Source organism: Camponotus floridanus, unplaced genomic scaffold (assembly GCF_003227725.1).
Source record: "Camponotus floridanus strain SB8 unplaced genomic scaffold, Cflo_v7.5 scaffold235, whole genome shotgun sequence".
Classification (NCBI taxonomy): Eukaryota; Metazoa; Arthropoda; class Insecta; order Hymenoptera; family Formicidae; genus Camponotus; species Camponotus floridanus.
Genome location: NW_020229365.1, coordinates 43723 through 115811, shown reverse-complemented (window position 1 = coordinate 115811; position 72089 = coordinate 43723). Strand labels below are relative to the sequence as shown.

Below are 72089 nucleotides of genomic sequence, written 5' to 3'. Positions count from 1 at the left end.
TTCCAAATAGCTGTGTACATATTACTAGAGCGACTTTCACATAAGATAAAAATCATACCAATACCCTGTAAAAAGTATATGTAATATATCCAACTAAAAATATACATACGACAATAAATCTAATTTGTATAATAATATATAAATATATGTATAATAATATATAAATAATAATAAAATATATATTTACTATTAAAATAATATATTACAACTTATTTAAACATGTGTAATATAAAAAATAAAATGTAAAATGTGAATTCAGTATATTATTCGAATTTTATTATGTTAAAGCAATTAATATAAAAGATAAAACTATTTATATTGTTATTTTGAATAATTGTTATTTTTAATGTACATATAAATAATTTCTTTTTCTATTATTTTTGTCTCTACATTAAAAAATTTAAATCAATGTTTATAATTGTCTTTTGTAAAAACACTTGATTTAAAATACAAGCAAGTTCCAATTATTATTTTTAAAAATATATTTTTGTTTCTGTTACTTATTAAAAAATATACACATGATATTTAAACAAGCTAATTATACATATTACAGTGTACTATATTATTATAGTGTAATTTTAATATTTACAACATTCATGTATCGGGTATGAATCGAATACATTTGGTTCATTAGTGGTGTACGTGGAACAATCTAAAATCAATAACATAATATAATAATATTATTTATTTGAATATATAAAAACTAATATACTTTGTAATAATGATATACAAAGTTTTTATATATTTATAAATAATACATTTACTTGTTATATAAACTTACATTAAATGTGCCATCTACATAAAGTTCTGTTGACTTTTGCAGTTCTTGTAACAGCTCATTACTTGTAAATATCAATGCTTTCTTTCCATCGCTACAAGTTACATTTTCTTTATAAAATCCTTCAAGAGGTATATATGTGGATAAATTTGCAGCTAAAGTTTCCATATTATTTGGTAAACTTGGCCGAAGTTTGATTCTTTCACGGTACAATGTAGATTTTAATGTAGCATATGATAATCGTATGGCTGTTTCAGGATATCTATACAAAGCAATTATTATATATGTAATAGTAAACATTGGACGTCTCCAAAAAATGATAATCTGCGAAAATTTTGCTGAGGAAAAGTTGTCTTAAAATGACCTCAGGATCACGCCTCTAACTGTTGATGTGCGAGCTCTGGAACACCCTGTATATATATGTATATGTTCATATATACACGGTGTCCCGAAATTCGCGAATTAAAATACCATAGCAAGAAAGTTGAAAATAAATTAGAAATTAAAAATGTTTGTAAAAATGTTTTTACAAATTTTTTATTCCACACAGTAATTTTTGCGATATAAAAATTGTAAAATTTACCAATTATACATTACGGTTAAACGGACACCTAAAGTGAGTGATTACTAACACTATTGATGCGCGACTCACAGACAAGCGTCCGTTTAATCATAATCTGTGATTATTAAATTTTAAATCTTTATATCTTAAAAAATACAGTTTAAAATGAAAAATACTTTTCTAATTTATTTTTTCGAAAACTATCTTGCTATAATATCTTGATTCGCGAATTGATTCGGAATGTATATATATATATACAGGGTATATGATATAAGGTGTCTCACCGAAAATATATAAGTAGATGTCATTAAATTAATTTAAAAAGTCATATATATATTATTTTGCAAATAACCACAAAATATTTCTATATACTAATTTTAAAAAAATTAGCCAATGGGTGCACGATTCATTTTGGATCTTTCTGATCCTGACATTTCCAATTTCTATTAGCATAATCTTCGATATAAATATAGTTTGTATATCTGACGGCGAACACGTAGATCATGCATCCATTGACTGATCTTTTTTAATTAATATCTCGAAATTTTACGCGATTGTTTGCAAAATGGTATAGGACTTTAAACTTTAGCGAGATCTAGTTAGACAGGGTGTCCCTGAACACTCTATTGCGCACTTGTAAAGAGATAGAGCGCAGTAAATTAAATAAAGAATTCCTATACCGTTTAACGATTTTCGCAATAATAATAGAAATATTAATTATTAAAAGCGGACGAATGAGAGAAGCGCTCGACAGCTCGAGCAATAGCATCGTGTCAGACATTGCCTGCCGGCGCGCGGCGAGGGGAGGGAATGTCTGACACGGTGGGCCGTACTATTGCTCGAGCGGTCGAGCGCTTCTCTCATTTGTCCGCTTTTAATAATTAATATTTCTATTATTATTGCGAAAATCGTTAAACGGTATAGGAATTCTTTATTTAATTTACTGCGCTCTACCTCCTTACAAGTGCGCAATAGTGTTCAGGGACACCCTGTATATTCTTGTAGAATATCTCATGTCAGACACTTTGTATAGATATGTATGTATAGAGACATGTATATATAAATTTAACGTACAAAGAATATACAGAGTGTTTCAGATTTCACGCACCAACAGTCAGAGGTGTATTCTTGAGATCATTTTAAACAATTTTTTATTAGCAAAAATGTCGAAGCATTAATAACTTATGAGTGTTATAGGCGATTTAAAAAAAGGATTTTTCAAAAACTTTACTTTGTGGAGCTAAAAGATTAATAAATTTACATTCTTCAGTTAATTTCAGGTAAAATTTAGTTTAATAAAATTTTAAGCTTTAGTTACAAAGATATATAATGATAAAATTTTAAAGTTTCCAAAACATGATGACTTCTCACGACATCTTCGCTGAAAAAAATTTATCTTAAAATGACCTGAGGAACACATATCTAACTGTTGGTGTGCGAGCTCTAGAACACCTTGTATACATATATATAACACTTGTTATTCATTATTTTAATTGTAATGAATAATAATATTTAAACTTACTTTCTGCAAACATTATCGAATAATTCTTTTAAAGGTAAATGTGTCTCTCGACAAAGTTTCAACATCTCTTGTTTCATGGTACACTGATTTATTTTCTCTTGTGTCTCAACATGATTATGATAATGCATTATATGTATTTTATCATGATTATCAATACATACAGTGCCAGGACATTTTGAAGAGCGACGAGTACTACATCGCAGAATATTCTTATTGCGAGAATTTTTGTTATAAGTATAACCTTTGTACACATAAACTGTGGTGCCAGGTTGTTTTCCATGTATTTCTTCCATCTTAAATATAATAATTAAAATAAATAGTTATATTTTAAGTACAGCTGAAGAACAAAATAAATAAGACAATTAAGACATACAAAAAATTCTTGTTTGTTTTTTAATAATAATTACAATTTAAGAATTTGTCTGAAATTTAAAGACCCATGAAATATTAAAGCAAAATATATATACTATAATAATAATTACACGTCACTATCATTTAATTCATTCAAAAAACATAACGATTAAGTGAGTGTTCATTAAGATATGATAACTCCAAAAATTTCTTAAAATGAAAATATGAAAATATTTTGACAAATCATACCAGAAATAAAACAAACAATTACGACAAAAGCATTACTACAACAATAATAAGAAAACAATAAAGAATAATGAACAAAAATAAAAAAAACTGCTGCTACAAAGAATAGACTCAATATAATATTATGACATACATAAATTGTAGACTTTTAACATTAAAATTAAATATTAGAATAAAACGGTAATAAATAAATGATGATACAATTAATATTTGACATACTTAAATTCATGTAAAAAAGATTTATGAAAACGAAAAGAAATATATGCAGTTTGTTTCACTGAAAAATGTATCATATAAGAAAATATGTAAAAATTGAAACTTTTAATCTTTATTTGTTCCAAAAATTTCTCACTTTTTAAAAACATTTATGTCCTTATTTTCCTTTAAAAGCATTTTGTAGTACATTAGTCTACAAGATATTTGTAAGTTAACTATTGCGTACCCAAACAGCAGACAATAATTATAAAATTATTCATACATGCTTTTAATTTTTTTAGAATAATAAGTGAATATTTTATACGAACTTCATACACATTAAAAAAAATCATCATAAAAACTATTCCACATATATTATTAAAACATAGTCTCAATATTTTATATAAAACTTACGGTAAATAAAGAAAAATATATGTAATAAAGATTTTATAAATAATTCATAAATATTTACTGACATATTTAAATGAATCTTTATCATTTGTATAAAATTATTATAAAATCAATTGTGAAACATATTGATGAGTATTGATGACACAATAATAAGCAAGTACAAGAATATATTTTAGTGACATATTCTAATCACATATGTTTATAGAAGAGTTATGCAGATGATTAAAATTTTTATATAGAAAATCTATGTAATCGATCAACACAGTATTTCTTTCAAACAATGTTAAATTTTTACTTTAATAATTCAACTTACTATTGTAATTATACATCTCAATAATCAATGTAAGAGTAAATGTAGTATTTCTCCTAGCGTCGATTACTTACATTTGTTACAGTAACGTAGACACCAGTGGAGAAATTGTATCACTTTAGTGAAAAAACAATGTCAATTTTTGAAAAGTATTTTGTTCCTCAATAAGATTCACTTCAGAAATGTTACACAAGCAAGGTTGATTACAACAAAAGAGGTTTGACGACAACTGCTAAAAAACGACATAGAGGCTACGCAAAGTAGCACATATATATAATTACTTTCTTTCTTCCATCTTTCATTCTTCCAGGCATAACATCCATCTGTAATTGAAAAATACTTATATAGTTAAACAACAATAAGATTTTATATAACAAATAACACAAGAACAGTTTCTTCTAAAAAAAAATGCTGAATATATGTATCTAAAAATTCGACGTAAATATAATTTAGTGTATAAGTATAATTTTATTTAATTTTATGTTTAAAACACGTTCACTAATGTATAATAATAAATACCGCATGTTCCTTTTATCATTATTAAATCATAAGGATATATCGACAGAATAAAGAATAAGTATTAAGAAACAGAATAAAGAATAAGTATTAAGAAATAAGTTGTTGTTTCATCTTATCATTTCTTGAAGTCTTTCAAAACATATATATTATTCTTTCCAAACAGAGAAGGCAAAGTTACGTCATAAGAAATACGACATAATCACTGTAAGTACGACAAAAATTGTAAATGGTTGCGATGATGAACAGATTAGGTTAAAATATATATCTAAGAATAATAACTGAGAAAAAAAGCGTCAAAATAATTTTCGTTAACTCTGGTCGTAGCATTAATAAACAACATCTGTTTTATTGTAAATGTATTAACAATAATGTTACATACGTACGCTAATTTTATGAACAAAAAAACTAAACGCGTAATTAGGACAAAATTATGCGCGAGCTGCTTACTGGTAGGTATCAATTTTGACCCTGGCGCTTATGCGCCTTTTGGCCATAAACTAGTCATCAAAACCCGAGGCTTAAATTTTCTCCTTTGTGGTCAATTACTTGATCCGGTCTCAAAAAATAAACTTCACAAAGAAGACAGCGTAAAAAACACGTCCGATCGTGTCCGTCCGAAGACAAACTGGAACAGCTACTTTACTTTTCTCGCAAACGAAACACGTGCCGTAGGCATGGGCGTGTGCAACATGCACGAGCCATAACATGTTCGACTCGCTTCCACCCAATCCGAGATCACTACGTCATGATGACGTAAATAGAATAAGACCGCCAATGCGCGCGCTAATTTAATGCGATGGATAGCTAATGATGTCTTCGTTTTATATTCCAAATCTCTAAATATCGAAATGCTCTTTAATCTCATTCTATTTTAGATTAATTTCCGTAAATAACAAAGATAGTATAAGATAAAAGAGATCTTCGACATATCAGATTTAGTTTACCGAACGCAGGCATTATGTAAATTGATACAAAATACATAGAAAAGCGCGGGAAACATATTGACACATGAGCCACATGGAATACGTGACATAAATCGCTTGTTTAAAAATTCATTGCTAGTATTGAAAATCTTTTGTCGGTATTTGTAATTCGTTTTAAATATAAAACCATTTTGAGCACAACTATAAGATGTTATAAATCAAACGCAATCTCTACTATCTTTGAACGTTACTTTAGACGATTTTAAATATAAGATAATTATTTTAAAATAAAAAAAATTAAAAGATGAACGGAAAGAAAGCTTAATTTAAAAAAAATTTACGTTACACTATACATACATAAATTACAGCTTTTACTGTTGATAAATTTCAAACAAGGATAACAATATTCTGGCAAAACGTATAAATCGAAATTTGGCTTATTAAAAAAATGTGTACTATTTATAAATAAAACCAAAAGAAAAACGTGCCGTTCTACTCAATAATTAATTATATAGAAAAATTTGTTAAAACTTTTACTCTTTCTTTTCGAAATTTTCTCATTTTTTGCAATATGTTATATGCTTTTATTTTCCTTTCAAGATATTTTATGCGTTAGACGACAAGATATTCTTAAGCTAGATATAGTGTAACAAACGATTTTAGAAACAAGAAGAGAAAGTTGCGAAACATAGTAAATCTTGCATCGACCTAATTTTTTTACACAGAAACCGTATCAGTGTACAATATATGACGTATTATTATGCATTAAGTACATACAAGAATATGCATACAAAAATATGTTATTTTCATACGTTATTTTACAGTCTAGTCGTTTATGTTTGCAGAAACGTTTGATGATTAAAATTTTCTTATACTGAATCGTATAATCGTACAAATGGTCAAAAATTTTTTAAAATTATGTTTTCTTATTTTTATTAAAATAAAAAGATGGAATTTGTATCCTTACTTTAATATTTCAATGTAATATTGAATAATTATTACACTTTAGCACATACACATTAACCATCAATATAACAGCGTTGTAATTTTCATTTTGTTAATTACTTACATATTGGTTAGAATAACTTCCAGTCACCAGTCGAGAGAACGTATCAGTTCACGATGATAAAGCGATGTCTATTCTTGAAATCTTTTAAATTATATTGCCTTTCAATTAAACCTACAGAAATACGACAAAAGCACGGTGTGATTACAAAAAAAGCGTTATTACGACTCTGAAGAACGACATACATTACTGCAATAAAAATAGCATCTTCTGACGCAAAAAACGCGGGAAGCGAATCGTAAATTGCGAATGGATAGAGGAAGCGAAGAAGCCGATTGTAAGAGACTTCGGAATTCTTTGATGATAGGTCATCTCACTCGCACTCGCGGTTTCGCTATCGCTCTCGCACTTGACAGGTCGTAAAGATAAGCGGACTGGGCTTCCTCGCGAATGTAAACATCTTATAAAATAAAAACTGAAACTCTTATTTTTTATTTTATCCATTTAAAAATAATTCTAATTATTGATATTTTTGCGATTAAAATGATATCAAATACGACGTAAATCGGATAATTTCTAATTAGTCTGATAATAAAAATTTTGATTATATATTAAATTAAATTTATCCGATTTATACCGTGCTTGATGTTATTTTAATCGCAAAATTTTCATTATTCCATTACAATTATTCGCATACCCTAATAAATATATCTTAAAATAATTAACTTATTTGTCACTATTTATTTGTCACAATTTGTCATCGGCCGCTTGCCAGCGGCAGACTTGATAACGAGATGAGCATGACAGTACATGAGTACGTAAGAGCAAGTAAAATAATAACAGAAGCGAGCAAGAGAGAAATAGTATGCCAGGCTACAAGAAAGACTCGATTTTCGAGTTTTCGTTACTCGTGCTATTCCTATCTCGCTCGCTGTTATTGCCATTTCGCTCTTATTACCTTCTCGTTTGCTCACATAACTCCCGTATACGCTACACACACACACCCACACACACACACACACACACACACACACACACACACACACACACACACACACACACACACACACACACACACACACACACACACACACACACACACACACACGCCCACGCCCACGCCCACGCCCACGCCCACGCCCACACACCCACACCCACACACCCACACACACACACACACACACACACACACAATTTTGCTCACTTGAAATATCTACGCTATTTTACAGATATGAAAAAATTGTAATTACGAAAATTGTATGATTAAAAGGACCATGATATGCTAGCAATATTGTTTTCGTAAGTGGAAGCGTTTCAGAGATTCCAACATTGTCTTCACATTTTTAAATGGAAATATCTTAATTTTTTTAATAAATCGAATCCTCGCAATATTCCGTGTAAAAAGTTATAAAGATAGGATGGCTAAAAATTTAATAAACGAGATATTTGATTCTTTAAGTTGACATAATATTATATAAATTATAAAATATTTGATAAAATGTTCTTTTTCGATTATTTTACCTTAATAATCTTATGTATAGAATTATAAGAGTAATTAGTAAGATTAGTTAATGTAAAGAAAACATATGATTGTTCTTAAGAAAAAATATGTCGCTGCTCATTGCAAATTCATATATTTAAAAAAAAAAAAAAATATATATATATATATATATATATATATATATAGAGAGAGAGAGAGAGAGAGAGAGAGAGAGAGGACCGCAAATTCATCATTCTTCATTTAAAATTCTTCATATTAAAATTTATTTGATATACGTAAGCACCTTGCTATACAGCACTGGTGCTACCGACATTTTGTGCACATAGCCCAGAACAGAAGCAGAAATCGTGCACATTATATGTTACCCTCTGAGAAAATTCGTGTACATTGGCTTCGTAGTTCATGTCCACGTTTTTTAGGTCCACAGAGGGCGTATCGCTTTCAGGGATCACTTAAAGCCGGGCCATGACACCTCTCATTCTTCTCTCTGATTAAGCTTTGCATTAACGAGAAAGATTTGATTTATATAGACTGTACAACCTACGGCACACGGTGTGATTTTTCTGGATTTGATAAAATTTAGAAACATACCAGAATGCAGCATTTCTAAAATATCTTACTTAAATCTTATCAAATCGTACCATGTGCCGCTTAATTTTTAACTTATGCCGAATCAATTTTTCAAGGCTTAAAGCTTAAATCACTCATTGTAGATTGGCCCTTAAGTAAAGTACATTGCCTCTTCTATGTGTATTACATGATGAGTGACAAGTTATTCGCTTCCCGCGTTTTTTGCGTCAGAAGATGCTATTTTTATTGCAGTAATGTATGTCGTTCTTCAGAGTCGTAATAACGCTTTTTTTGTAATCACACCGTGCTTTTGTCGTATTTCTGTAGGTTTAATTGAAAGGCAATATAATTTAAAAGATTTCAAGAATAGACATCGCTTTATCATCGTGAACTGATACGTTCTCTCGACTGGTGACTGGAAGTTATTCTAACCAATATGTAAGTAATTAACAAAATGAAAATTACAACGCTGTTATATTGATGGTTAATGTGTATGTGCTAAAGTGTAATAATTATTCAATATTACATTGAAATATTAAAGTAAGGATACAAATTCCATCTTTTTATTTTAATAAAAATAAGAAAACATAATTTTAAAAAATTTTTGACCATTTGTACGATTATACGATTCAGTATAAGAAAATTTTAATCATCAAACGTTTCTGCAAACATAAACGACTAGACTGTAAAATAACGTATGAAAATAACATATTTTTGTATGCATATTCTTGTATGTACTTAATGCATAATAATACGTCATATATTGTACACTGATACGGTTTCTGTGTAAAAAAATTAGGTCGATGCAAGATTTACTATGTTTCGCAACTTTCTCTTCTTGTTTCTAAAATCGTTTGTTACACTATATCTAGCTTAAGAATATCTTGTCGTCTAACGCATAAAATATCTTGAAAGGAAAATAAAGGCATATAACATATTGCAAAAAATGAGAAAATTTCGAAAAGAAAGAGTAAAAGTTTTAACAAATTTTTCTATATAATTAATTATTGAGTAGAACGGCACGTTTTTCTTTTGGTTTTATTTATAAATAGTACACATTTTTTTAATAAGCCAAATTTCGATTTATACGTTTTGCCAGAATATTGTTATCCTTGTTTGAAATTTATCAACAGTAAAAGCTGTAATTTATGTATGTATAGTGTAACGTAAATTTTTTTTAAATTAAGCTTTCTTTCCGTTCATCTTTTAATTTTTTTTATTTTAAAATAATTATCTTATATTTAAAATCGTCTAAAGTAACGTTCAAAGATAGTAGAGATTGCGTTTGATTTATAACATCTTATAGTTGTGCTCAAAATGGTTTTATATTTAAAACGAATTACAAATACCGACAAAAGATTTTCAATACTAGCAATGAATTTTTAAACAAGCGATTTATGTCACGTATTCCATGTGGCTCATGTGTCAATATGTTTCCCGCGCTTTTCTATGTATTTTGTATCAATTTACATAATGCCTGCGTTCGGTAAACTAAATCTGATATGTCGAAGATCTCTTTTATCTTATACTATCTTTGTTATTTACGGAAATTAATCTAAAATAGAATGAGATTAAAGAGCATTTCGATATTTAGAGATTTGGAATATAAAACGAAGACATCATTAGCTATCCATCGCATTAAATTAGCGCGCGCATTGGCGGTCTTATTCTATTTACGTCATCATGACGTAGTGATCTCGGATTGGGTGGAAGCGAGTCGAACATGTTATGGCTCGTGCATGTTGCACACGCCCATGCCTACGGCACGTGTTTCGTTTGCGAGAAAAGTAAAGTAGCTGTTCCAGTTTGTCTTCGGACGGACACGATCGGACGTGTTTTTTACGCTGTCTTCTTTGTGAAGTTTATTTTTTGAGACCGGATCAAGTAATTGACCACAAAGGAGAAAATTTAAGCCTCGGGTTTTGATGACTAGTTTATGGCCAAAAGGCGCATAAGCGCCAGGGTCAAAATTGATACCTACCAGTAAGCAGCTCGCGCATAATTTTGTCCTAATTACGCGTTTAGTTTTTTTGTTCATAAAATTAGCGTACGTATGTAACATTATTGTTAATACATTTACAATAAAACAGATGTTGTTTATTAATGCTACGACCAGAGTTAACGAAAATTATTTTGACGCTTTTTTTCTCAGTTATTATTCTTAGATATATATTTTAACCTAATCTGTTCATCATCGCAACCATTTACAATTTTTGTCGTACTTACAGTGATTATGTCGTATTTCTTATGACGTAACTTTGCCTTCTCTGTTTGGAAAGAATAATATATATGTTTTGAAAGACTTCAAGAAATGATAAGATGAAACAACAACTTATTTCTTAATACTTATTCTTTATTCTGTTTCTTAATACTTATTCTTTATTCTGTCGATATATCCTTATGATTTAATAATGATAAAAGGAACATGCGGTATTTATTATTATACATTAGTGAACGTGTTTTAAACATAAAATTAAATAAAATTATACTTATACACTAAATTATATTTACGTCGAATTTTTAGATACATATATTCAGCATTTTTTTTTAGAAGAAACTGTTCTTGTGTTATTTGTTATATAAAATCTTATTGTTGTTTAACTATATAAGTATTTTTCAATTACAGATGGATGTTATGCCTGGAAGAATGAAAGATGGAAGAAAGAAAGTAATTATATATATGTGCTACTTTGCGTAGCCTCTATGTCGTTTTTTAGCAGTTGTCGTCAAACCTCTTTTGTTGTAATCAACCTTGCTTGTGTAACATTTCTGAAGTGAATCTTATTGAGGAACAAAATACTTTTCAAAAATTGACATTGTTTTTTCACTAAAGTGATACAATTTCTCCACTGGTGTCTACGTTACTGTAACAAATGTAAGTAATCGACGCTAGGAGAAATACTACATTTACTCTTACATTGATTATTGAGATGTATAATTACAATAGTAAGTTGAATTATTAAAGTAAAAATTTAACATTGTTTGAAAGAAATACTGTGTTGATCCATTACATAGATTTTCTATATAAAAATTTTAATCATCTGCATAACTCTTCTATAAACATATGTGATTAGAATATGTCACTAAAATATATTCTTGTACTTGCTTATTATTGTGTCATCAATACTCATCAATATGTTTCACAATTGATTTTATAATAATTTTATACAAATGATAAAGATTCATTTAAATATGTCAGTAAATATTTATGAATTATTTATAAAATCTTTATTACATATATTTTTCTTTATTTACCGTAAGTTTTATATAAAATATTGAGACTATGTTTTAATAATATATGTGGAATAGTTTTTATGATGATTTTTTTTTAATGTGTATGAAGTTCGTATAAAATATTCAGCTTATTATTCTAAAAAAATTAAAAGCATGTATAAATAATTTTATAATTATTGTCTGCTGTTTGGGTACGCAATAGTTAACTTACAAATATCTTGTAGACTAATGTACTACAAAATGCTTTTAAAGGAAAATAAGGACATAAATGTTTTTAAAAAGTGAGAAATTTTTGGAACAAATAAAGATTAAAAGTTTCAATTTTTACATATTTTCTTATATGATACATTTTTCAGTGAAACAAACTGCATATATTTCTTTTCATTTTCATAAATCTTTTTTACATGAATTTAAGTATGTCAAATATTAATTGTATCGTCATTTATTTATTACCGTTTTGTTCTAATATTTAATTTTATTTTAGCAGCTCGCGCATAATTTTGTCCTAATTACGCGTTTAGTTTTTTTGTTCATAAAATTAGCGTACGTATGTAACATTATTGTTAATACATTTACAGTAAAACAGATGTTGTTTATTAATGCTACGACCAGAGTTAACGAAAATTATTTTGACGCTTTTTTTTCTCAGTTATTATTCTTAGATATATATTCTAACCTAATCTGTTCATCATCGCAACCATCTACAATTTTTGTCGTACTTACAGTGATTATGTCGTATTTCTTATGTCATAATTTTGCCTTCGATGTTTGGAAAGAATTATCATATATGTTTTGTAAGATTTCAACAAATGATAAGATGAAACAACAACGTTTCTTAATACTTATTTTTAATTCTGCCGATATATTCTTATGATTTAATAACGATAAAAAAAACATGTGGTATTTACTATTATACATTAGTGTTTTAAACATTATATATATAAATTTAGTAAAATTATACTTATACACTAGATTATATTTACGTCGGATCTTTAGATGCTTATGTTCAGCATTTTAATTTAGAATAAACTGTTTGTGTAATTTGCTATATAATATCTCATTGTTGTTTAACTATACAAATGTTTTTTAATAACAGATGGATGTTATGCCTGGAACAAAGAAAAATTCAAATATTTATATATATAATGATTATGTATATTATAATGATTATCGCTATGAGAATATCTTTCGATGCAGTAAACATCAGACAATGAAATGTTGTGGTGCAGTTATGCTGCTGGATAATAATATACATTTGTTACAAGAACATAATCATGCATCATCTAAATTTGTTAAAGAACAAATGGAGATGAAAGAAGAAATGCTAAGATTTTCTCGTGACACTCATGTTGGATTTAAAGAAATGTTTGATTTAGTGTGCAGAAGGTAAAATTACTTATATTTTATATATTAAGTCACATATATTCATGAATTTATAAATATTTTATGTAATTTAGGGTGCACTTCCACTATTATTCTTTATGTCATTAAAATGTTAAGAGATAAATGTTTTGGGTTTAGATTTATTAATTAAATTGTATAATTTATATAAACATGTTTTTGTTTGATTTATTTGGTAAAAAATTAAAATTATATTTAGTGATTCCAAACTAATATAATGTGTTATAGAAGTTTATACATATTTAATAATATTTAAGAATGTGACAATAAATATAATTAAAATAATTTTCTCTTAAAAATAATTGTTGCACTATTCATAAGACAGTTAAAATATAATCTATTAAATTGTAAAAAAGTTATAATTTTTTTATTATTATTCTTATTATTTTTTTCGTCTTTTGCACGTTGTGACTATTTCTCTATATATTCTTTCTTGTTTTTTCCAGCCATTGTTCTCTTCCTCTTCTTTTTAGTTTTTCTTTCGTTTTTGCATTGCTACTCATCGTTTCCTTTTGTTGACACTCACAATCAGTTACCTATTATGTCTCTTATCTTTCTCTATTTAATTTTGCATTTTACTTATCATCTTTTTAAAACTTTTAAACGCATGTGACCTACATTTCACCTATTATTATATTTTTTTCTGCTCATGTAACATTACATTTCTCTTATCTATGATACTTATTACATATTACATTTACATCTTTCTACATCTTAGAATCTCTAATCGAAATACAACATTCACATTTCTATTTAATTCTACTTATATGTTCGTACTCGCATTTACATTTTCGTTACATTCTATATATCCTAATTCTTTCTTTTAATTATAAAAACAAAATTTCTTTCCTTACCTATCCTGTTAAATTTATCCTTTTCTCTTATGTTATTTTCTCCTATTCCATTATTTGTTACCTATACTACTCATTTTACATTCTTCTCTTTGTTATCCTGTTTAAAATTCTTTTTTTAATCATAACTTATTTTCTCAGCCGCAACCATTTTTTTCCTTAAACAATTCATTTTCTTTTTATTTTCTTTCATTCTTCTACACTGAATTTAATCTTTTTCGCTTTTGTGCCTCTTGACTTATTTTCTATATTCTACTATTCTATTCTATTATATTTTTTTCTTTATTGTCAAATCTTGTTATTATTCTCTTTTATTTTATTTAATCTCTTAGTCTACCATAATTACTTTTCTTCTATTGTACACATCTCTTATTCTCTGTATTTCTGCCACGTGCAGCCATAATCTCATTTTTTCCTATATCCTACTTTACTTTCTAACCGCTTCCTAACTTTATCCTTCTTTTCTCCAATTACTCGGTTTTTGTATATCCTACTTTTCTCAAAAATATCCTATTCTTCTTCGCTTTCTTAATTTTCTGCCTTTTATATTTAAAATTTTTTACTTTCTCTTTGCTTATAACACTCACACGTGCACGTCCTTTAATGATTTTAATCCGGATAACGCACGCCTATGCGACGTACTAACGTGAATTAAACGCTTTTTTTCAAGATAGCATGCGATGATGCGATGTAGTGAACTAAGCAGAAATGAATGCTTTTAATCCGTATAACGCACGTCTATACAATTTTCAAACTAAAATTAAACGTTTTTTTTTAAGATAGCATGCGATGATGCGAACTACTGAACTAAGTAGAAATGAGTGCTTTTAATCGGAATAACGCACGCCTATGCGACGTACTAACATGAATTAAACGCTTTTTTTCAAGATAGTATGCGATGATGCGAACTACAGAACTAAACAGAAATGAATGCATTTAATCCGAATAATGCACCCCTATGCGACGTATTTACGTGAATTAAATGCTTTTTTCAAGATAGCATGCGATGATGCGAAGTACTGTACTAAAGTAGAAATGAGTGCTTTTAATCCGAATAACGCACACCTATGCGACGTACTAACGTGAATTAAACGCTTTTTTTCCAGATAGTGTTACGTCCCGCAATAAAATTTTTCAAAATCCTTATATTATACTATATCGCATATTAAAATCTCAAAAACTATATCTATATCATAACCTTATCTACTATTATTGTATAATAATGTTTATATATATATATATATGTCCCGCGCTGACAGCATATGTGCAGTACGCTCCTCGAAAGTCGCTACAATATACCTGAAAATTGTAAAGAAATATCAGTAAAATGTTATAATATTATCATTTCATTATTACTCTCTATAAAATTTCGTTATACTAGTGGAACTAACCGTAAAACCCGAAATAGCAAATATATTTATATATATATATATAGACAAAATCTAACAAAATGAACCTAACCGTTATCACTGGAAATTTATTGAATAAACTTTAATTAACTATATTGAAAATCATAAAGCCATAATAATGTAAAGAATTTCAAATCTAAAGTATATATATATATTTACAACTATCTCTCATTATTCGAATAATCAATTGTAATGAAACAGATTCGATAACGATTCATTTTGTTAACAAAAAAAAAAAAAAAAAACAATACATGATATAAAAGGAAAAAAAAGGGAAAATATATACTTACGTAGAATAGATTTAAGCTCTAGTTAAAGTATCGTAAAATGAAAGATCAATTATCCTTCCGATACATATATATAATCCACACCCTTCAAATATTAATATAGGAAATTTTCCCCCTTATACGTGTATACTCGTACATAGATCCCCAATTTCAAGAATCTGTAAAGGAAAACCAATCGATATAAGCCAAATCTAGCAATCTTATATTTTCCATTAGAGACAAGAAACACTCTTATAAGTAAGAATCAAAACCTTCAACGATTAACATTAACAGAATTGTTTCACAAGGCCTTTTTAAATAATTATTAACAATATAACCTTGAGGACCAAACCATATAAAAGGAGACGCAAAGACTTGATTTACAAGCAAGAATGCTTAATACGAATAATTAATAAAATAAACTCTGCGCGAAAACTAAATAAAATCGTCCTTACAATAGTGACATATATACATATTCATATAAAGCCACTTAGTAAAAATACGTACTCATTACATTACGAATAAATAACCGAGAATAAACGTATGTTACGTCCCGCAACAAGAATATTATAAGAATAAATTTTTTCTTTACTTTTCTATTTCTTTCCTTATTTCAATAATCAAATACTATTCAACTCATATTTTATTCAATATATACACATTTAACCATGATTATTTCTTTTATTACTATATATATATTCAACAAATAAAATCGTATACTAGTGGAACTAACCGCATAGCCAGACACATAATAGAAGTAGATTATATACAGATACAAACTAAAGGAACAACAAAATGAACCTGACCATTATTGTCAAAATTTATAAATATCAAGGAAATATACAGGGTCTACCAAAAGTGTGGAAACCCCTAAATATCTCGGAAAATATACGTTTTACAGAAAAGTGTTTCCAACAAAAGTTGTAGGGTTTAAGAAGATCTATATACTGATTCTATCAGTTTGACCTTGGATGGCGTCGTCAAGGTCAGGTCAAGGTCACATTGACTTTTTTAAATGACACCCCCTACATTTGATTGCATATTCTTATAGCTTAATTCAAGAGCTTTCCAAAACACTATAATAATGTTCATTTTTATTAAGTACTTTGCGAGTTATGAGGGTTGAAATAATTTCTTAATTTTACATAAACCATAAAATATCTAGTAAACCATTCATTTTTCGATTATCTTACCTTCATACTTTTATGTACAAAATAATGAAAGGAATCAATTGGTGTAAAGAAAACATACAGTTGTTTTTAAGAAAAAATATGGAATTGTTAATTGCAAATTACATATTTTTTCTTAGAAACAACTATGTGTTTTCTTTACACCAATTGATTCCTCTCATTAATTTGTACATAAAAGTATGAAGGTAAGATAATCGAAAAATGAATGGTTTACTAGATATTTTATGGTTTATGTAAAATTAAGAAATTATTTCAACCCTCATAACTCGCAAAGTACTTAATAAAAATGAACATTATTATAGTGTTTTGGAAAGCTCTTGAATTAAGCTATAAGAATATGCAATCAAATGTAGGGGGTGTCATTTAAAAAAGTCAATGTGACCTTGACCTGACCTTGACGACGCCATCCAAGGTCAAACTGATAGAATCAGTATATAGATCTTCTTAAACCCTACAACTTTTGTTGGAAACACTTTTCTGTAAAACGTATATTTTCCGAGATATTTAGGGGTTTCCACACTTTTGGTAGACCCTGTATATAATGGAATTAAAAATCGATGCATACTAATATATTGATTTATTTATTTAGAAATAATTATAAAATAACTCCCGGTGACAGTAAATCATTTTGTTGAGCCAAATAAATAAGAGGAAAATACTTATGCTTACTCATATATTATTCATCGCTTTCTATAGAAGTATACTATAGTATAGACTGACGTATATACAGTCTCCTTCCAACGTACATGCAAAGCTCCATCTGAAAAGAATGAATTATTCAATCTATATATACTGACAAGGTAATTATAATTTTAATAACTCTGTAGAAGCATCGTTTAAGCCAGTTAAAGAATGATTATTATATTGACAATCTCAAACATAAAATTAGCGTAAGATATAAAATACTGAACTAAAGCGAATATGCATGAACTTATACATGAGACTTTTAGAAAATATAAATCTTAATAATTCAATCTTACAAGATGAATATAAAGCACGAACGTAAAAATTAATAAATGATTCTCATAAAAGTACCTATGCAAGTTTCAATATAGAATATGCATGATCGAATTAGCAACTGTCTCGAAAGGAAATACTTACGAAAGAATACAGCAGAGTAAAGGCATTACATAATAGTAACGCTAAGGCTTAAAACTCGTGGTCGTCTAATTGTCTGAAAACAAATTTAATAAAGAATAATAAATGATCTTGAATAAAGCTAATAACTAATATTAATAAATTCATAACGAAATTATATGCTAAACGACTTGTATGATACTTCAAAATTATTAAGGTCAATAAAAACGAGTATAAGAATAAATGAATAAATTTTATACTTAACTCTTTGTCTCATGCAAAAATTATAAGAGCCTTATAATGCTCGACCAAGGTCAGCCTCGCATGATTTGTTATCTCCCCCTCATCCGGTGTGCATAGCGTCATGCGTAGCTGCATCATCCAGCTCAGTGTACGGCCTAGAGAATAAGAGTTATAAATGAAGAGAATGAATATAAGAATATAACTTTAGAAGAGACAGTATTAAACCAGCCAACGAATGGTAATAAATTAATAAGAGACATGCAACTAATTAATAAAATTAAAAGAGAGAACATGTGCATATAAAAACAATTATTCTCAGGTATTAAAATTATTTTAATCCATTTAACAAAGCCTGTGTAGAAAAGACAATTAACGTACATATAACTGCTTATGGTACATTAAAAATTTATAACGAGAATAAAATAGCATGCAAGAATTATAATGCGCTTAAGACAGAGCGGACGCGCGATTTATCTCCCCTAATGTTTTTCGCGCCAGCCGACTTATCTCCCCTTCGGAATATAAGTCTTATACGAAGGAGACTTCGAAGTGTTTCAAGCGTAAAATAAAATTAATCCAACATATATATATAATCTTTTGTAACACATATACATATGCAAATTTGAAAATTACAATAATACAATTTGAACATAGAACAAAAAATGAAGATACAATAAAATAGAATAATTTCGCATACTCAATAAAGGTTACCCACAGTAAAAGAAATGATTTAAACATTATAAAAAATAATGCATATATATATGTGAATATTCAACGTCATAGCATTATATGCGAATAAATTATTCAAGCTTATAAGAGCGTCGCAAATAAGTTGAAGCGCAACTTATCTCCCCTTCTGTTTGTTATCTCCTCTATTGTCTCGAGGCCAAGTATTAAGACCAAGAAGACTTAAGAATAATAGCCCAAGAGTATAATAGCGTGCATATGATTTATTCTTAATCTCAATATTACTAAGTCTTTAATGCTTATTAATATTGCTAACTAATAATATAAAACATTTTAAAGTTCTTAAACGTATGAACGTACATACACATATATACATATATACATACATATATGCAAAATAAATTTTGAAGTCAAAAGACTCAAGACTATTGAAAGAAGTATTGCATGCAATTATTAAATGAATAAAAGAACAAAGCATATTAAGAAAGTTTTACCAAGTGACTTCATTATCTCCCCTTCGTTTAGTGCAACTGCACTCAGACGCAACTTATCTCCCCTTCATCCGGTCGCCGTATTCTTCGTCCGCTGCAACAGATTAAAATAATATTATAATTTCGAGCGCTCAATATTAATTATTATTTCATTATAAAATATTGTCTTCACGAAAATTATTATTGTTAACAACTGTCAATTTACTAAAGTTTATACCACCACATTTATATATACGAATATTATTTTCTAACATTAACAATGTAATTATAATAATTTAACATGCCAGAATTTATCATTAATAATATTAATTAAATTTTATATTGTTATTTAGCTAATGACAAAACTTCACTTCTAAATAAAACGTCGTACAAGAACCATTCATGTCTCATTCAATAGAGGAAAATTTACTGAATCAAAAGACATATATGAATGCATTATAAGAATTCTGGTTGCTAATAAATTATTATAAAACTTACCTTTATAAAGGAACAATGTATTCGATGCACAATGTATAATAGACGGCTTCGTCGTTCCCCACTCTGTACTGCGCGCCTACTACGTCACAACGCGCTTGAGGAAGAGAGACAGCAATAACGGTCGAGCCGCCTACGCCGCCTTTTCCTACCATCGCCGACGCCTGGAAAGGAGTAGGGATCCGAGAGTACCTTAGGAGCGAGAGCCTCAGTCTCCGCGCAGTTGATCGTAAAATCTGAAAGGAGAAACACCTAGAAGACTTACCAGCAGTACCGCTATAATAAAACTTTGTCACGTTGAGACTTACAACACCGAGAGTGTATAACCAACCAGTCTATTAATAAAGTATTATTAAATAATACTCCGGGTCTTCTGCCGATTCTCTCATCAACCCTAACACCTCCCTAGGAGACTTGCTGAGCGCCTTCGATCCTGGGAAAGAACATCGTCATTACGAGTTGAAGAATCTATCCTCTGGTAAGTACAATTACAAATTATAAATTAATTAACTAACTATATTTCAACTACGCATGTCAACTCAACCTATATACTTACTACTTTACTATTTTTCCTTGAACCTTGACCGTTCATACAGACATTTAGTTTCTTTTCAAGTTGAATATTATTTTAATTTCAACCGGTCTTCAGTATTCAATACTTAGAGCGTAGCGCCGTTCTGGTCAGTCACTTGATGTGCATTGGGTAGCATACTACTCCTCTGCCGCTTTCATAAAGGGATTCTCTTGAAAAATTTCTTTATGGATTCTGAGCCGCTGTGACGGGACGTCTTGCACATCGATACTTGACCTCGAATGAAAGACTGGCTCTTAGAGGATCTGTCGAAACAATAGATTTTATGCACTGACTTATAACTTCGAATTAAATACACATACAATTAATTCATACTCACAAAATATAAGTCAGCCGCTTTGATTCGTGTCATTGATTGACATTGTCTGTATTCCCATATCCTTTCCCTTTGATAATCTTAGACTCAAACTAGAATTTTGAAACAAGAATTAATAAATTAAAGTCGCTATTACTATACAGTGAAACATAGCAATATTATATCATGCTGCTCCGATCTAAGCATGAATATTAAATCTGTCAACCACTTCCTCTCTACGCATTCTCTATTAAAAAATATTTTAACAAGGTAACATACTAACACGTTGTTTCAATTACCCCCTTGACAGGACCCCTCATCTTGAATATACATATACATAAACATACGATTCTATATAAAGGAATAAACTAATCATCGTAAGTAGATTCTTTCCTTTCATAAATCATAGTTTTACATAAAGGAGTTTATTAACAATCGATGGAATTAATTATAGATGGTTAACGCTAGACGAATTGATAGAATCTTGAACCGTGAATTCTCCATCAGAGAAGGTCGCGTTAGACGACGAGCAATTATAAGGAGCAGAATAACGGGAACTCCTGTCGCTCGACGATTATTCATTGATCGTGACGAAATTCCAGTTAACATTTTAATATCTTATAATAACCAAGAAGATATTCCTTTTGAACTCTCGTTTGCCCCTCTAACCATCGAACCAAGCCCTGAGCCTGCCCAAGAAGAAGCTCAAGAGAATAACTCTGACGGAGTTATCATAGAAGAAGAAGACACCGAATCTTTAGACGGACATTCAAGCGATATTTCATTGGAGGAAGCAGAATACCGCTAGCATTGCTCCGAGGCTGGGAACGAAATGCCGAAATAAGGCCTCTGATTGACGTCGGCGTCCAAGTGCCATCCCCGTATTCCCCCCCGGTATCGCCCTTGCCATATTCTCCCCCGAGCTCCCCCTTATGGTCTAATTACTCATCTCCCAGTTACTCCCCGGTACCCCTGGAGGACCTTGAGGACTGCTGGAATGAATTCGAGAGAGATACGTTAAATCGAACACCAGAGCCCCTCTTTTCTGATCCAGAAGAAGACAACGAAGACTTTAATAACAGAATAAATGCTCTCCTGGACCATATCTAAAACGATATAATTTCAATAAAGCATATATACACATGTATCAACTTATAATACACACGTTTATATAAAAATATACATATATATATATTCTTAACATTGTATCACCATGACTGATTGAAAAGAATAAAAGAAATTTGGTCAGGACTAAATAACCTAGAGTATTTTACTGTCGATATAAGACTCTCCTACCCAGAAGGTTACCTTAGACTCTATCTCTCGGCGTCCCAGGATAAAGCCGGCTTAGCAGGTTGCCCTAGAAAATAAATTGAGAGATAAACCTCTAGTCAAGAGAAATAAAAATTTAGTTAGTCTAAATTAATACTCGAGACGTAACACAGAATAACGCACGCCTATGCGACGTACTAACATGAATTAAACGCTTTTTTTCAAGATAGCATCTGATGATACGAAATACTGTACTAAGTAGAAATGAGTGCTTTTAATCCGAATAACGCACCCCTATGCGACGTATTTACGTGATTTAAATACTTTTTTCAAGATAGCATGCGATGATGCGAAGTACTGTACTAAGTAGAAATGAGTGCTTTTAATCGGAATAACGCACGCCTATGCGACGTACTAACATGAATTAAACGCTTTTTTTCAAAATAGTATGCGATGATGCGAACTACAGAACTAAGCAGAAATGAATGCATTTAATCCGAATAATGCACCCCTATACGACGTATTTACGTGAATTAAATGCTTTTTTTCAAGATAGCATGTGATGATGTGAAGTACTGTACTAAGTAGGAATTAATGCTTTTAATCCGGATAACGCACGCCTATACGACGTATTAACGTGAATTAAACGCTTTTTTTTAAGGTAGCATGCGATAATGCGAAGTACTGTACTAAGTAGAAATGAATGCTTTTAATCCGAATAACGGACACCTATGCGACGTACTAACGTGAATTAAACGCTTTTTTTCAAGATAGCATCTCATGATACAAAATACTGTACTAAGTAGAAATGAGTGCTTTTAATCCGAATAACGCACACCTATGCGACGTACTAACGTGAATTAAACGCTTTTTTTCAAGATAGCATCTCATGATACGAAATACTGTACTAAGTAGAAATGAGTGCTTTTAATCCGAATAACGCACCCCTATGCGACGTATTTACGTGAATTAAATGCTTTTTTCAAGATAGCATGCGATGATGCGAACTACTGAACTAAGTAGAAATGAGTGCTTTTAATCGGAATAACGCACGCCTATGCGACGTACTAACATGAATTATACGCTTTTTTTCAAGATAGCATGCGATGATGCGAACTACTGAACTAAGTAGAAATGAGTGCTTTTAATCCGGATAACGCACGCCTATGCGACGTACTAACGTGAATTAAACGCTTTTTTTCAAGATAGTATGCGATGATGCGAACTACAGAACTAAGCAGAAATGAATGCATTTAATCCGAATAATGCACCCCTATGCGACGTATTTACGTGAATTAAATGCTTTTTTCAAGATAGCATGCGATGATGCGAAGTACTGTACTAAAGTAGAAATGAGTGCTTTTAATCCGAATAACGCACACCTATGCGACGTACTAACGTGAATTAAACGCTTTTTTCAAGATAGCATGCGATGATGCGAACTACTGAACTAAGTAGAAATGAGTGCTTTTAATCGGAATAACGCACGTCTATACGACGTACTAACGTGAATTAAATGCTTTTTTCAAGATAGCATGCGATGATACGAACTGCAGAACTAAGCAGAAATGAATGCTATTAATACGAATAACGCACTCCTATACAACTTACAAACTAGAATTAAACGATTTGTTTCAAGATAGCATCTCATGATACAAAATACTGTACTAAGTAGAAATGAGTGCTTTTAATCCGGATAACGCACGCCTATGCGACGTACTAACGTGAATTAAACGCTTTTTTTCAAGATAGCATGCACTGATGCGAACTACTGAAATAAGCAAAAATGAATACTTTTAATAATTCCAAATAACGCACGCCTATACGACGTACAAACGTGAATTAAATGCTTTTTTTCAAGATAGCATGTGATGATGTGAAGTACTGTACTAAGTAGGAATTAATGCTTTTAATCCGGATAACGCACGCCTATACGACGTATTAACGTGAATTAAACGCTTTTTTTTAAGGTAGCATGCGATAATGCGAAGTACTGTACTAAGTAGAAATGAATGCTTTTAATCCGAATAACGGACACCTATGCGACGTACTAACGTGAATTAAACGCTTTTTTTCAAGATAGCATCTCATGATACAAAATACTGTACTAAGTAGAAATGAGTGCTTTTAATCCGAATAACGCACCCCTATGCGACGTATTAACGTGAATTAAATGCTTTTTTCAAGATAGCATGCGATGATGCGAACTACTGAACTAAGTAGAAATGAGTGCTTTTAATCGGAATAACGCACGCCTATGCGACGTACTAACATGAATTAAACGCTTTTTTTCAAGATAGCATCTGATGATACGAAATACTGTACTAAGTAGAAATGAGTGCTTTTAATCCGAATAACGCACCCCTATGCGACGTATTTACGTGAATTAAATGCTTTTTTCAAGATAGCATGCGATGATGCGAAGTACTGTACTAAGTAGAAATGAGTGCTTTTAATCCGAATAACGTGTTACGTCCCGGGGTGTCGCGGAGCTACAGGGTAGTCGGACACGACAGGACTTGATCGCTTTTTTCGGGTCAAGCAAACCTATGCGGTTCTTCCCGGGGATACGCGCGATCTAAATAACTCGGACTTAATCTTCTGATTCTGAGCCGGTGGATTCTTCCTCGGGGAATGCAATGGGAATTATAATGCCGTCTTGGTTAGGGGAAAAACTTGCGGAACGCGAAAGGTAATCAATGTATTGTTGTGAGCATTCCCCGCACTCGTCACTGACTCTGCAACCACTTAATCGACTACCGCAAGAATTACAGGCGACTCCAATACATTCGCCAATCACGAGTTGGTGTTTAATTATATATGAGTATTGTTGGTGTTCTCCCGACGGCAGGGAGTAGTAACAAACAGGGCAAAGTGCGTTTCTGGTTATATCATGGGAAAATCCGCACGCCTTCTGACAATAAGCTAGGGGTAGTTCGAGGGGGGAGAAAGGGGGGGAGTGGATAAAATTCTTTAATCCGTGATGGCACATTAGGGGAAGTATGAATTTAACGCGAAAAGTGCTTAGAAAGTTGTTTTTGCCGAGAAAATCGGATCGGAAAGCGAGTTTTCCAAACTGGGTCATCGAGAAAATTTATCTAGGTCACTGGGCTGTCGGATTAAATCCCGGAACTGGAAGTAGGTCAGTGGAAGTGGGTCAAATATATAGGTCACGCGTTAAATGCCAAAGTGAAATTAGGTCACTAGGTCACTAGGTCAAAATATATAGGTCACGCGTTAAATGCCAAAGTGAAAGTAGGTCACTGGGTCGTCGGATTAAACCCCAGTGAATCAAACTTTTAGAAAACGCGTTTCGGGGCCGAATTAAACCGCGAATCGAATTAATTCGACGACAGGGGAGTCTCTGGTGATTATTTATTAGCGTTAGTATCAATTTTGTTGCTCTGATTCCACGGGATCGCGTTTTATCCGCGGCACGGCGTTGGCGATTTAATTCCGAGGTGTATGAGGCGCGTTGGAATGTGTCTCGGCGCCGAAGGGTCGGGGTGTGGTCGTAAATTTTAGTAGACGAAGGGCTCGACGAACGCGTTCGAACAAGATTTTCTTACCTTCGAGAAGATTCTAGAAGTTTCCTCAGGATCGCTCGGCTTCCTGCTTGCTGCCGTGGTTGATTAAGACACGTGATGCACCTCGTGGGTCTCCAGGGAGGGTGGTGGCAGGCCGGAATGGGGTGACGTCTGTATCGATGGGTGTGAGCTTCTCCGGCCACACAGTATTGCACTTCACTTTCGAATTGTTTGCAATTAATTGTTCGTATTCCGGATCTAAATAATTATCAATGATGCGCGTATAGCGATCCGCTGAGCACTCGTAATGGCGACGTAGTCGGCGTAGTTGGTTCTTTCTCCCGGCACGGCGAGTTTTAGGCATTATGATTTAAATAAATAAAAAACATTCTTGGATTTATTATTGCTTAGCTATTACTCGATGTGCGGTGGTCCTCACTGATCAAGAATATTTCAGCTGTATCTGTGAGCGGTGGTCCTCTCTGACAGATAGAATAAGTCCAAGATTGCGATATCGATTATTGTATTTTAAACAATTGGATGATTCTTGGATTAATCGTAGCTTCGCTATTGTTCAATGTGCGGTGGTCCTCACTGATTGAAAATATCTCAGCTATATCTGTGAGCGGTGGTCCTCTCTGACAGATATCGATGGTCCAAGATCACAATGTTATTTAGAATTTATTACAAATGAATGCGTGCCTGGTGAGAAATCTCAACTAAATGCAAGGTAGGATTCGATAAATAATCACGACGTTGATATATAAAATAAAAGGAATATATTCTAGACACTGGTATATATGAGCTAGTACAAAAATCTTAAGTTAGAGTTCGACTTACAAGGAAAGGGTCGGAAGTGTCCCCCTCCGATTTTAATGAGCTTTGAATATGTTGTAGTCTAGATCAAAATAGGAGACACGTATTTTTTTATAAGTGCTGAGTCGGCCGTTAAGGGGGTGAAACACCTTCTTGAAAAAAATCGATTTTTTCATTTCTTAGCGGATACCGTCGAAGCGATAAGAGATATAAACAAAAGTTTCAAATAAAAGTTTTATGGTCTTTAATGTACTTCAAAATCATGTAATCAGATTTGTCGAAAATGTCATATTTTTCGAAATCCCCCCCCCTCCCTTTTAATGTTTGAAAATTTTTAAATTTGTCTCATAACAAAACTTATAGCTCATTTAACGACAAATTCAATCATATATAATAAAGTTGTATTCCGAAGTCACATTTTTCAGAAATAAATTAAAAATATCCCTATACACTACTATACGCCCGCTTTATCCGCCTTATGACGCTCGTTATTCACAGCGACAGTCATTTTTCTTCGCAAACTCACAGAGGCAACCATAAATTAGCAATAAATAATTTATGAGAATATATTTTTATAAATTATAGAAATTATATTTATAAATATAATTATAAATTATATAATAATTATAATTATAATATATGTCTATATTATGTGACAATAAATATACATATAATTTATATGGAAAAGTAATGTTTTTAATGCATGAAAAATAAAACTAGTCGGACAAGGAAAATTATTGATCAGATGCCGATGTTAATAGATTCAATTCTATGAATAAACAGATGTCGCATTCGCGAAATGAGTTGGTGCAATATATTATTTTATTAACAACTGCGTGCAGTGGAACACATATTACTATTAAAGCGTCTATCGAATATACGCGAGCGCGATAGTAAATATATTTATATATATAAGAAAATAATTAAAAGGATTATAACTTATAAAGCGAGCGAAAAAATGCGTCGCGATAAGAAAGTCAGCTGCCCGAAGTGCTGATACAGCCAGTATCACACGGCCAAGTCATCAAACAGAGGAAGAAATCACTCTCGAAATAGCGCTGAATTGCAATAAAATGCGAGGAAGTCTTCGGACTTCCTTCGCTTGCATTTTGATCACGCCACTTTAGAAATAACCAATGATTTTATTTGGTCATGCCACCGCGCGATCCTCCTCCGATAATCGTTCAGAACCGGAGGCGTTAAAAGCCACCGCCTAGAAGCGGCGGACAGTCACAAATCAGTTATCAAATAATTAACAAGTGCTCGAGTTAATTAACAAGACTAGCCGTTATCCTGAAAAAACAATTGTGCCCCACGCACACAACAATACAGTATGTATGTACTTTTTCGATTTTTAAAACTTTTATAGTTTTTTGCTTTTACTTACACTTCATTCAAAATTGCGGTTTATCTGTTTTGTTTTAATGTATTTAAATTATAATTAATATTTTATTACTTTATTTAAGTTATGTGATAAAACTGTTCTATTTTTCATGAAACTCGGAAAACGTAATAAATTATTAATACGCATTAAATAATAAAATATTTTTGTTGCTAATAAGTATTTTTTTGCTAATATTTATAAAACAAATATACATAATGTTAATAATTTTTTTAGATAATGTTTAATCCAAGAAATGTAGCAGTACTGCTATACACTGCACTGTATATGACTGGGGAATTCCCAGAAAGTCCTGTTACAACAGATGAAAATGAAACAAAAGACATGATGGAAAATATGCTTCGATCAATGTATGAAGAAGCGTTTGAAGTTTATGAAGAATCATCATTAGATTTTCAAAACGAATTTGATATACCTGAAGTAGAACCTGTAATTGATGAAGAAAGAGAAGAAGACACATATTTTGTAAAAGAAATTGAATGTGTTGCGGATTCTGTACCAATAGAATATAAAAGAAATGCAGTAGAGTTACGGAGAAGTGGAACAAAAAAGTCAAGAACTCTTGCATCTATAAGAAATAGATTTCGGAAAGTCACGTCATTACGTCAATTAAGAAGATGGGAGCAGCAAGTAAATCAAGGTGGCAACAGATTTGATAAACTGAAAGAAATTTCAACATATACGTTAAATAAATTCCATGAAGGTATTGAAAAGGGAATAATTATTCATGACATTGATATTGCTCGATGGGCTCTTCGCGCACAGAAGGAAGTAAATCTACTTGGGTTTACAGCATCATTATCATGGGTAAAAAGGTTTAAGCTTGCACATAATATCGTATCTAGAAAAATTACAAAATTTATAACAAAAAAAAATTTAGCGTCAGACAAGATTTAGAAGCACGAAGCAAGTCATTTATCGAAAATGTTAAATCTTCTATTATACAATATGGAATTGAAAATGTATATAATTCGGACCAAAGTGGATTTCAATTAGAATTTCATTCCGGTCGTTCACTATCACCTATTGGTATTAAAAAAGTAGAGCGCATAGTACAATCCATATCAGCAACTACACATAGTTATACTATACAACCTATTGTTTCAGCTGATGGTAGATTATTATCGCCTCTGTTTATTGTTTTAAAAGAACCTACTGGAACATTTGGTCCAATAGTAAAAGAAACAATGTTTAAAGATAATAATATCTTTGTCATGGCATCAAAATCTGGAAAATTAACATCGCATCATTTTGAGATCTGGATAAAAGAAGTGTTTTTTCCAAATGTTGGACCAAAATCAGTGTTATTATTAGATTCTTGGACTGGTCATTGTCCTGATATAATTCAAAGAAACAAACCAGATTTTATAGACAATATTAATTTGTTAACTATACCAGCTGGAGCAACGGGAAAAATACAACCTTTAGATGTATTCGGTTTTCGTTTATGGAAAAATTTTGTTAGACATTTTTCAGATACCATCATGCTTTTAGATCTTGACGTCAAGCTTCATTCAAGAAACAATATTTTAAAATTACAATCATTAACACATAATCAATTTTCATCACCAAGGTTTAAAAATTTATTCAAATATGCATGGTATAAAAGTGGTTATTTAGAAAAGAAACCAGAAGAATTTGATACACCAGTAGATTTTTGTTTCAAAACTAATTTAAAACCAACATGTGATATTTGCGGTGAAATTGCTGTAATTTCTTGCGCATGGTGTAAAAAATCCCTTTGTATAAATCATTTCTTTCATGATCATCATCTTTGTAACCGATATCAACCATGAATATTTGTTATTCTTGTATGCAATAATTATGTACGGTATTTTATGTAATATTTCCATATACATATATATAATGACTTCGGAATACAACTTTATTATATATGATTGAATTTGTCGTTAAATGAGCTATAAGTTTTGTTATGAGACAAATTTAAAAATTTTCAAACATTAAAAGGGAGGGAGGGGGATTTCGAAAAATATGACATTTTCGACAAATCTGATTACATGATTTTGAAGTACATTAAAGACCATAAAACTTTTATTTGAAACTTTTGTTTATATCTCTTATCGCTTCGACGGTATCCGCTGAGAAATGAAAAAATCGATTTTTTTCAAGAAGGTGTTTCACCCCCTTAACGGCCGACTCAGCACTTATAAAAAAATACGTGTCTCCTATTTTGATCTAGACTACAACATATTCAAAGCTCATTAAAATCGGAGGGGGACACTTCCGACCCTTTCCTTGTTAGAATTTAGAGTTAGATTTAGAAGTTGGAGTTAGTATTAGAGCTCTGCTTGGGAGCTAGATCTTTTCGGTTCGAAGTCACGATGTCGACTGACTGAGACTGGGCCCGCTCTGAGGTCCCTCGATTTCGGCGGCTCGGCCGCTGCGGCGGTCGAGAGTGGGGAGCTCCGAGAGAGAGGGGCCCGGGATGAGCGCCATCTCTCGGCGTTCGGCGGAAGCTTATACTACTGCGGCGCCGCGCTCGGCCGCAGGATGAGGTTCGGTGTCATGGCGCGCCTAGGCGCGTGATTCAAACGCGCTAGAATGGACTTAGTCGTTTTTGCAGTGAGATTCGCGGAAAATTTAGGCGCGGGATATGACAGTCGTGTTCACGGTTCTCAGGGACGTCGGAGGGGTCTAAAGACAGGGGGCGAATGACAGTTCCTCGTGTTCGTTGTGTGCAGCTTCAATGTCCGCCGGGATGTCGTCTACATCCACAAAGAGCTGGCGCGGAATAGTCGTCCCGATCCTAATAAGCCGCTGGCTTTGTTCGCGACGGCGTACCCGTCCTTCGCGAAGTGACAAGGCTCGATTTGTAATCTGATCAACTCTACGCGGGTTGACCATCTATTGAGGGAGTCTTTTTAGTATTGATTTATGTGTTAACAATGATATGTTAATAATGGATATGTTACTTACGGTGATTTAATAAATTTTGAATAATGAAGTATAAGGATATATTCAAAACGTAAAGTGGTCAATAAGGCATAGAGAGCTGACGATTATTAAAGATTGTTAAATATATATGTGTATTAGTGAATCATAATTACAAGATTGATATATAATTTTGATACAGACAATTATAAAAATTTTTGATGACATGTGCGGACGTTTCGACTTATTTTTAAGTCCTCTTCAGCGCAGGTTTTTTGAAAAAAAGAAAATATAAAAAAGGAATGATAACCGAGATGAAGTGTTAGAAAATTCGCATATCTAGAAGTCATAAGGCTTTTACGTAGAGAGATGCAAGCTGGAAGTGATCTTAAGGTGATGAGACTCCAATCACATCTGTTGTGCCTATCATATTGTAAATGGCTTATAGACCTTAAAGTGGATGGCTCCAAACTAGGTGATGCTCATCATCAAACTCAAACGGTCGGCAGACATATCCTTGTGAAACAAATCTACTCTTATTTAGGTTAATTGGCCCAAATTTGAGCGTGCTCCCAAGGAAATCTGTAAGACCGCAAAAAAATTAATGACTTGTCTCCTCGAATTGCAAGTATAGATCAAAAATGTATAGATAATTTAACAATGTATAAATAACTAATTAGTATAAAATAGTGATTAAATGAAAGTGGATGGTGAAAATTAATGATAATAAAATGTAGATAGTGAAAGTAACAAGTCAATAATGATGGTCAACTATCTCATAAAACTATGGGAAAATGGTCAAGTAACAATCCAATTCCTGACAGTTTAGTAATTAGATCAATTAAACTCAATCATGAACAAAAAACAAAAAACGGTCACAAACTTGTGAGGAATTGAATCATTTCACGAATATAAAGTTATCAAATGAAAGTATTGTGATGAATGCACTTACATTGCCGCGATGAACATAATTGAACAAACATGTATCCTAAGAGTCACCATGAGAAAATTATGTTAACGATCCTAAATAATACTTTTAACCATAACTTTCTCTTACAAAGGCCAGATTACAAATGACAAATCTAACGAACTGTTAGTCGTTTAAAATTCTGTGTATGACCTCAGACATTGGGAAGTTTGTTTATTATATCATTGTAAATATCTGGAAAACACTCTGTATCCGTCTGTAAATTTAAGCCGTTATGCTGTCGTTTAATGCATATCATTTCTGAAATTAATCTTTTGTTATAAAAAGATTCTTTGTTTAATATTTTCACGTCATCCCATTTAAATTCGTGATCGAAATTCAACCTGTGCTCGGTAATAACCGACTTATTAGTTGTACATCTATTTATGTGTTTCTTATGTTCGTTAATCCTTGTACCTAGCTTCCTACTTGTCTGTCCGACATAAGTTGCGTCACAATTATCGCATTCGATTTTGTATACGACATTTTTGTTAGAATCTTTCGGGATAACGTCCTTATGAGATCTAATGATTGCATTAAGTTTGTTTAGGCTATAGTATGATAGCGTGGTATTCGTGTCTTTCAAGTTGTATCTTAAATTATCCGTTAATGACGGTAGGAAAGGAACCGTGAAATATGATGGTGTTTCATTTTCTATTGCAAATTTAGACGTAGATTTTCGTGTCGAAGAGTGGAGTCTGTGGTTAATCGTGTCAAAAATAAGTTTGAGAGGATAACCATTTTTGAGTAGGATCTCAATAATGAGCTTAATATTCTTTTGGAGAAAAATCGGATGTGCCAAAATAAAAGCTCTCTCCACTAGGCTAATTATTGTGCCTCTTTTTTGGCAACCAGGATGCTGTGAAAGGAAATTCAGATATCTGCTGGAAAATGTTGGTTTATGGTACCAATCAAAAAATAGTTTGTTGTTATTCGATATGATCATAGTTTCTAGAAAGCTCAGAGACTTGTTACCTTCAACTTCCAATGTGAATTGTAATCTCGAGTTAAATGAGTTAAAAATTGTTAGTGTATGGTCAGTGAGGTTGGAAGGACAAGCAGTGATTATGTCGTCAACATACCTGAAGAAAAAAGGTGGTGTGAAATTAATACTATTTAAAGCTCTAGTTTCAATATCTTGTAAGACAATATCTGCTATAATTGGTGAAAGGGGTGATCCCATTGGAGTGCCGTACATTTGTTGATAAAAAGTATTATTGAATGTAAAAAAGGTAGAATTTAACACCATTTTCACTCCTAACATAAACTCTGATTTCGGAAGTTCAATGTTATCTTTAATGTAATCCCACCTGTTTGAAACGCTATCAATCGCGAGGTCTATGGGAATATTGGTGAAAAGCGATATGACGTCTAGGGAGACAAGCTTGTAGTTATTCTCTAAATGTACATCTTTCAATTTTCTTATTAACTCAAAACTGTTTTCTATATGGCTGTGTACTGTAGGAAAACTTTTAATCATGTTTTCATGTAGAAATGCTGCCAGTTGATAAAGAGGACTATCGATAGACGAGACAATTATTCTAAACGGACAATTAGGTTTATGTACTTTTGGTAAGCCATAGGCTCGTGGAAGAGAGCCTTCGCTGTATGATAATGAGCGGTATATCTTAGGTGTGATGTAACCATTATTTTTCCATCTAGTAAGTAACGTCCGTAAGTTCGAAATAAGTTTATTAATAGGGTTTTTTTCCATAACCATATAAGTCTCTTTATCTTGGAGCAACTCTTCAATTTTGTGGATGTAATTATCCTTATCAAGTGCAACTGTGATGTTGCCTTTGTCAGCTCTGGTAATAATGAGATTCTGGTTGTCATTAAGAAAATTTCTCGTGACCTTGTTGAGATGTAAGAGCCATTTATGAGTCTTGGTGAGTGGATATTGGTACGAAGGTATAGAGTTAATCACCCTAGTGGACTTATTCCTGACCGCATTGCGTTTATCATGTGAAAGTTTTACAAGGTTATTTTCAAAATTGATTATGAATTCTGTTGTTAATTTGGTCTTATTTGTTACCGGTAAGCTGAAGTTTTCACCCAATTGTAGGAAGCTTTTGATATTATCAGGAATTTGTGTTGACGACAAATTAATGAACCACTTGTCGTTAATGTTAGAAACGTCGTATTTAAAATTGGAAAACGAAGACAGATGAATGTCAATGACAATTTTGTTGTGATTATCATTAACAATCTCATGTGTATTAAGTGATTTGATGTAATGGATCGGTTTAATGTCCGACACCTTCGTATAAGGATATATGTTTCAGAGTGAATGTCCTGTTAAGAAAATGAAATAATAAATCTAATATTCCGATGACTAAAAATAAGAGAACATAGACGAGTTGAAGAATAGAATCTGTAAGATATTGAAGATAGTCAGGGTTTAGAATAATAAAGGATAAAATATTTTATAAGATGAAATAATATAATATTCGGGAGAAAAATATGAGTCAAATGAGATTACACCAATAATATAAAATAAAATGAAAGAAAATAGTAATCTGAATTAACGGTTAAGTAAAATTTTAATGCAGTGAATTGTTCATAACATTCGTAATATTTGGAATAAATGTGTATGTTCCGTATTAAAATTGTTAAAATATGTATATAAATATATTAAATGATGATTGTGAATTGTTAATTTTATTTTAAAATTTTCAGATTCATTTAGAAGTATCTAGACGGGAGAGGATTCATGGATACAGACTATGCCACTTAATGACATAAGAATAAAAGCGGCTTATGTTAGGTAAGTATGAAATTTATATAATATTTTAATAATTAATATTTATATATTTTAATAATTAAATTATATATTTTAATAATTAAATTATAAGCCAGTGCATAAAATTTATTATTTCGACAGATCCTCTAAGAGCCAGTCTCTCATTCGAGGTCGAGTATCGATGTACAAAGACGTCACAGCGGCTCAGAATCCAAAAAGAAATTCTTCAAGAGAATCTCTTTATGAAAGCGGCAGAGGAGTAGTAAGCTACCCAATGTACATCGAGTGACTGACCAGAACGACGCTACGCTCTAAGTGCTAGGCACTGAGGACCGGTGGAAATTGAATATATTTAATTCGAGAGAAAACTAAATGTCTGTATAAAGAAGGTAAGTGTGAAGAATGGTTGATAGGGTAATAATTAGAATTTGAATTATCATGCAGAGTTAAAGTTAGAATTGGTAAAGAATTAATATAAGATAAATTTATTTATATTACTTACCGATTGGTGGAATTCGAAATTGAAGAAAGGCACCGCTGCTCCTTCTCTGGATTACTCAATCTTAGTGAAAATCTGAAGAAGTGGCAAGGCAGTGCAGGAGATGGTAGAAGATTCAAACGTCGTGAATAAAACATTTTATTTCAATATTAATATACAATCTGTATATCGAGACTAAGATTTATATGCTCGGTTAAGATGCTTGTTGCTAATAAACTGGCGGAAATGTGCGAAAAAGTGCGAAACAAGTGCTAATGAAGTGCAAGCGCTGGTGCTGCAGTTTGCCCCTTTTTATATCGTCGGTTCCCACTTCTGTTCCAGGCATAGGCGATGGTAGGCGGCGTCGGCGGCTCGAAAGTTAGTTCTGTCTCTCTTCCTCAAGCGTGTTGTGATGTAGTGGGGACAGCAAAGGTTTTCATACATATTATTATAATGGTAAGTCTTTTTATAATAATGTATTAGCATCCAGAATTTTGCAATATGCATATTTATATGTTTCGATTTAATGAATTTTCCTCTATCATTTAAGACATAAATGATCTTTGTAGAATGTTTCGTTTAAAAGTAATAATATTATTAATAACATCGTTAAATTCCGGTGCTTCAAATCATTGTAATTACATAGTTATTAACAAAAATATTGTGTGTAGTATAATTTTGTAAAAGATCGGTTGCGTAACATAATTATAAGTTGTTGACAATAATACTTAATTATAAAATCATAATCTTATAATAAAGAATAATAATTAACGCTAGAAGTTCGAAATTATAATATTATTTTAATTTGTTACAGCGGACAAAGAATAGAATTGCGGCGACCGGATGAAGGGGAGATAATAAAACAATAGGGAAGATAGCAGAGTTACTTGGTAAATACTATTCTTATATTTTATAATTTTTGCATTCAATAATTGCATGCAATAATTTTATTTTCAATAATTTTATTCCTTTGGTAAAGATATATATATATATATATATATATATATATATATATGTGTGTGTGTGTTTTTGGTACATTTGAAGGACATTTTTTGTCACGTAAGGTATATTTCGAGGACATTTGCTACTTTTGAGGACCAAGCTCATAATTTTTTTTCCATATGGTATATTTTGAAGGCTGTCCTTAAAATAACAGATTTTATGATTGGTAACATTCGAAGACATAAAATCTGTGGAATGAATGTTTCCATAATGGACCAAATGTATATGAATATAGTTCTGTATTTCGTACATTTTAGGGACACAAGAGAATTTCATTTATTAGCCATGTTTTCATGTATTCTAGTTTTATACTCATTTTTTCTTGCTGATAAAACAAAAAAATGAATGCTACATTAAATCATAATATAATTTCTATATTAATTTATTAGTATGTATTTTCAAAACATATATAATATGTTTTTTTCAGTATGTATTTCTTATTATCATTTTTATAAAAAGAAGGAAAATAAATTACATTAAAATAATAAAAATAGTAAATATATAAATTGAAGGAAAACACTAAGAGTTTAGTATATTATGTATAAAACGTTTTAGTTTGTTAGTTTATGTTCTGAAAATATATCAATCATGAATTTTTTCGATTTTCTACTCATTTTCGATACTCTCAAATTACAAATTAAAATAGTAATTATTAAATTACTAAAAAAATTTATCAGAAATAATCAATCAGTGGAGATTGCAGAAAACTTGTTATATTTTAAACATTTTAATGTATTAGTATATCATCAAGAGATAAATACAAAAGGTGTATATAAGGAGAAGAAAAAGAAAAAGAAAAGGTGTATATAAGGAAAAGAAATATATATACATACATAGAGATATCGTAAAATAAATCTTGTTTTGTAATTGACTAGTATGTCCTCAAAATTTATCAATTATAAATTTTTGTAATATATTCTTTTAAACTTATTTATTTCCATTGATGTATATGAATTTTAGTTGAATATTGCGAGCATGATATAATGCTTACATAAAAAGTCAATTTCTATTTAACAAAAAAAAAATTGTCTTTTTTTTTTTAATTAAACTTTTCAGGATATATGCATATGATTATTGCAATGTATATGATTGTTCATATTTTCAATTCGATTTTTTATAATAGATATATTACAATTCATTTAATATCATTTTTCTTTTAATATTGAAAATAAACAAGAAATATGTCTATTTTATAGTAAAAATTTTTATTCAGTTGGCGCAACTTTTTAATATTATTTGTATGAAATTAAAACAATTATTTTGTACAATTTTTTTTAGTTAAATTATTTTAAGTTTTTATTTTCAATTAGCGTAATTTTTGGATATCATTATTTTTCTAGGATATAATGTAGAAAATTAAATCAGCTATTTTGTATAACTTTTTTTGGTTAAAGTATTTTTATAAGCTTTTATTTTCACTTAGCGCAACTTTTTTGATATCATTATTTTTGTAGGATATACAATACAGTAGTTTTTTACAGTTAATAATACACCATTTTACAAATACATATACTGTTTTTTACGGGGACTTAGCACCTTTTTTTACCTTTTTTTTAAAAGGGTAATTTTTTAGGGATTTCTTTTACCTGATTGGTCAATCTAATGAGATTGACCAATCACCAGAGCGCTTCTTGGACCGCAGCCATATTATCGAACAGACCTTATAACGATACGACGAAAAAGCTAATGAGATTAGGTTAAGGGCCGTAGCACTTAGCATATCGTAATGGTCTTAAAAGTCTTAAGCTTATCGCACACAAAATTGCATAGCTTGCATGTGCATAGCATGAGACGATATGGACCAATGAGCATCGAGTATTATGTTATGTAAGTCAATATGGCGACTTAATACTCGATGCTCATTGGTCCATATGATCTTATGCTATGCACATGCAGCTATGCAATTTCGTGTGCGATAGCCCTAAGGGCCTATCCGGACAAACTTGCATAGGTGCATATGCATAACATAAGACCATATGGACCAATGAGCATTGAGTATTAAATCGCTATATTGACTTACATAACATAATACTCAATGCTCATTGGTCCATATGGTCTTATGTTATGCATATGCACCTATGCAAGTTTGTCTGGATAGGCCCTTAGACTTAAGGTGAAAGCACATAAAATTGCATAGACGCATAACCATAAGCATAAAGAAATTGATTGGTCCACAAATATATGCATAAGAAAATGAACCAATCAATTTTCTTACGCTTATGGTTATGTGTTCCTGCAATTTTATGTGCTTCCACCTTAAGAAGTACTTTTAATTTAACAGACCACCACCATTATAGATACGACTAATTTCACTAGCCATTATAAAATACGCAAGGAAGTGTACAAAACATTAGTAATAATTAAAGATAGTGCAAAAGTCTCACAACTTCTAGAAGTATTGTATAAAGCATAGGTGATGCAGCAATTTATGTCTTCTATTGTAGGAAGTTTTGTAATTTTTTGTCTTCTACATTGAGTTCGCGAGATTCGATTACAATCTTATTAACACTTACTCCATAATCAGCAATGAACAGTTTTTAAGTATTAATACCCAACAATTTAATTGATGAATGCAATGATAAGTATTAAAATAATATAAATATAAAAATCATAAAGAATATGTACAAAATATATATAAATAGAATAGTATATGCAGGGTATATATAATGTATATAATGTATATAAGGTTCTTTTTACAGCTACTAATAGAACAACTATATATAATTATTTATAAATTTGTAAAAGAAATGTGTATTAATATCAATAAGATAGAGAATATGGTAAAGGTACAATTCAATGCATTTTGCATGTATTGTACTATTTTTTTGTTTATTTGCTTCAGATACCATGTACTTTTATTGTTAGATTAATACGACTTTTTTTCATTGTAAGGAGAAAGAATCCTTAATTCTATATATACATATTAGTTTCATTATTTTATTAAAATATGAAATCAATTTGCAACATATACTTTATCATATATTCTTTTAAATAAACGTGACATGTAATTCTAATATGAAAGGAGAACAAAACCTTTAGGTATTTTTACTTTGCATCATTAAATAATATTACATACGATTATAATATAAAAATAAACATAAAAATAGTACATCTTATACATTTTCTCCTTATTATGTAGCTAAAAAAACTTATTATTACGTACCTGAAAAATATAATTAATGAAAGAAAACGAATACTTAAGTCTGTAACGTCGCTATTTCGCGCGGATCGCAGAACGGATAGCCGTCGGTTCCAGGAGGAAGAAATGCTCTGAATGTATTTGTAAATGTATTTTATTTTAACGTGTGGTGTATACAAGTGTGTGTGTGTGTGTGTGTGTGTGTGTGTGAGTGGGTGGGTGGGTGGGTGGGTGGGTGGGTGTATATATGTATAAATTGTTCGGTACGGATGCTTGTGTGTGCGTGCGCGGATGCGTAGATTTCGCGCGGCGTGAGGAAGATCGCGCGCGCGGCCGACAATCGATATATCGATTGTCCCGGATGTGTGATCCTCGTTTTCGCACGTTGCTTGGAGTCTTATTTCAGCGGAGTCGTGAGTTGTAATTGCGCTGGTTCGGCGGTTATGATCGGATAGTCCGCGGATTTAATTCTCATACGGAAAATCGCTGTTTTTACGATGCACCGATTTAAAGGGCGCGTTTCTTCGGCGCGCAGCGGCGAGGTTTTTGTCGCGCTTCTTTTGCCGGTTCTTGTGGCGGTTCCCGTATTCCAAGCGTTCGGCTTTAATTCGGGATTTTAATTTATTAATTTCGCTTCCCTGGATGGATTTTGGGTTTTCGGAAGGCGTCGCGACGCTAGCGAGCGTCGGAGGCGGCTCAGGTTCCACCTCGTGACGTGATACGACGTCTTAATTAGGATATTTGGAAGAGAGCGATATTGAGCGCCGATATCGATCGGCTGAGGCAGCGTTCACACTACCTTCGGCTCGTATTAGTCGCTAGGAGTTTCTCTTATGCTTTAAGCTTGCCTTCTGACTAGCTTTCGCTCGAGAGGATCGGAAGGATCTGAACTTAAGTGTCACCGGGAGCCCTTTTTATACCGCTAATTATGGCACGCGCCGGCGTATTTGTTATTCCCTCCCACCGGCCGGCGGAAAAAATAACGGTATAATTGCGCGGGGGTTCTCATTCGTCGGCTCCCGGTGACGGTGCTCGGGATTGCGTGTGCGGTTCTCCGGCAGTTGTCAAGTCTGCCTACGGTGGTCGTCGGGCGGCAGCTTCCGGCTGATGTTCTGCCGGGAAACGATGCATTCCGGGGTGCATCGTTACAAGTCGTATATAAAATTCTTTTATAAAATAAATGTTCACAAGTTTGTGTCTATATTATGTATCTATATTAATATATCTATATCACAGTACTTTCTTTTATTCATGTATTTAACATAAAATAAAAATAAAAATATTTTCTGTTATAAAAGTTCAGTCTGTAATCTCATGCAATGTTTAAACTTAAAACAACGAACATAAAAATTGTAATTGTTGCACAATAATTATCACATTATAAAAATCAAATATATCTAATTACTTTTTTAATTAAAATTTAAATGAAAATTTCAATATTCATTTCGTGCAATATTTAAACAAAATAGCAAATATAAAAATTATATAATTATAAAACTATATAATTATCACATTATGGAAAATCAAGCAAATATTATTAAAGTTTTCATATTCATTTTGTGCAACATTTTAACAAAACAACAAACCTAAAATTTATAATTATCACATTTATAATTATCACAATTAATAAAGTTCAAATTATAAAGTTTCAATGTTGCACATTAAATTATTTTTTCAAATATAAAAAAATATTAATAGTTTTTGTAATAAATGACTTTAAAAATTTAATTTTTTCTTTTGTGTATGTAGCCATATTCTCATTTGTGGAACTGATCGTTTAGCCAGACATGGAGTATTAGATATAAGATTCTGCATTTCTTTTCCAGTTATTAATGTATTAGTCTGTAATTGTTTTTTAAATGCTTCTAATACAACATTTTTCTCTTCTTGTGTCCACTGTGTTCGTTTAACAGGCGTTGCAAATGCATCTGCATATAAAGAAAATTAGGAGCATTTTCACAGATACATAAATAAATCTTTTTTATTTTGTGATTATTTAATATTATAAATAACGTTATTAACTTATTGATCGAATGTACACTGTAAATTAGATCCTTACCTCCTGATCTACGTTTTTTTTGTACCGCTTTCACTTCATTTTTTGTACGTTTTTTATACATTGGACTTGAAAATGAGCCTACATTAGAAACATAGAAACATAGAAACATGTTAAAATGATAAAGAAGTAATCTATATATTTAGAAAATAAATTTTTTACTCACTATCACTTGATTGTTGTAAATAACTAATTTTGTTAAATATTTCATTATTCTCTGTAATTTCTGTGTTTATATTACTTTCATCCTCATCGCTGTCGCTTTCATCAATTAAATTGTTTGCTTTATCCCTCACGCCTTGTGCAGCTTCTAGCAGTTGTGAGACTTCTGTAATATCTTTAACTATTACTGGTTTTCTGTATTTTTTCATGGTGACCCATAAAATTGGCCAAATCTGTAATCTGATGATCTGTTAAATTAAGAGTAATTCCCATAGTGGCTATATGTTTTCTGAGTGTAGTGTCACGTAATGTTTCAGGAAATTCAGTTCCACTCTCTTTAGCAAAACGCAACATGGCTCGATATGCATTTAAATGTTTATCAATAACTTTGTCATGTTCTGGAATAAGTAAGGATTTTTCACGTGCACTTTGGCTTTATTTCTTAATTGTAAAAACATTTGTGCACATTCTAAATTAAGTTCATCTAATATTATAGGAACAGTTCTTCCTAACTTTCCGCGTATACAAAATCGTACATATTTTTGTGCCTGTTCTATTTTTTCCTTAGATAAGCCACTGAATGTATTAATATTTTCATTAATTCTATCGTAGCTTTTGAAATCAGAAATTAATATCCGTTCAGTTTCTCCTGGCCGACGACGGTTAAATAATTGTATTGATGTTAAAGTAGCTTCACCAAGAGAAATCCAATAAGATAATAAAAATTTGTTTTTTAAATTATTGTATGATTTCTTTTGAATTTTTAATAAATGATTCCGCAATTTTTTTATATCCTCCATTGTAGGAAGTTTAGTAATTTTTTGTCTTTTAAATTGAGTTTGAGATTCGACTACAGTTTTGTTAACGCTTGCTCCATAATCAACAGTTAACAGTTTTAAAAAATTTTTCACATTTGTTTTCGTGTTATCGTCATGTTCCTTTATGCATCTGGTTATTAAAAGTTCACCAATATACTTTACGTATGTACCAAGATTAGACGCAATGGCAGGCTTTTCATAAGTATCTTTTTCTTTGTTATATTGTGCAACAATATTTATGGCATCTAAAAAAGTATCATAATATTTTGGATCATAAATAGAAGTTAAAGACGTTATATCATTGTTAATATTTCTCATCGTTATCAATAGCCGACTTACGAGCCGTAATCGAGCTCGAATCATTTGTAAATGATGCGATGAATGCCTATATTTTTTGCTCTGGGAATTTGCATATAATATCAACAAACTATCGTAACGAATATTGCGTGTTACGTCATCATTTCTCATTGCTGGTAATACTAATCGCCGTACTCTCTCATCAGCATCTTTGAGACATTTGCCTTCTAATCTCCGGCCCATTACTTTAACGATGCGACTATTCTTTCCTGTCCGACCTGTACATTTTTTAAAATGATGTCGTATTGTCGATTTTAAATAATGGCCCTTGCAATTCCCACATGCCAGATAATTTTTAAGAATTTTAGGATGATTTTCTCTTGCCCGTCTGCAAGGAATAAAACCTTGTCCTTCATATTGTTTTTCAATATTAAATATGAAATTTCCTTTTTTTCTTAAAATATCGATGATATTTCTTCTTTCTCTATAACCTTTAGGTAAATATTTGAACTTTTGAACATCAGGTTCGTTAGAATGAACTAATTCGAAATGTCGAGCAATTTTTGTTTGCAATTTGTTACAAAACACACACATATATTTTTTTATGCCAATAAGTTTTGTAGGTATTACTGTTTGCTCATCTTGCCGAGTTTCACATTCCTTAGAATTACTAACATCCATGCCTGTAGATATTGTTGAATCATTTTGTGCGTTAGAAAAGTTGTTTTTGATGTCATTTCCTTGTTCTGATTTCTCTGTGTCTTCAGAATCACTCGCAGTTAATGAATATTCCCTTTCTACATAATCAGAATCATTTTCAATATCTGTCTTTATTTACAAAAACATTAAATAATAAGTTTAAACATTAGAATATAATTAAAATTAAGTAACAGCATATAATTAAAATTAAGTAACAGCATATGGCTCTAATACCTTGTACTTTTGTATCAGTATCTTGCGCAAAGCACAAATTAACATTGTTTGTTTCAATTTCTTGAAATTTGCAGGAAATTGAAGGAGACTGTTTTTCGTTATTATTATCTAGTGAAATTGAATTAAAACATACATCTATAACATAATAATAATAAAATAATGTGTATTAAATATCTAATTAATGATTAACAATAATAGTAATTAAATAATTTATAGAAAAATAATAGCAAATATAAAACTTAATAGTTTTATGTACAATTTATACAAAATAAAGACAATTACCTGTATTAAATGAATTAGAAAATTGACTAGAATTCATAAAGCTGCAATCAATTATCTCTTTCTTAAGCATATCGGTTATTATTGGCGAAATATTTAAATCATTAATGATGTCATTGCTTGCATTTCTTATGTCATTTTTAACAAAATCGTTAATATTAGACATATCTGTGTTTCTATGTAAAGAGTAATTATTATCTGAAATAAAAGAAGATATAATAAATATATTATTTTAAGTGAATATATATATATATATATATGTATTTTACATATTAATATTGTAATTAAATAAAAATGATGATAAACAATGCAGATTAGTATTCTTTACACATTAATAAAATCAAATTTATACATAGACAAAATTGTAAGCTAAATTCGATGTTAGCATAAAATAAATTCATTTGCATTTAATTTTTTTGTTAAAATGTGTAGATTAATATTAATAATTCTTATAATAATTCTTATATATAGCCTTTATATGTACAAGTATCTTATATACAAACCCTTAGGATCATCAATGCATGATTGATTTCGTATAATGTATTTAGTATTTACCGTATCGATATTAGTAATTTTACATCTAAAAATAAAGATGTTTAATGTATATTGGTATGCAAAAATACAAAAATACAAAATTACCATTTCAAAAATACTCACTTATTTGTTACAACTGTAGTTACTGAATCTAATTTTTTTTCTTGATAATTACCTGTAATGAATAACATATTTCACTATGTAAATTGAAGTATGTATGCTTTATATACAAAACACTATTTAAAAAATTGCATACATGATTAAATTAACATGTATTTTTATCATGCAATTAAAAATTAAAAGAGTTAAAAGATTACTTTACCTTCATTAACGATTATTTTTGATATTTCAGATATGGAAATATCTGATCCAGTTATATTTTCAAAACTAGTCAGGTCTGTAGAAATGTTTGAATTCTCTAAAAATTATTTAAAATCATCATAAATATAATATACATATGTAAATAAATATCATTTGGATAATTATATAATTAATAAAACCTAATAATAAATACAAATAAATACAAGCTAACATTGTAATATGTTATTATGATGTTATAATTTTTCACTTAACAATATAACTGTTATGTGTACAAGACATATTATATTACAATTACATTATTTAGTGGAAAATTATAACATTAATGTTTTGTTTATTGGGACGTTTAACTTTATTTTTTACTTAATTTTACCTTCTTTCGAAACAATCATATTCTCCTCCTGTAATAAAGTTTTATCTTCACATGAATCTTTCTCATTTTTCATGCTTTGTTTGTTTATCGAAAACTTAGCTGTGAAAAAGATTATTATAATCATTATAATTCATTCACATCAACAATCGCTTTCAATGTTTGACATACCCAGATAGCCAAATGCAATGAGGTTGCTGTCAGGTTGCCAATAATTGTTAAAGCAACTAATTTTAACAAACTAGAGACAAGGTGAGACAGCATTATGTCTGTTACGTTGAACTCACATGAATTCATGTGCTAATAACAACAAATTAATTGCAACGTGTCAGCATATTGCTGACATGTTGTAGACATTATTGTAATATCAATATTGCAGACCATTTGCTTCCTTAATTGATTGCATGTAGAAGCAGACATATAGCTGCATTCGTAACGCATTCTATCTCGATGTCAGCAAGTATACTGCAAATATATAATAATACATGCGATGCATTTGTTTGCTAAATATGTCATATCAAGCTTGGCTATCTGGATATATACACATTTCACTACTTTTTATATATACATATATCAAAATAAAAAAATTGTCAAAAACATTTACCATTATTTGTAACTGTTCGTTGTGATACTTCAATATTTTCTTCTTCATTGTGCATTTTGTACCGCGTTAATACAATTCGCGGTATCATACCTTGAAATGATAAAAACACAACGATAGATTTCTATGTTCTCTGATAAATTTATATAATGTACAATATACGAAACACACGTACACACAAAATCTTTTTATTCATTTTACAAATAAAATGTTTTAAATAAAAATAAATAAAATGCAACATAACCTAACATAATTTCCGGATACTTACTGGCTGATGCCATGGTATTTTTTTGCTCTTTTTCGCATTTCGTGTCCTTAATGAATACATTTTAATTCATCAAAAGATTTACTTGTATAGCTATTCGACTATCATTGATACAAACTTATTCCGCGACTAATTCTATAAAAATATAAAATTACTTATACCAAAACCCGATCTACAATGAGTCACTTTGTTAAACATAAGCAAAGCTGTGTTCCGAAATTCACTGTAAGTATTAAAAATTATTTATAATACACGTGTTAGTATATTATAGATTTTTAGTACTGGCATGAATTTCGGAAGGCAGCCCAAAATTAACTATGATCAATTATTCTAAGAATATTCAACATATTTATATTTGTTTTGATATTGATATTTTTTAAATAGTAATATACAGGGTGTCCCATTATAAAACATTCAGTCGAATATCTCGAAAACCAAACCCAGGAGAGAAAAATGTTTCAGACAAAAGTTGTTTGGTTTCGAGGGGACCATAAGATGGTACCATTGGTTTGACCTTGAAGAGTCATTTGAACGTCACGTGAAGGTCACCTCAATCTTTTCAAATGGCACCTCCTATTTTTTATTACATATTCTTGTAGCTGACCTCGAAAGCTTTCCAAAACGCTATAATAAAATATTTTTTCATAGAGTACTTTTCGAGTTATGAGGCTGGAAATCATTTCTTAATTTTACATAAACCATAATATATCTAGTAAAATATTCATTTTTCGATTATCTTGCCTTGATACTTTTATGTACAAAATAATGAGAGAAATCAATTGGTGTAAAAAAAACACATAGTTGTTTCAAAGAAAAAATATGTAATTATTAATTGCAAATTACATATTTTTTCTTAAAAATAACTATGTGTTTTCTTTACACCAATCGATTTCTCACATTATTTTGTGCATAAAAGTATTAAGGTAAAATAATCGAAAAATGAATATTTCACTAGATATTTTATGATTTATGTAGAATTAAGAAATTATTCAAGCCTCATAACTCGAAAAATACTCAACGAAAAAATATTTTATTATAGTGTTTTGGAAAGCGCTCAAGGTCAGCTACAAGAATATCTAATAAAAAATAGGGGGTGCTATTTCAAAAAATTGAGGTGATCTTCACGTGATCTTCAAATGACTCTTCAAGGTCAAACCAATGGTACCATCTTATGGCCCCCTCGAAACCAAACAACTTTTGTCTGAAACATTTTTCTCTCCTGGGTTTGGTTTTCGAGATATTCGACTGGATGTTTTATAATGGGACACCCTGTATATATTCTTTCTTTGTGCAGTCTTTTCCTATTAATTATTTTTAGTTTATTTGCTTTTGTATCAATAATTAAGGAAATATATATAAAGTTGAGAAAATCACTCGATTCGTATTTTGAAGATATATTTTAATAAATTAAGATGTTTTCAATATAATAATCACTATTTCTGCTATCTCACCTTACTGATTATTTCTAATAAATTCTTTTTATTAATTTAATGTTTATCAAATCCTTTCTGTTAATTTGAAAATGTTAAAAATGAGGAGAAAGTCGGAAAGATATGGCATTGATGTAAAATATGCTAATAAATTAAAACGTATTATACGTATAAAAACGTATTATACGTATTAAACGTATAATACAATAAACTCTTAGTTTTCCTGTTTATATATTTTTGTAATTTATGTGCTTTTATTAATTATTTTTAATATAATTTATTTTCGTTCTTCTTGTAAAGATGATAATTAAACATATATACTGGAGAAAACAGAAATATATACATAAGACATATTTTAAGGATACATACTACTAAATTAATATATAAAGATTGCATTATTGTATAATTTAGTATTCGTTTTCTTCGTTTTAATGCTAGGAAGAAAAAAAACGAATGTAAAACCACATGAGATTGGCGCATTATCGATGCGACACACATGATGTCACTGCAGAATATGTTTAGGCTACATTCCATTTTACGATCGCAGTGCTCACGAAATTATCTCGTCCTTGCTGTTTGCTAAAAGTTAAACAAAGACAGATTACGCTCGTGAACGTTGCAATCGTTAAATGGAACGTAGCCTTAAAGTCTCTTCTACAATGAGTCGCTAGTCATAAGTAAATTTATGTCCTGAAAATATACCAATCATGAATTTTTTCGATTTTTTACTCATTTTCGATATTCTCAAATTACAAATTAAAATAGTAATTATTAAATTACTAAAAAAATTTATCAGAAATAATCAATCAGTGGAGATTGCAGAAAACTTGTTATATTTTAAACTTGTTATATTTTAATGTACTAGTATATCATCAAGAGATAAATACAAACCGCATTTTTTTGTGCATATTATTTTAATTATCATTGATACAAAGGCAAATGAACTAAAGATAACTAATAGAAAAAAATGAAAGAAGAAAAGGTGGAAAAGAAATATGTATACATACATAGAGATATCGTAATATAAATCTCGTTTTGTAATTGACTAGCATGTCCTCAAAATTTACCAATTATGAATTTCTGTAATAATATATTCTTTTCTACTTGTTTATTTCCATTGATGTATATGCATTTTAGTTGAATATTGCGAGCATGATATAATACTTATATAAAAAGTCAATTCCTGTTTAACAAGAAAAAAAATTGTTTTCAATCATTTTTAGTTTTAATTATATAAGATGTGTAATTGTCAAACATCAAATATCATAATATTCGGACACAACTGAAATTTATGTGCATCAATAAGAATGAACAAATCAAAAGAATATATTATTACAAGAATATATTATTAAGAATTCGTAGTTGGTAAATTTCGAGGACATACACTAGTATGTCCTCGAAATTATAAAATTATTCTTTATATATAGGAATATATATACATATATATATATACAGGGTGTCCTAGACCACCCGTACACCCCTTTTCTTTCAAAAACTAAGCATTTTAGAGAAAAACGTTTTCGACAAAAATTGTATGGTTCCGAGGAGGCCATAAGATGGTACAATTGGTTTGACCTTGAAGAGTCATTTGAAGGTCACGTGAAAGTCACTTCAATTTTTTTAAAAGGAACACCCTATATGTTTTTTGGACATTCCTGTAGCTTATATCGAGAGCTTTCCAAAACACTATAAATAAGTTAGTTTTCATTAAGTTCTTTCCGAGTTATGAGGCTGGAAATCATTTCTTAATTTTACATAAACCGTAATATATCTAGTAAAATATTCATTTTTCGATTATTTTGCCTTAATACTTTTATGTACAAAATAATGAGAGAAATCAATTGGTGTAAAGAAAACACATAGTTGATTCGAAGAAAGAATATGTAATTGTTAATTGCAAATGTGCAAATGGGACCTATGTGGTCCTAAAAAACACATAGTTGTTTTGAAAAAAAAAAATGTAATTTGCAATTAACAATTACATATTCTTTCTTCTTCAGGAACTATGTGTTTTTTTTAAACCAATTGATTCCTCTCATTATTTTATGCATAAAAATAGTAAGGTAAGATAATCGATTAAGTTCGTTCTCTTATGTTTATATTTTCAATGTCTTCAAAAATAACCATCCATATAAAATAATGAATATTAGACAATATATAGTATAGTTTGCAATTATAGCTATAAGGTATTATTACTGGTATTAAATTATATTGAAGAATAAAAAAAATTTAATTTTATACATCCATGTCCCCATAATAACCCATATATAAACCCATATAATAACCCATATATAAAACATATATATGTGCTCATAATAACCCATAGCTTACTTATATATATATGTCTTCGAAGTTGACCATACATATTAAATCATTTATAGTTTTGAGAAAATCGATATAAATACAATAATTACCAAAAATAACTATATCGACTAAATAATAATCACTGCTTCTAACTATACGCATGTACATAGGGTCTATAAAATGTCCTCAAACTATACCAAAGACATATATATATATATATATACAGGGTCTACCAAAAGTGTGGAAACCCCTAAATATCTCGGAAAATATACGTTTTACAGAAAAGTGTTTCCAACAAAAGTTGTAGGGTTTAAGAAGATCTATATACTGATTCTATCAGTTTGACCTTGGATGGCGTCGTCAAGGTCAGGTCAAGGTCACATTGACTTTTTTAAATGACACCCCCTACATTTGATTGCATATTCTTATAGCTTAATTCAAGAGCTTTCCAAAACACTATAATAATGTTCATTTTTATTAAGTACTTTGCGAGTTATGAGGGTTGAATGATAGAGTAGCGCCGGTATTAACATTATCCAAGGTGTACTACATGGAGGTTACTCGCTCGGATTTGCATCTGTTGTGTGTGTGATCCAGCTAACTAAGGCAAGATCGATTCCTCAACATATCCTCATATTTCGCTGAAGTCAAATTGCCAAAAAATTGCTCCATAAAACGTGTATGAAACGTCTCGTTAGTTCCTTCATTTACCGCTATGTGACGCACTACATGCAGTCTAACTCGCATTTAAAATTCAACTAAGAATGTATAAAGCTATCAAAGAACGAGCACCTTCTAACTTCAGCTTTGAGCAAGCAGAAATTAATTGTTATCGTCCAAATACAACGTACGATTAATTAAAATTAAACGTTTTAAAAATGGCTGGCGACTTGTCGGAACGTGAAAGAATCACTATCCTCATGATGCGTGGATGGGGTGATAACGAAAGATCGTTCTCTGATGTCGTTCGATTATTTAATGACACGTATCCGAACCGTCGAATTAATAAGTCCACTGTGTTAAAAACAATAGAACGTTTTAGACAAACTGGTAGCGTAAGAAATCGCTCTAAGTCAGGAAGACCATTGTCTGCAACCAACGAAGAAAAACAACTTGATGTTCTGCAGACATTTATTGAAGATCCCAATTCTAGTGTTCAGAGAGTCGCTCAAACTCACGATATTGCTCCCATGTCGGTTTGGAGAATTTTAAAGAAGAACAAGTTCCATCCATATAAATTGCAATACGTTCAAGAATTGCAAAACGGAGATGAGGAGCGTCGTATACATTTCTGTGAAAGAATGATGGCACTAATAGATGTCCGGCCCATCTTCCCTTATCAAATTGTTTTCACAGACGAGGCAACTTTTACCTTAACGGGAGAAGTTAATAATCAAAATTTTCGTTTCTGGTCAGATGAGAATCCGAATTGGGTGCGGGAAACTCACACACAACATCCACAAAAAATAAATGTATGGTGCGGAATAATAGATGGCTATTTAATAGGGCCGTTTTTTTTTGAAGAATATTTGAACGCTCAAAGGTATGAGAGATTACTTGTTGATCAAATAATTCCAGCCATACAGAATACTTTTCCAAATAATTTCCAAGAAATATGGTTTCAGCATGATGGAGCTCCTGCTCATTTTGGTGCAGGACCACGTCGTATTTTAAATGAGACTTTTCCGCTACGGTGGATAGGAAGAAGGAACGGAAATGAGGGAGGAGAGGATTGGCCACCTCGGTCACCAGATCTAACTCCTCTTGATTATTATCTATGGGGATATCTGAAGAGTAAGGTTTACAGAACAAAACCTAAAACCATTCACGAATTGATACAGCGAATAAGGGATGAAATGGCTTTGATACCTTTTGAAACGAATCGTAAAGTCATTTCTACATTCTACCAAAGATTAGCATATTGTCAGGAAGTAAATGGCAGCCACTTTCAGCATTTACTTTAACACATTGAAACACATTTGCAATCGTTTGGTGCAACCTAACCTGATCTCTGTATACACGCACCGCACGCACGCACACGCACACATTTCGAACAATTATTATGATAAATGAGCATCCACAAATTTATTTACTGTTTACTATGTCGATTGCTTTCCAGGTCTTTAAATGCTCGATTGTAATTTGGTTGGGTCTTTGCTTTTGCTGACTGGATCCACGACCGATCTTGCCTTAGTTAGCTGGATCACACACACAACAGATGCAAATCCGAGCGAGTAACCTCCATGTAGTACACCTTGGATAATGTTAATACCGGCGCTACTCTATCATTCAACCCTCATAACTCGCAAAGTACTTAATAAAAATGAACATTATTATAGTGTTTTGGAAAGCTCTTGAATTAAGCTATAAGAATATGCAATCAAATGTAGGGGGTGTCATTTAAAAAAGTCAATGTGACCTTGACCTGACCTTGACGACGCCATCCAAGGTCAAACTGATAGAATCAGTATATAGATCTTCTTAAACCCTACAACTTTTGTTGGAAACACTTTTCTGTAAAACGTATATTTTCCGAGATATTTAGGGGTTTCCACACTTTTGGTAGACCCTGTATATATATATAAAAATTTGTATATTAAGACATTCCTGTTGCTGAGTACATGTACATCACAATTTATTCTATTATTGCAGCTACTAAAAGAAACAAATTATCCTTGGCTTTCAAGCGTTTGTTTAATATAAATAAAGGTATGTGAAAATGAATATTGAATTAAATGATTTTATTTGTAATATCATAGATTACAATTAATAATGAATACAATATCTCTATTTCCAGATGACACTGAGTATTGAGATACTCATTTTTATAGCGGCTACTCTCTGGCGCTGAGTTTCGGCTGCCATAAGCGCTGCATTAAAAAATTGGCTGCTATAAGCGCTGAATAAAAGACTCAGCTGCATTTGTATTAGCGCTAGTCTTGCTTTATGTCAGAGCTCGGCAAGAACTGCACATTTCGGCCGATTTTCAGCTGGCTCCGCCTAGCGCGTCCCCCGTTACCTCGCCATCTCGCGCAAAGCCTACGAGCCGCTCGGCGCTCAGGAGCGGGCGTATGGCAATAGCTTTCCACGTCATCCATGAGGTACTGTTGTTGACGCGTTTTTTTTTAAAGTGATATCCTCAGTAGGCCTAATCCACTGATGATTAAAACGACCCTTTAACTAATTGCATAAGACGATAAAGTTTATCACGTCTTATGCGATTTGCTACATACCGTATGCAAATAGATGTTCCTGATCTCGCTTGTAAAAAATATTCATCATATCAATTATTATTTATAATTCCGTGCAATTATTTATAATTCCGTGCATTATTTATAATTCCGTGCTAAAGGATCGTGGTTAAAAGACATTCATATCGATCTTCGGATTATTATTAAAATTTTGTTCAGAATATCGACCACGTGAAACATGGAGGATACAATGTCCCGACACAATCGAATCTGTTTGTGAGGATCAGAAACATATTCAAATATTACATAGTAGTGATACAATTACTAATGAAAATGTACATTGGGTTTGTAGCTATTATGATACTAAATCTATTTATATTTATGATTCATTAAATTTAAAACGTTTGTATGCCCATCATAAGATATATCTTAATAAATTATATCCATTTTATTCTTTTGATAAAAAACCGATACGATTTCCGACAGTTCAAAATCAATCTAATACTTATGATTGTGGTGTTTTTGCAATTGCATTTGCAGTATCACTTTTATTTGGCCTTAAACCAGATACAGTTATGTATGATCATACTATAATGTGTCAACATTTAGCACGAATGTTTGAATTAAATAAAATAGAACACTTCCCCCGAATAATAAGATCTACTGACCCTAAAAAGCTTTTTACTTTAGATCAAGTACAAAGAAGAGAGGCATTAGCTCACAAAAAACGAAAACGTCGACAAAGGAAAGCTGAACAAGAAAAATCTGTACAGTTGATAAAATTACAAAACAATATAACTGAAATGACAATGATGGATCAAGTAAAGCAACCTGATAAAATATCAGAGTTATTTGATTGTTATAATATAATAAATAAAAATAGTAATATTGTAAATAAATGTGACAGTGTTGAACACTCCAGTCATGACATGTTAAATTCCTCTTTATTATTGCTTTCTACAGATAAAACAAAAAATAATTTATGCAAGATAAAACTTTCTACAGATAAAACAAAAAATAATTTATGCAATAAATTACATATAAGGAAATACATATAAGGAAATAATTTATGAAATAAATTATGCAAATAATTTCCCTATATGTATTCAGAAAAAGACGGATGTAATAACGGATGTAAGTTTTATAACAAAAAAAATTAACATAAATGTGCGAGTTTTGTTGCAAATATGTTACCTCTGAGTATGCAATATATACAGATTATTCTTACAGGTGAATGGTTAGAAGATATTCATATTGACTATTTTAATTTATTATTAAAGAATTGCTCAGAATATCGACCACGCGAATCATATTCAATGTCCCGATAGAATTGAACCTGCTCCTAAAAATCAGAAACATATTTAAATATTGCATAGTTGCAGCGATATAGCAACTAATTTAGACGGCCACTGGGTTTGCAGCTATTACGATACCAACATGATTTATATTTATGACTCATTGAATATAAAACGTTTACATACACACTATAAAATCTATCTTGAAAAATTATATCCATTTTACTCCTTTGATAAGCAACCAGTACAGTTTCCAACGGTCCAATCACAACCTAATGGTAATGATTGCGGGGTTTTTGCAATAGCCTTTGCAGTATCTCTTTTATTTGATCTCCGACCAAATAAAATTATATATGACCATAATTTAATGCGTCAACATTTAGCAGAAATGTTTCAATCAAATAAAATAGAACACTTCTCTCAAGTTATAGAAATAAATTTATAACAAATTAATCATACATTCAGTAAGAATAGTGTGGATACTAATAATATTGCAATTACTAAAGATTTAATTAGAGATTAACATGGTATAAAAAGAAAAATGAATAGTTATAATGATAGGGATAGAAATAAAAAACAAGCAAGGAAGAACTGTGACATTTATTCAGATAAGAATAATGTTATATGTGTAAATAAAAAAACATTTTTAATAAAAAATATGAATTACATAGAAACAATTTCTTAATTAAAAAAATTTATATAATGAAAAACATAAAAATAATATTAAAAAATTCAATAAGGTATATTATGAAAAATACAAAAATAATATAAAGAAATCAAAGAAAGAATATTATAAAAAATACAAAAATGATATAAAAAAATCGAACAATAAATATTATAAAAAACAGAGAAATGATATTAAGAAATCGAGAAAGGAATATTATGTAAAACATAAAAATTATATAAAGAAATCGAAAAAAGAATATTATGGATTACATAAAAAGAATATACTATTATATAAAAATAAGCAGAATATAAAGTATAATAAAGAAAAGTATATTAGAAACATATCAAAGCTTCTTAGAACGTCGTCATTGTCTAAAAATAGATTGGAGGCTGAACGTATAACAAAATGGTGCTTTTATATAAGAAAAAATTATATTCTGCAAATGAGAAAAATATTTAATAAATGTAAACAAAAAATTGAAGTTTGTCTGACACATGCAACAAAATGTTCTTCATCAAAATTTAGTAGAGATTACGTAAATATGTTTTGCGGACAAGATAAACATACCGCTTCTTCGGAATTATATTTTGCAGAAACTATCTATCATGTATATAATATTTCTAAACCTATTATAATGGATTCTGAAAGTAAAGCAATTAATATTTTACCTTTAATAGAATCAAAACATAAACCCAGAAAAACATGGCGCTGTAGTTCTCTTTTGTAAAATGGAAGAGATCATTATTAACGATATGAAGTGTTGCTTTGAAAAATTTTTAAATTGTACATTACAGACTCTTTGTAAAAAAATTTTATGTTATAATTGTTCCAATCAAATACGTCAAGACAACAAAGTAGGTTGTAACGATGCACCCCGTGCACCCCCTTAGATGCATCGTATCTACCCGGCATGCGATCCGCCGGAAGCTGCCGCCCGGCAGAACACCCGCCGGGCATAGACGACGCGGTGCGCCCACATTTTTTAAAACTTCTTTAACGCTTTCAAAAAGGGAGCCGAATACCGTCGAGTGTTGCCGACGTGTCCCGATACGGCGACCGGCGAAAACCCGCGCTCGGCGCACACCCCGAACCCCTCCGAGCGGGCCCCCGACCGTACCGCTTTCCGTAACCAGTTCGAAAAGGGTAATACCGCCGCGCGCCGACGTGGGCAATTAAGCCGATATAAAACGGACACGTTCGGCACACTAATTACCTTTTTCCGATCCGCTCACGAGTGAAGCAGCTCCGAAACCTAGACCGCTCCTACACAAAGAAATCTAGCTTCGAGGAAAGAAGGTAGAGCGAACTCTTCCTCCATTGAGCACTCTCGATCATCGATCAAGATCTATCCATCCGATCAATAATCCGACCAGGAAAAGGAATCAGAGTGCACTCTGATTCCGTCGAGAGTTCTCGACCACCGGTCTATAATCCGACCGCCAGACGCTAGTGCATCTATTCACGAGGCAGAGAGGAGAGCTACCTCGGACGAGTTATTCTCGTCAGCACTGCGTTCCCGGAAAACTCTCCTTAGCTTACCGAGAATTACAATTCTTCACAAACGCATACAAATAATTTCGCGGGAATACAGCGCGCATTTCTCGTAAACACATACGAACCATTTCGCGGAAATATAGCGCGCGTTCCCCGTAAACCAGCACAAAAAGCCGACTAGACCGATCCTTCAGACACGCATACATAAAAACCATACGCGCGACGTCAAACGGTCATTGACCGCGCTGTAATCAAAACACGCGCTGTAAATAGCATTTAAAGATATCAATACGATCCAAAAGCGCATTATATTCAAAATACACACGACTAAAAACTATTGTACGATCCTTAGTGCAATCCAATATCGTTATATCACGCGCGTACGACGTGTATTAATCTACATATTGCACCGAACATCTAACTTGCGTTTCGCGCTGAATATCGCGATCGAACACGTTCACAACACGCGCTCACGATCCTACACGCGTACACTGTATTACATACAACCAGTAAACACATCTCTTTTAGTAGCCTACACACGCTCTCGCTCTTTTGAAAAACCTACCGAACCCGGATTTCCGATTCCCGCTATCCGACGACAAATCACGCGGAAATCACACGTGACAAGGTCATTCTCACTGCTGTTATATTGACTATAAGTATGTAAATCATGGTTTTTACCTATTGAAATAATATTCCCCCATTATCCAATGATACAATATATTAAAAGATTAATACATAATTTAATCAAAAAAAGATTAATACATAATTTAATCAATTTTAATAAAAAACTAAATTACATAAAGCATTAAATGATGTTGATATAAATGCACTTCAAGATATTGTAATTAAGGCTTAATAAAAAGCAAAAACTATTGCACAGGTGACTACGGAAATTAATTTAAATGAGGATGAAATTAGTTTTTAAAGCATTTACGAAACGATGTTCCAAAATATGCCTGTATTTCTTGTATAAAATATTGTTTCAAAAAAGATATGATAAAAATTGATAAGAAAAATCATAAAACAGTTTGGAATAATTTTATTAATGATGTAGGATTAGAAATGAAAAAAATTGTATTATTTGTAAATTTTGTGATCAATATTTCAAAAAGAACAAACTGCCACCAACATGTAGAACCAATAAACTTGAAATTCTACCAGTACCAAAAGAAATAACAACATTAAATGAATATGAACGAATTCTTATACAACGAGCAAAAGCATTCCAAACTGTGCAAAGAGCGCATACGATAATGAATACAAATCTATCGCATAAAAAATGATTTCAGCCCCGGTTTCGAGAGGAGCCAAAAAGTTTCAATTCGCTATACGTAGGCGAGTGCGTGGGGTCTAGGCCGAGAGTCTGGTACCGCTCATGACGCGCAAAACGTGCCCTCATGATAGTTTCGGTACCCTCCAATCGCAAAGCGCATTTCTCTAGTTCGGTCTTCAACTCGGCCGCCGACAGTTCGTCAATCCACTTTAATTTCGCGAGGGAAATTTCAAAGAGAGGGAGGAAGAAAAAAAAATTCTGATTCGCGAGCTGACCGATCAAAAGGCTCGATATAGGAGCAAAAGATCGACAGCCAATACGTGCCGTGAGCTCCTCAAAATACTCTGATCAACTATTCGCACGCGAGTAGGAAGTTCGAGGAACGCGCACGAAAGGCTCCGCTAATCTTTAATAAAGATAAGAAAATTTTTCCGCCGCCTTTCGCGATTACGTCCGCTAGAAACCGTACCAGCAACGAAACGCAATCACGGATGCTAAATAACCGGAAGACAGCGCAAAAATCCTGTAGCGTAATTCTGGAGCAAACGTAACCCAAGCAATACGCGAAATTCGTTGAATATCATCAGCCAAAATGCGTCAATTATGCGATCACTTCATCAAAGTACCGAATGCCCGAAATTCCATGACCATACGCACGCGGGACATACGAAGATACAATATAATTTCAACACAAGTAATACAATATAATTCAATACAAAATATGATTTAAATAAAAATACAAAAATGCCTATAAAGAGAAGAAAGGATTAGCACGACAAGCAATCAAAATATACAAAAGTTTCAAAATTTTTACATCAAAAGATATCAAATTTCAAAAAAGAAAATAATTCAATTTAATGTTGGGTCTACTCAAGTGACGTCCACAAATGTCCCATGGGATATCGAAGAAACACGGGATACAAGAACTAATTTAAATTTATTTATTCAATGTTCTCTGTAAGATAGAGCGAGTGAAAAAATGAAAATAAAGAGAAAATGTAAAAAAAAATGAGCAAAAATTAAGGTGTGATTGATTTTAATTAAATAGTTGACGATACTGCCAGAAAGAAAAAGTAAGAGCAACGAACAGAAGTGAGGGTGCATCTAATAAATAATAAAGTTAGCAATATTTCAAAGGTGATGAAAAGCGAATGAAAAAGTCCGAAAAGAACTAAAATCTCTAATTTTGTACAAGCAATTCTTCAACGCAAAGAAGAGAAAAGGAAAATACATATCCCGTGACCTTATCCCATGTGATAAAACAAGAAAAAAAATTGAAATCCGCGACGTAATTCGGAAACGAATAATAAACGATAATACTACATTCGATACAATTGGCGAGGATAATAAAATTTTGACTATTTCTCAATTACGCGATCTCAAAAGCCGAAAATTACAGCAAAAACAAAAGCGAAAAGAATATTAGAATCCCGTAATCAATGGATATTTAAATAACATGAAGAAGTAACCGTCGTGTAATCCACACGTTCCCGTACATTCACGCGAATAATAGCGAATGGAATATATAAAAAAATAACACAAAAGCGGAGACAGATGCGATATAATGAATTATCGACAGCACGAATCATTCAATAACAAGATCGATCACATTCGGTCGTATACATGTTCAATACGTTCGAAATCAACACGATGATATCGCGAAAGAAATGTCTTTCAATTGATGATCGATAATAACATTGATCTAATCCGAATAATATCGAATAATACAAATCTTAATATCATAAGGCACAGTTCAACATTAATACCATTCCACAAATAAATATTACAGAGCAAATAATATTCACAGTTTCATCCAATAATCTCATCAAAATAAATAATCTTCACATAAATTCAATAATAGGCAGACACAAAATAAATTCAAATATGTTCAAATATATTCGCAAATACCTTTTCTCAGAAATACCGCTCTCGATCCTCAAATTCTCTTAACACGGAAATCTTTTCGAACATCCCGTATTAATTTTTAAGGGGGTCCACGTTGGGCGCCAATTTGTGACCGTGAAATTTCTTTTTTTTTTCTGAACGGGGAAGTTATTAAGAGAACCGATGGTATTGGTTCACGGCACACCTTCGGCACGATCACCCTCCGTCGACTCGGCGGTCGCACCAAAAAAAAAAAACAAGAATTTCTGAACGCCAGGCGCGAATATCCGCGCCGCGCGAAACGCTAATTAATCGCAAACAAAATCGAAGGGCCGATCGTGATGGCCCGAAATCTTGGTAGCTCACGCAAACGATGTCGGTAGAGGCGTGGAGTTCGCGGAGAACGGGGAGAGGAGGTCGAGAACGGTTGTAACACTGAGAGAAAACTAATAGTAATTATAAAAATTCGTAACATATATTTCGTCGAGAATAGAAAATCGAATAAAATAAAAAATGTATTTAATCATATGGTTACCATTCCGACATAATTTCACGCGCACAACCAGTCGCAATTCGGTGAAATTTGTTTTATTTATGGCGTCTTATATTACGGCGGCGAGTCCCGTGAGCAAGACAAGGACAGCACTATCGATGCGCACGGCCGCGATCAAGAGCGAGCGAGACAGAGCATGGATCACGCGGTCGATGCGTGTCTATTGTGAAAAGCCGGGAAAGACAAATAGATTATTAGCCGACGGGTTAATGAGGGTGCGGCAATTAATCGCACCCGCGATACTGTTCTCGCCCGCCCGAGATCTATCCGATAGCAATCGATACTTCGCGAGCCCCGCGCGATGGAATGCGGCAGGGCGTACGGTGCAATACAATGACTTCACGTTAATACGACGAGTTTCGGTCGAAATATAAAGATTTACCTGTATGAAGTTAGCAACCCATTTTTCAAATTTTAAAATTCTAAAAGTTGTTCCAGGTTGTTCTACACTTGTTCTAAATTGTTCCAGAAGATTAAATTTTTTAATAAACATTTTCGCGGAAAATTGAAAAAAATCATTTTTTGACGTGGCACCCCATTTTTCGAAAATCAAATTTCTAAAAGTTGTTCCAGATTGTTCTAGTTGTTCCAAACATTGTTCCAAAGTATTAATTCTCCAAACGAAGAATTTAAAAAGATATTGAAAAAAACGATTTTTGACGTGGCACCCCATTTTTCGAAAATCAAACTTCTAAAGGTTGTTCCAGATTGTTCTAGTTGTTCCAAACATTGTTCCAAAGTATTAATTCTCCAAACAAAGAATTTAAAAAGATATACTAAAAAAATAGTATCGAGCACTCAAACAGTTTTTTTACGCCTACAGCTATCATTATCATCTTATGAACATCAAATTACATATTTAAGCTAATAATTAATGCAACAACCCAGAACAACTCTCATTTTTGCCAGAACAAATTTTTAAAGGGCACTTTGCTCTTGGAGGTAAAAACTTTTTTTGCATTTTTTGGCCATTTTCGATCGAAAACGGCACGTCAGCGACACCAAATTGTAGAACAATAACAATTAGATATAGAACAACTTGGAACAACTCTCATTTTTGCTAGAACAAATTTTTAAAGGATACTTTACTCTTGGAGGTAAAAACTTTTTTTGCATTTTTTGGCCATTTTCGATCGAAAACGGCACGTCAGCGACACCAAATTGTAGAACAATAACAATTAGATATAGAACAACTTGGAACAACTCTCATTTTTGCTAGAACAAATTTTTAAAGGGCACTTTACTCTTGGAGGTAAAAACTTTTTTTGCATTTTTTGGCCATTTTCGATCGAAAACGGCACGTCAGCGACACCAAATTGTAAAACAATAACAATTAGATATAGAACAACTTGGAACAACTCTCATTTTTGCCAGAACAAATTTTTAAAGGGCACTTTACTCTTGGAGGTAAAAACTTTTTTTGCATTTTTTGGCCATTTTCGATCGAAAACGGCATGTCAGCGACACCAAATTGTAGAACAATAACAATTAGATATAGAACAACTTGGAAAAACTCTCATTTTTGCTAGAACAAATTTTTAAAGGGCACTTTACTCTTGGAGGTAAAAACTTTTTTTGCATTTTTTGGCCATTTTCGATCGAAAACGGCACGTCAGCGACACCAAATTGTAGAACAATAACAATTAGATATAGAACAACTTGGAACAACTCTCATTTTTGCCAGAACAAATTTTTAAAGGGCACTTTACTCTTGGAGGTAAAAACTTTTTTTGCATTTTTTGGCCATTTTCGATCGAAAACGGCACGTCAGTGACACCAAATTGTAGAACAATAACAATTAGATATAGAACAACTTGGAACAACTCTCATTTTTGCCAGAACAAATTTTTAAAGGGCACTTTACTCTTGGAGGTAAAAACTTTTTTTGCATTTTTTGGCCATTTTCGATCGAAAACGGCACGTCAGCGACACCAAATTGTAGAACAATAACAATTAGATATAGAACAACTTGGAACAACTCTCATTTTTGCTAGAACAAATCTTTAAAGGGCACTTTACTCTTGGAGGTAAAAACTTTTTTTGCATTTTTTGGCCATTTTCGATCGAAAACGGCACGTCAGCGACACCAAATTGTAGAACAATAACAATTAGATATAGAACAACTTGGAATAACTCTCATTTTTGCCAGAACAAATTTTTAAAGGGCACTTTACTCTTGGAGGTAAAAACTTTGTTTCGGGTCGACCCGATGTTGGCCGAACGCTGACGCCGAGCCGCCGAGCCTTGTGCGTACGCTCACCACACGCTCCGCTTGTAGCTTGCGATACTGTGTTATCGTTGCTGCGTTGCGCTCTCGTAATACTGCCCAAAGCCGACTAAGCGCACAGTTATTGTAATTTTGTTTTTTTTCTTTTTTTTTTAATTCTTACGTAGATTAATATTAAGTAGTAATAATAAGTTTTACATATAATTTTTGTTCTTTTTTACATAGTTTTAGTTCTCATAGTATATAAACTTTTTTTTTCATCCTTCCATACATTTGATTTTCTTTGGATAATTTTTAATATTTTTTATATTACTCTTATTATCTTTTATTAAAATGGCAAAGCATGTCAATTATCTTTTAGATATTCTTTTGTCTAATAAATTTCGCGATATTATCGACGAATTTGGAAAGCCCGTCATTCCAAGTTCACCGATATATTTGACGATTAGTGAAATCATTAAAAATGATCCAGATAAAGCTCATTTAAAGCCGAAATATATTTATATTCTTTTAAAAAATAATCGATACGGTTTATGGGATAAAATTATAGAATATCACAACGTTAAGGTCCAACCAACAATAATATTTGATATTTCATCACTAAACGATGCTGAATTGTCAAACAATGTGATATCATTTAAAATTAATTTATCTTACGAGACTTATTTGAAAATATCACCTGAATAGGTATTTTATAAGGACACTAATTTAGGTGAAAGAAGATATAACATATTACTTAGAAAAGTTTGGACAGACGTCTTATATAAAAAAATTTATGATGAAATAAAATTGCCATGTGCATTGATATTTAGAAACTGTAAAATTTCTGATACTGGCTTTTTTTTAACTGTATATGGCAATTGCAAAGAATGCAATTGCATTTTCAAGGGATGCATCATTAATAAGCCATTACATCAAAAGGATGTACTTATGGAATGCTCTCTTGAGAATTTCGATAATTCTATCAAGCATAAAAAGAAACGTCAATTGAAAGGACAACGTCGCATCGAGATTTCTCGCGACATGCTCGACAGAAATATTTTACCATCGATATGGCGACGTAAAGAAGCCGATAATATTATGGACTTTGGAGACCTTGAACCACCATATTTACCCAATAATAATGTTTTGCGTAAAGCGAAGGAACAGGAAAAGAACAAAGATCTCGGGATAAGTTTAATCGATCCGATCCAGAGTGTAAGAAAGATGAAATATGAGTGTCATGTTGGTAATATTCATAGCATTGGTTTTGATCCTTTTTTTGTCCATTATTGGACCCAAGAACAAATGCCAATTTATTTAAAAAATCCCTATAACATAAGCATCGATGCTACGGGTTCATTAGTTAAAAAACTCCGAAAAATAAATGGTAAACTGTCAGCGCATATTTATTTATATGAAATAGTTACAGAAACGCCCAGTACAAAAATGCCAGTGTTTCAAATGCTGAGTGAAGTGCAGAATACCAACGCAATTTTATATTGGTTCAATGAAATTATAAGAATAGGAAGTACATATAAGACAAATTTCCCCATTCCAAAGCAAATAGTTACAGATTTTGATAAGGCTTTGATGGGGGCTGTAGTACGATCTTTCGGGAACTGTAAAAACTTAAAAGATTACTTACAGCAGTGTTTTTATTATGTCACAAGTATGCCGTATCGTTTACCATCGTGTTGCTTACGATTGGATATTGCGCATTACATGCACTTAGCAGCACAATGGAAAGAATTAAAACAATTACACCCAAGAGTTAGGACATTTTATTTGTTATTAATGGGTTACTTAACAAAAATAAATAATTTTAATGAATTTGAAAGTACAATACGGAATATCATTATTCTGTGTAACAGCGAAGGATATGGCAAGGATAAAAATGGACTGAATAGCGTAGGCCAGGAAGCTTACGAATATTTAAAAGAAAGGATTCAAGATTCAAATTTATTAACATTGGCGGAAAATTTAGCTGAATCCGAAAAGGAAATCGATATTGACTATGATAATGATAATGATAATTTAATTAGTGATAATTGTAATATTGATATGTAGGTGACAAATTTATTTAAGGAAGTTAATAAAAAAATTTCTAAAGCAGGCGACGAAATTAATATTTATTTTGCTCCTGCTTTGACCGAACGGATTAGAAAATTAGTACCATATTTTCCACTGTATACTGCGATAATGCTCGATGTGTTTGAATGCTCCAAATTTAGTGCTAGCTCTGCAGCCGTAGAAGGGGAATTTAATGATTTAAAAAACAGAGTTTTGAAAAATGATTGTAGACCAATGAGGTTAGACAAATTTGTAAGCCTATACCTAAAATCATTTTCCGGGAAAGCGAAACTGGTTGCAGCAGTTCGAGAAAGTGATTTTCTGGAAAATAAATCACAGCAAAATGACAAGGTAACGGAAAACTTAAGTAGGGAATCTATAATAGAAACGGAAGAAAATCATCCAAGTTCCTCCCTTGAAAAAGAAGAAAATGATTTGTTATTTGAACAAAATTGGAAAAATAAAAATATTCCAACAAAGATAAAGAGATCATATTTACAAGGAAGACCTGATTGGAATACAATAAGTATTGCCAAAAACACTGTTGGACTCACACTTTTGAAAAATGGTAATCTTTGTACGGCGATATCAGAAAAAAAAATTACGTATATAGTACAAAACACTTGTGGGTTTGACAGTTTAGTCCATATACTTGCAAGTGCAACTATGTTTGAATCTTTTAATAATATATTAAAAACGGAATCGACAGAAATATTTTCTTTTATTAGACAATATATACAAGAAGGACCGACTAAAAAAATCTATAAAAAAAGGGCGGACCTGTTAAAAAAGATAGAATATTTTATTCGAAATGGAGCAACTTCTGATATAATAATTATTGATGCTCTTTCTAATGTAAATAACTTATGTGAACAAATATTTAATGAAAATCCAAGTTACAAAATTAAAAATACATGCAACAAATGTCAAAATAGTAATTCTCGATCGGGAATTATTTTACCTATTCAAACAAAAATAATAGAAGAATATGGATATAAAAAATTGGACAAAGCCATTACAGAATATATGGCAGAAATATCTAAAACTTGCAAAACATGCAATAAGTGCCTTCAAACAGAAATAGAATACGGATCACATTTGTTCATTGAACATAATATCAATCAACACATGTATGATTTAAATGATTTTATCGATCATATTATTCTTAATGACTGTGAATATAAATTAGCAGGCATAGTAAATTTTTATGGTGGTACGTCAGTCACGTCAGTAGGACATTATACAGCATTTATTAAATGTAGCGAAAACTGGACAGAATTTGATGATTTGAGTCGTAAGCCAAGAAGAATTAAAAGCAATGCTACAATAAATCCGCATTTAATAGTATATATTAAAGTCTAATAAACTTTTTATCTGAAGTCATAGAAACTCTTGATTTTTCCATTGCTTTCCAAAATCATCGATTTCGTATAATTGCCACTCTAAAACCAAGTATATTTCTGCTATAGTTTTACTCTAAGCCGTTCAAACCCGGTTTTAAAAATTAAGTCTATTATACAGGGTGAGTACAAAGTACCGGAACGATTATTTAAATATTTTTAATTAAAAAATACAAAAAAGTTTTTAAATTAAAATACAAAAAAATTAAAAAATACAAAAAATATTTAAAAATTAAAATACAAAAAAAATTTAAAAATTAAAAAATACAAAAAAAAAGAGAAGTGTAAATCCGACTGGGCAACCTCCACGTGGTACACTTTGGGTAATGCGAATGCCAGCGGTACTGTAACTTTGAAGTCTTATAAAACTCGAAAGAGCTTGATGAAAAAATATTTAATTAGTGTTTTGGAAAGCTTTCGAGATAAGTTACAAGAATATGCGATAAAAAATAAGGAGTTTTATTTAAGATTCTTATGTTAACCATGATCGTGCTTTTCGAGGTCATACCACGGTCACATAAATATCATCAGTTAATAGATTTTTTGAAGCCATTCTCTCATGTATAAAACATTTTTCCAATAAATCAATATATTCGGAAACATTTAACCGTTCCAATACTTTGTACCCTGTATATACAGCCATTTTGATATCGCTAACGCGTCATTATCGGTAAAAAAAATGCAAAAAAAGTTTTTACCTCCAAGAGTAAAGTGCCCTTTAAAAATTTGTTCTGGCAAAAATGAGAGTTGTTCCAAGTTGTTCTATATCTAATTGTTATTGTTCTACAATTTGGTGTCGCTGACGTGCCGTTTTCGATCGAAAATGGCCAAAAAATGCAAAAAAAGTTTTTACCTCCAAGAGTAAAGTGCCCTTTAAAAATTTGTTCTGGCAAAAATGAGAGTTGTTCCAAGTTGTTCTATATCTAATTGTTATTGTTCTACAATTTGGTGTCGCTGACGTGCCGTTTTCGATCGAAAATGGCCAAAAAATGCAAAAAAAGTTTTTACCTCCAAGAGTAAAGTGCCCTTTAAAAATTTGTTCTAGCAAAAATGAGAGTTGTTCCAAGTTGTTCTATATCTAATTGTTATTGTTCTACAATTTGGTGTCGCTGACGTGCCGTTTTCGATCGAAAATGGCCAAAAAATGCAAAAAAAGTTTTTACCTCCAAGAGCAAAGTGCCCTTTAAAAATTTGTTCTGGCAAAAATGAGAGTTGTTCTGGGTTGTTGCATTAATTATTAGCTTAAATATGTAATTTGATGTTCATAAGATGATAATGATAGCTGTAGGCGTAAAAAACTGTTTGAGTGCTCGATACTATTTTTTTAGTATATCTTTTTAAATTCTTTGTTTGGAGAATTAATACTTTGGAACAATGTTTGGTACAACTAGAACAATCTGGAACAACTTTTAGAAATTTGATTTTCGAAAAATGGGGTGCCACGTCAAAAAATGATTTTTTTCAATTTTCCGCGAAAATGTTTATTAAAAAAATTTAATCTTCTGGAACAATTTAGAACAAGTCTAGAACAACCTGGAACAACTTTTAGAATTTTAAAATTTGAAAAATGGGTTGCTAACTTCATACAGGTTAAAGATTTTCCGACAAACTACGAAAGCCGAAACGCACGGATTATGCAAATAACGACGAAATAAACTCACAACGACGATAGATCTCACGAAATCGCGGACAATTTACAATATACGACAACGCGAAATATGACACGGTGACTGGAGGCGTTTCCCGGGGAAGCAGCGGTCCTGCAACAAAAGCTCGGACGAATCGCTCGGCCCCTCTATTATTCGCGTGTTTCCCAAAATCGCGAAAGAACGGAGACGTTAATGGCGTATGGGCCAGGTGCGACAAACGCGAATAATTGATATTATCTGATACGTAAAATCGAGGGCCCGACACAATTCACCCGAGCGGCAGCGAAATTGTTGGCCAGAAAGATCGTTCGTCTCACCAGAATGGTCCTTGAAGATCGTCAACAGAAAAAGCTCTCGGTATTCTCAACGGGATCTACATCCTTTTGCGTCGCTAGTCCGCCGAACAGTGAGGTGCGTGAAGTCTACGGGAGAAACGTCGGCGATCGTTTCCCCCGATTTTCCTCACCGAATCTAATTGGCGCAGGGCTGTGTCGCGCACTTCACGGGCCGATTCTTATCACGGCCGTAATTCTGCTGTATGGGTCCCGGAAATTTTCGGCCGCAAAGAAAAATACTCTCGGCAGCAAACGCCCTTTGCCCCGCCTGACTTCCTCGGGGCTCGGGAAATCCTCCGGTGATCCTTTCAGTTATTTCAATTACTCATTTGTTTAATGCAAAATAATTTGAAACGGTCCGCTTTTCTTGACGCTCCGGAACGGCTCGTCGGATAGCCAGGATTCGAGCAAAGGAGGGAAAATAAATCAACTTGTGCGAACATTTTCTTAAAACTAGATGTGTTTTTATTGAATGAATGTATTATGTACAAGGTGTGTATGCGAGAGTATAAATGTCGATGTGATTATGCGTACAATGATTAAACTTGAAAATAATATCCGGTGTACAAACGAAAACGGTCTTGCACGGCTAAGTAATATACAACGGATGGACGAGAAACGCGTATAACCAGTATCGGACGATCACGGAAACGTGAACTTAATCTACGGAAACGTGACGGGTATTCGGGACGGACACGGAACCTAGGACTAGTGTTGTATCGTCGACGGGGCTGGTTGTCAGGACGGCTCAGAGATGCCGGCGACACCCCGTGCAGTCAGGCAATGCCTCGACTGAGACTGCGTACAGGGAAACCGGAGTTACCCGGTGGAACGGACGATAAGTCGTCTCGGACTGGATCCGGGCCAGAAAAAATGGGAAAAAGTAGTGGCTAGCGATGAACAATACTTTGAAAAATAATAATGTACACAATTTTTCACAATAAAGCCTTGAATTTACAAAAACTACCTCAAAATTAATTCACAGTACATATATATATATATATATATATATATATATATATATATATATGCAGGGTGTCCTTGAGCATGTGCACACTCGCGACTTGTAAGATGGTAGAACGCAGTAAATTAAATAAAATAATCCTATTCTATGTAACGATTTTTGTAATAACAATCGAAATATTAATTATTGAAGTCGGACGAATGAGAGAAGCGCTTGAGCGCTCGAGATATAGCACGGCCCACCGTGTCAGACATTGCCTGCCGTCACGCGGCGAGAGGAGGGACAGCGCGCCGCTACCCGTGGTTACCGCTATCAACATCCGCGGATTGCGCGGAGGCCGTAGATGCCGACCGACCACTCTCTCGTAGGTACCACCCGGCTACGCGTCGTAGGTACCGCCGAGAACGGATTTGTTGCACCGCGAGCCGCGCGGAAGACGTAGGTGCTGCCCGACCGCTCTCTCGTAGGCACCACCCGGCTACGCGTCATAGATACCGGCCGGCTACGCGTCGTAGGTACCGCCGAAAACGGACTTGGTGCGTCGCGAGCCGCGCGGAGGCCGTAGGTGCCGACCGACCACTCTCTCATAGGTACTGCCAGGCTACGCGTCGTAGGTACCGCCGAGAATGGACTTGGTGCGTCGCGAGCCTCACGGAGGCCGTAGGTGCCGCCCGACCACTCTCTCGTAGGTACCGCCCGGCTACGCGTCGTAGATACCGCCCGGCTACGCGTCATAGGTACCGCCGAGAACGGACTTGGTGCTCCGCGAGCCGCGCGGAGGACGTAGGTGCCGCCCGACCGCTCCCTCGTAGGCACCATTCGGCTACGCGTCGTAGATACCGCCGAGAACGGACTTCGAGAGTCGTGAGCCGCTCGGAAGCCGTAGGTGCCGCCCAACCGCTCTATCGTAGGTACCGCTCGGCCGCGCGTCATAGGTACCGATCGGCTATGCGTCGTAAGTGCCGTCGAGAACGGACTTGGTGCATCGCGAGCCGCGAGGAGGTCGTAGGTGCCGCCCGACCGCTCTCTCGTAGGTATCGCCCGGCTACGCGTCGTAGTTACCGCCGAGAACGGACTTGGTGCTTCGAGAGCAAAGCGGAGATCGTAGAAGCCGCCCGAGATACCACTCGTAGGTATCGCCCGTCCACGCGTCGTAGATACCGCCCGACTACGCGCCGTAGGTACCGTCGAGAACGTACTTGGTGCGTCGCATGCAGCGCGGAAGACGTAGGTGCCGCCCGACCGCTTTCTCGTATGTACCACCCGGCTACGCATCGTAGGTATCGCCCGGCTACGCGTTGTAGGTACCGCCGAGAACTGACTTGGTGCACCGCGAGCAGCGCGGAGGCCGTAGGTGCCGCCCGACCGCTGTCTTGTAGGTATCGCCCGGCTACGCGTCATAGGTACCGCCGAAAACGGACTTGATGCATCGTGAGTCACACAGAGGACGTAAGTGCCGCCCGATCGCTCTCTCGTAGGCACCACCCGGCTACGCATCGTAGGTACCGCCGAGAACGGACTTCGAGAGTCGTGAACCGCTCGGAAGCTGTAGGTGCCGCCCGACCGCTCTAGCGTAGGTACCGCTCGGCCACGCGTCGTAGATAATAAATTGACCAATCACAGTCGAGTATTCTTTTAATGCTTGAATGAGATTGGTCAATTCCTTAAGTTACTGCTTTAATCCGTTAATCCTACTGCCATCGTAGACGACGTGTTAAGAGTCTTCTACAATGAGATTTAAGGCGTAAGACTTAAGAAATTGACCAATCACAGTCGAGTATTTTCTTAATATTTGACTGTGATTGGTCAATTTCTTGAATCTTACGCCTTACAACCTTAATCTACAGCCACTGTGGACGACTCTAAATCATCGTCTACAATGGCAGTAGAATTAATGAATTAAAGTTGTAACTCAATAAATTGACCAATCACAGTCGAGTATTCTTTTAATGCTTGAATGTGATTGGTCAATTCCTTAAGGTACTGCTTTAATCCGTTAATCCTACTGCCATTGTAGATGACGTGTTAAGCGTCTTCTACAATGAAATTTTAAGGCGTAAGACTTAAGAAATTGACCATTCACAATCGAATATTCTCCTAATACCAGACCATGATTGGTAAATATCTTAAAACTTACGCCTTAAAATCTTATTATAGACACTACATTAAGCGTCGTGTACAATGAAATTTTAAGGAGACTTAAGGCATAAGCTCTAAGAAATTGACTATTTACAGTCAAATATTAAGAGAATATTCAATTGTGATTAGTCAATTTCTTAAATCTTACACCTTAAGTCTCCTTAAAATCTCAGTGTAGACGACACTTCAAGAGTCGTCTACAACGGCCGTCGCATAAGGTTGTAAGGCGTAAACTTCAGAAAATTGACCAGTCACAGTCAAGTATGGCCCTGTTCCGAAATTGCTGCCAGTTTACTGTCAACACTTAAAATATATAATATACGTAACGTGCACTATAGAATTTGCAGTATACTGATAATAATTTCGTAACGCGGCTTATGAAGACAATGCTCGGCTGTGATTGGACAATTTCTTAAGGTTTAGGCTTAAATTCACCGGCACGCAAAAAAACAAAAGTGATCTGATCTCGAGATCCCACCAGTACATCTTTATGTTTTTTGGGTCTCTGAATGCGAATCCGGAGTCCGTTTGATCCCATCACCTTAGGATCAATGTCATTTCAAGGTCAAATTTTGAAAATACCGTTTCAGCTTAGAAAATTACCATACCTATATGTTTTTCGGGTCGCTGAATATGAATCCGGGGTCCGTTTGATCCCATCACTTCAGGATAAATGTCATTTCAAGGTCAAATTTTGAAAATACCGCTTGAGCTTAGAAAATTACCATACCTATATGTTTTTTGGGTCGCTGAATCCGAATCCGGGGTCCGTTTGATCTCATCACGTCAGGATCAATATCATTTTAAGGTCAAATCAGGAATAAAAACCGTTGTCAAAGAATTGGTTAAAAAGTGTAGGTAGCGTATCGTTACTTTATTGTCCACCTGTGTCTGCATCCAGGGCACCTCTACGTGGTGACGGTGGGCAACGGAGTTGCACCGCTATCCGGCTAAGTCCCTGGATCACGGCTTTCATGCCGTCATGGCAGACACAGGTAGATTACCTTTTACGATGCAAGGGATCGGAACCCTAGTATCGGCGACTGGTCAGAGTGCGAAAGCGGGCTCCCAGGCGTCGTCAGCAGGCAACCGCAGCTCCTTCTTGGTTGGCGACTTGGCTGATAAGGAGTATGAAACTATAAGAAGTATTCATGATTCTGTCAGCCATAACTGTATACGTGACAGAAACACGTTCTGCTTTGTTTGCGGAAAATTTGAAATAAGCAAATTGCGCAGAAAAATGAGTGATACATG

The 72089-nt window shown here is 32.5% G+C and overlaps 1 pseudogene; it reads right to left on the bottom strand.

Annotated features, from left to right (window-relative positions):
- Window positions 1–18665: 18665 nt before the first annotated feature.
- On the bottom strand, window positions 18666–41914 carry LOC112638001 (annotated as a pseudogene).
- Between the last annotated feature and the right edge of the window lie 30175 nt (window positions 41915–72089).